Below are 72,089 nucleotides of genomic sequence, written 5' to 3'. Positions count from 1 at the left end.
ACAGCTTCGGTGAAAGGAAAGGCAGAGGCAACATCAAAAAGAATCAACCCTTCAAAAGGCCTTTGCCAAATTTCCAGCATCTGCAGTTTGTTTTTTGATTTTCAGTTCAAAATTACACTCTCTGAAAGAGTAAATTTGACAAATATTAAGGTGCATTGGAACAACCCCCAAGTATTAGCCTATTTTGGAAGTAATTTCCCCTTAAACAAATTCTGTGAATGTCACTTCATTTTCTGTCCTTGTTATCAATTATGAGTCAGATACTAGAAATGACAGGACCTGTTTTCCTCCTTTCATATTTCCTGTTACCTAGAATATTATTGATTGGATGTTATTAGGCTGTTGATATGTATATTATTTTAACACCCACCTTTTTGTATTATTTCTTTATCTACAGTTATTTCATTTTTTATCACTTTTTATGCCTTTTATTCTAACCACACCTCTTCATGAAAGGAAAGTACAAGCATTATTGTATCATTGTCATTCTTTCATTCTACTGAAATTGAATTCTTTGTTTCATAGTGAAGTATCCATACCTCATGTTTAACTATTCTTTTTAAATGTGTTTATGAAATTCATTATTCTTGCTGCCAATTTTTAATATACCTACATATGGCCTTTCCAATTTATTTTATTGCTTTCTCTCTATACTTTATATAATTGAGATTTTTCTTGCACTACTAGTCCAGAGTTTGACATATGATTCTTTTACATTAAATTGTATTTTATTTCATTTGCTCATCCAAGGAGTTGCAGTTTTTGTAACAACACCTTTGCTGCTTTTGGGAATATGTCTATTCACTACTTTAATCAACCTGATATAATAGGAAGACCCAAAGGGCCTTAAGTCAGAGCTGGTAAATGTAGTGTGTAACTGCTTCATGACCCAATGCATCAGAGAATCCATGCGATGCGGCACTCCTTTCAACCTGTTATTCATGTAATGACTTAGACCATGCACAGAAATTGGAAATCATAACATACCTTGGACTACTACTACATAATGATTTTCAACGTAATTGAGGAATCTGGAATATCAACGACCAGGAACCATTTCATTTTAAAAAAGTTAATTTCAAAATGACTGGGTAAATCGACTGAGTGAGACGGTTCAGTGAATTTCCAATGTGGGACATCTTCAACATCTTGAAAGTATGTCATCCTCAGTGTTTATGGATGGAGAGGTTCTGAAAAACACAACATTGTATACACATTAAATAAATGTAATCATAACTTGATGAATAAACAAACCAAAGGTGAAGATAACAAAAATGACAATTTTAAGTTGTGAAGGAAAGATTTTATTGGAATCTGTAAGTAGTAGGTCAACAGAAATATTTGAACAATTGATATACAGACATTACCCGGGTTATGATCGGGTTCATTTGTGAGAACCATTCATAACCTGAACAGTTTATAAGTGGATATACAACCATCTGGCAATATACATTGACCAACCAAGGATAATGTGTAGTTAAACCAGGGTATTTAAATCAACTATTCAGCTTTCCATGCAAAATGCAATAATATTACTGTGAACCATGTTCCTACATATTGGAGGATGTCTGCTGTCCCACAGTAGCTGGTAAATCTATCCCACTGGATTCCCAAATGTTTGTTTATATGTGCATGCTGTACTTAAGTTGGGTGATTGTAACCTGGGGAAGATTTGTATTACCATACTAGTAACCCAGAGGCCTGGAATAGGGACTTGGAGAGTTTAACCATTTTATTAAGTAATGTGAGATAAAGAGTCAATCTGACTTGTGTTGCTGAGACCTTAATATAATGGTGGCAGTGTTTACCATAAATTGCACCTTAGTGTGTATCCAGATCATTTATAAAGCACCAGCTGCAAGCGATACCCTTGATGGTCAACCCCAGTGCTATCTGGGGTAACCTACATGCTTGCATAACTGCTGCTCTTTACTCATAGGAAAGGGATTGAATTTACCTCTGTTTGAATGGAGAAGTCTCCATAAAGTCTCAGATGCTATGATGAATGGCAAACTGCAACACGTGGGCATAGATTGGCCATTGCTGCCTGGAGTGCTCCATAGGTTAAGGCATTCAACGTCACTATGACAGGCAGAGTAATCCAGACATAGGTCTGTGGCTGGGGCTCTGTCTTTTTACCTTAAGCAGCTGTGATGTTTCTGCTGCTGGACCATTGAGTCATCAGCTGTGTCCATCTGCCTTCAGACGTTTCATTCCCTAACCCGGAGCATCCTCGGGATGGTGGGATAGCAGAAGATGATCAGTCTTCTACCCTCAACGATCAGACATTCAGCTACTGTCATCCCTTTGCAGCCAAAGCCAACGGGACGCTCTCTCTGCTGCTTGGGCCATGGTGTTAAAGGCTATCTTCCTGGTTCTCCCTTGTATCCCTACAGCTGCCATCATCTTCCAGCATGACATGGCGGGAAATCCTCTTGCCCCCACTTCGACAGGGAAGTTCCATGATTGCCAGCCTTGCTGTCTGCAGTCCACCACCAGGTCTTTGTACCTCCCAAGCTTCCTCTTGTGAACCGCCTGGCATCGGGTCTCCCATGGTACTGTTAGCTCTATCACCACGAGCTTCTTTGCACTCTCTGATAATAAAACGACTGGTCGAAGTGTGGTCTCTACTATTGGTGGGAACACCAGCTTCTTTTCAAGATTGACCTTCATCTCCCAGTCCTTTGCCATGCTCAGGATACCATCTCTACGCTTGTTTGTTGCTGCAGCATATTCCCCGGTCCTGATGAAGTTGGTGAAGTTTGTTTGGCTGTCCTTTTTGTGGTCCTTTTTCCTCTCTGTCTCCAAAGTGTGAGCAAGTGCTCTCAAAACCTGGTCGTGTCTCCATCCGTACCATCCCTGGGAAAGGGCAACCTGGCATGAAGAAAGAATATGCGCTAGGTTGGCAAGTTTCCTGCACAGATGACACGTTGGGTCTTCTGTTATTTGCCAGTTCCGCAGGGTTGTTGGAGTTGGTAATACATCGTACACAGCCCTCAGTAAGAACTGGAGTTGGAAGGAAGTACAGGTTTCCCCCGCCATCCGAAGGTAGAGCGTTCCTATGAAATGGTTCATAAGCCGAAATGTCGTAAAGCGAAGAAGCAATTACCATTTATTTATATGGCAAAATTTTGTGAGCATTCGCAGACCCAAAAATAACCTACCAAATCATGCCAAATAACACATAAAACCTAAAATAACAGTAACATATAGTAAAAGCAGGAATGATATGATAAATACACAGCCTATATAAAGTAGAAATACTTTCCCACAATCATTACTGAACTGTTCTCCGTAGCGAAAATCTCACGCAAGCGCCGTCGGCAAAAACACGGTGCAAGCGCTCTCCAGTAACCTTTAAGCTATGAAGCTGCCAAATCATACCAAATAACACGTAAAAATACACAGCCGATAGAAATAATGTATGTACAGTGTAGTATCACTTACTGGAATTGGGAAGACAGCGCAGAGAACACTGATGATGGTGTGTTAGACTGAGTTGTCGCAGGTTGGGGTGGTGCAGTGGCCCCCACCCTCCAGGCTGCCGACCAATACATTGCCGCGAAGCATACAGGGGTACAGTAGTAGCTGGGAGGCATCCAGCACACCTTTAAGGAAAAAGCCAAAATGAACATGCTAATTAATTAGGTGCTGCCTGGCACGTAATTGTCGGCCCAGATCAGTACCGATTGCCGATTGCATCGCTTTTGATCTGGGTGGACAATTATGTGTGGGGCAGCACCTAATTAATTAGCGTGTTTATTTCAGCTTTTTTCTTAAAAGATGTGCTGTGTGCCTCCCAGCTACTGCTGCATTCTCCGCGAATCGGTACAGTATCTGTCCAGGGCCTGGGTGTTGGGGTGGTGGGACACTGGGGTGTCATCTCATCATCAGTTTCCATTATAGCAGGCAGCTCATCTTCTCCTATGACTGCCTGCCTCGATGTCGAGGGTCGAGGTTCGTCATCTGCTGTGGCTGATGTGGAAGCCTTGCTTGACTGATGAGCATAGAAACATAGAAAATAGGTGCAGGAGTAGGCCATTCGGCCCTTCGAGACTGCACTGCCATTCAGTATGATCATGGCTGATCATCCAACTCAGAACCCTGTACCAGCCTTCCCTCCATACCCCCCGATCCCTTTAACCACAAGGGCCATATCTAACTCCCTCTTAAATATAGCCAATGAACTGGCCTCAACTGTTTCCTGTGGCAGAGAATGCCACAGACTTACCACTCTCTGTGTGAAGAAGACTTTCCTAATCTCGGTCCTAAAAGGCTTCTCCTTTATCCTCAAACCGTGACCCTCGTTCTGGACTTCCCCAACATTGGGAACAATCTTCCTACATCTAGCCTGTCCAATCCCTTTAGGATTTTATATGTTTCAATCAGATCCCCCCTTAATCTTCTAAATTCCAACGAGTATAAGCCTAGTGGATCGAGTCTTTCATCATATGAAAGTCCCGCCATCCCAGGAATCAATCTGGTGAACCTTCTTTGTACTCCCTCTATGGCAAGGATGTCTTTCCTCAGATTAGGGGACCAAAACTGCACACAATACTCCAGGTGTGGTCTCACCAAGGCCTTGTACAACTGCAGTAGTACCTCCCTGCTCCTGTACTCGAATCCTCTTGCTATGAATGCCAGCATACCATTTGCCTTTTTCACCGCCTGCTGTACCTGCATGCCCACTTTCAATGACTGGTGTATAATGACACCCAGGTCTCGTTGCACCTCCCCTTTTCCTAATCAGCCACCGTTCAGATAATAATCTGTTTTCTTGTTTTTGCCACCAAAGTGGATAACCTCACATTTATCCACATTAAGTTGCATCTGCCATGAATTTGCCCACTCACCTAACCTATCCAAGTCACCCTGCATCCTCTTAGCATCCTCCTCACAGCTAACACTGCCGTCCAGCTTCGTGTCATCCACAAACTTGGAGATGCTGCAATTAATTCCCTCATCAAAGTCATTAATTTATATTGTAAACAACTGGGGTCCCAGCACTGAGCCTTGCGGTACCCCACTAGTCACTGCCTGCCATTCTGAAAAGGTCCCGTTTATTCCCACTATTTGTTCCTGCCTGCCAACCAATTCTCTATCCACATCAATACCTTACCCCCAATACAGTGTGCTTTAAGTTTGCACATTAATCTCCTGTGTGGGACCTTGTCAAAAGCCTTTTGAAAATCCAAATATACCACATCCATTGGTTCTCCCCTATCCACTCTACTAGTACATCCTCAAAAAATTCTATGAGATTCGTCAGACATGATTTTCCTTTCACAAATCCATGCTGACTTTGTCCGATGATTTCACCGCTTTCCAAATGTGCGGTTATGTGCTGTTGTAGCCTCGTGCATTTTTCTATCATACAGTTCTTTGTAACGTTACGTACCCCGTAACTGGGTTGTCAATCTAGCAGAAATGGATCACTCATTAGAGTCTGTGATTACTAGAAACTAATAAAGTTTTATTAAAAAAATAAGTAATACAGTACACTAACCAGAAGGAACATATGTAACAGGTTAGCAATGATAGTATACACATGTACACAGATATAGGGTAATAGGAATCAACCAAGCTCTATCGCCGTCTAGGGGTAAAATGATTGGTCTTAAGGTGAAGCAGAGTTCAGTTCAGTCTAGGGTAGTTCGAAGTAATCGCTGTTGTTGTACCGTTGGAGAGAGAGAGAGTGAGAGATACAGTTGAGGTTTCAGGCAAACCTTTTGAGGCCTTCTGATCCCGTTGTGGTCACCGACTGCGACCCCTCCGTTCCAGATGCTATCGTTCTTCCGTGGTGAACCCGGCACCCAGGCAAGGGCGGACACACAACAGGTTCCCACTGGTCGTACCTTTACACTCTGTGAGCCTCTGACCGATTTCTGCAAATTGGTCCTCCAAACTCCCACCAACTTGTGGGGCACAATGCTCTTTCCAGGGTCTCGTGGCGTGTATGTCTGTGCCTTAGCAAACCCGCTATTTTATCCTCCCCCTGATGGGATATCATCTGTCCATCAAACTTCACACTTCCTATTGTCTCTAATGAACAGTTCAGGTTCATAGCAAACTGTCTGTGGCAGACACCAACATACTGAATTATGTGTCTCTCTCTCATTATCTCTCTCTTCTCTCTTATTAGCATTTTCAATGGCTCTCCCTTGTCTCTCGTTATTTCTCTCTCATTAACAGCATCCGTTCTGCAGCTCTGCTTGACTTCACACATGACAGTAAGGACTCAAACCATCTTGCAAATATCCCCTAAACCAACGTACCCTTTCAAAATTAAAGTCATACTTTATCATTGCAGTGAAAATCTCACGTAGTTGCTTCACTTGCGCTACTGCATTCGGTTTGGATTGTTATCCTTTCCTCTTCCAATTGCATCAGCTCTTCATCTATCAGTTCTTGGTCATGGGATGCCAAAACCTCTTCAACATCATCTTCGTCAGCTTCCACAAGCCAAACTCACTTAGTCCTTACTTCGTTCGCCACGATCGAAATGCTTAATTATGTCTAGTTTTACGCTAAGTGTAACACCCTTACAAGCTCTTTTAGGCTTTTCCGACACCATAGAACTCATCTTGCAAACGGCTGCTCACAGGCATGTGTTAAAGCAATGCCATTCCAAATCCGGGGGAGGGCGGCTGCTTGGGGCGCACGCTGCCTTTTATCGCGCACTGATTTTTTCGCGCGCTGAATTTTTTATCACCCTCCGCTTTTTTCCGTAACAACGAAAACACCTTCTGAAAGCGAAAACAGGGTACTAATGTAGGTCTTTCGTAACAGTGAGGTTTCGTAAAGTTAACGCTCGAAAAGGGGGGAGACCTGTATATTTCCATATGTCATCCCATGTCAATACTCTCTGTTCTGTTTCCCACTTTGTCCAGGTCCCTTGACTCCCCATCTCCACTGCTCGCACATATTTAGTCTCCTCCTCTTTCTTCCTTATCTCCTGCTGGACCAAGTGCCATCTGTCCTTAGGGTTGGCCTCCCTCACCTGATTGTTGGCCTTGTCTGCCCTTACACATTATTCCGACAACGTCTCTGTGGCGAAGTCGGGACTCTGGTTCTTCTACCACCTCTGCCGCCTTCCATTTGCTTCCTGTCTGTATTTTGACTCCTGCTTCATTGACCTTGTCATCCTTGGAGTCTTTGAGGGTCATGATGAGGCGTGCTTTCCCTGTCTTAAATTCCCCTACAACTGAGGAGAGGGGCAACCGGAGCTTGGCTGACTTGTTGTATAGCCCTGTTGTAGAGAAGCACTGTGGTACTCCTAACCACCTTCTCAAATACCGGTTTATCTTCCTCTCCATGCCCTCGATCGTTGACAGGGTGATGTCATACAGTATCATTGGCCACATTAGTCTGGGTAGGAGCCCATCTTGGAAGATCCATGCCTTAAACTTTCCTGGTAAACCTGATTTGTCGACCTTTACCAGCCTTTCTGTTTGTTGCTCCAGGCGTCTGCTGTTGTTGACATCCTTCAGGTTGTCATCATACCATTTCCCTAGGCACTTGATGGGGTTTCCTATGACAGATGGGATTTCTTCATCCTGGATCTTCAAGGTGAACTTCTGGGTAAGTTGGCCTTTCTTTATCACCAAACACCTTGATTTGGCAGGTTTAAATTTCATTAGTGCCCATGTGGCTGTCTCGTCCATTGCTTAAAGTACCAATATGGCCTAGATATGTGTTGTGGTTGTAATTGTAAGGTCATCCATAAATCCTCTGCTTGGCGGCTGTCTGATATTAGTGCTTGTCTTTGGCCCTCTGGTCTGTCTTTTCCCAGCATCTATAAGTAGATTCATGGCCATGATGAAGAGCACTACTGATATCATGCAGCCAGTCACAATACCCTTCTGTACTCGCGGCCATGATGTTACGTAGTCCTGCACACTGAACCTTAGGTGAATTCCCTCAAGATAGCTTGCCAGGATCTTGGTGACCTTCTCCAGGATATGGCAGTGTTTCAGTGCTGTCTCGATGAGCTTATGTGGCACTGTGCCATAGACATTGGCTAAATCCAACCACACAACCATCACTTTGGTTTCCTTGGCCTCCTTTAACAGCTGGGATATAACACTTGTATGTTCCACACATCCTGGGAATCCAGGAATCGCTCCCTTTTGCACTGCTGTATCTATGTAATGGTTTTCTACCATGTATGATGTCATTCTTCTTGCTAGAACAGCGAAGAAGATTTTTCCTTCGACTTTGAGGAGGGAAGTGGTTTTAAACTGCTTGATCTCCGCTGTGTTTTCTTCTTTCGGCACAAAGCATCCTTCAGCCACTTGCCAGCAAGGTGGTGTCTGCCCTTCCTCCAGATGACTCTCATCAGCCTCCACATCCTCTCGAGAAGCTTTGGGCACTCCTTGTAGACTTTATACGTGATCCCATTTGGCCCGGCTGCTGCACCTGCCCTCGCCTTTTTGACGGCTTCTCTTACTTCCTTCAGTGTTGGCTCTTCCTCGTCTAGAGGTTTCAGCGGCTGTTGCACTGGCTCAGTCCTGCTGTCTTCCTCCAGTAGCAGGTCTCGTCTTTCATCTGAGTGTGTTTCCTGCACTTCCTTTCTTGGCTTCCCCAGTTTGCCTGATCTTTCCCCTTCTAACACACGAAGAAAAATGATAAGGGTTCCTGATGAAAGCAGCCCTTTTCCTATTCTTCTCGCACTTGTTCTTCCTTATCCTTTCCGCATTTCGAAGTTCTTTAAGCCTCCTTCTCTGGTCTTGTCTCAACTGCCTCAGTCCTTCTCTCTCTTCCACACTGCTTCTTCTGTACCTGTTGGAGAGTATTCTAATTTCCCATCTTATGCTGGTTAAACTCTCTCTCGTCTGCTAGGCTGGTAAACTCTCTTCTTCTTTATCTTCTGCACCACACCAAATTGGTATTCTCTGAAGGTGTACACCAATCTGCACCAATATTCTCAAGCTTCTTCTCCACAGGTCCTATGAGTATCATCTCAAGAAGCCTGTCCATGACCTTGTCGAATTTCTCTCACTCACCACTGTTCATTGGGGGCCAGTTTATTCTCTTCTTCCTCTCCTCTGGAAGTCTCACACGGGTTTCCCTCAACCCATCAGTTGATCCCCTCCTGCGTTCCTGGGTTGAAGCAGTAGGTTGAAGGTTCTCAGTACTATGGGGTTGTTCCTGACTGTGGTCCTCCACCATCTCACCAGCCACTGCTGTGCATTCCTCCTGCCTCTCACCAGTCCTACACTTGGATTTCACTTGGTGGATCCTGAGTCCCCTGAGGTTCTTACAGAGTTTGCCACAGTGCCATCTTGGCTGTGTCAGGGTTGTTCTGGTCAAAGTCCGCTGTACAAGCCGTGTTGTTTCCTTTTGGTCCGTCCTGTTGGGTCTTTCATCCTTCTTCCCTCTCAGAACACCCTGAGAGTATCCTCTTGTTTCTGTACTCGTAGCTAGTTGGAGATGCCTTTTTCCAAAGTCATCATGTTGGGTTGCTGGCCCTTCATGCCTTGGTTCCAGTCTTTCCTGGATGTCTAATAGCATAAGACCAACCTGATTAATTACCTCCTTGGAGAATCTTGGCCATCAGAATATTTCCGTAAGTTTGACCAAAGGACTAATGTTTACTACAAGAAATCTTGCAGAATAGGACACTTATGGTCAGATTCTTCATGTCAATGTATGGCTTGACAGAGTGTGGTAGAAAAAGCCTTGATAAAATTGAAGTGGGATTTAGAATATGAGAACACTCAGTCCTCTTTTATTGTCATTTAGAAATGCATACATGCAGTACGAATTGATACAATGTTTCTCCAGAGTGATATCACAGAAAACAGGACAGACTAAAGACTAACACTGACAGAACCACATAATTATAACATATAGTTACAGCAGTGAAAAGGAATACCATAATTTGATGAAGAACAGACCATGGGCACAGTAAAAAAAAAAGTCTCAAAGTCCCAAGTGGATCGACTCCCAAGTCCCCGATAGCAGGCGGCAAAAGGGAGAAACTCCCTGCCATAAACCTCCAGGCACCGTCAACTTGCTGATACCTTGGAAGCAGCCGACCACAGCCGACACTGAGTCCGTCCGTCCGAAAACTTCGAGCTTCTGACCAGCCTCTCCGATACAGCCTCCCGAGCGCCATCCTCTGCCGAGCGCTTTCGACTTCTCCCCGGCCGCTGAAACACGCAAAGCCGAGGATTTCGGGGCCTTGAGCTCCGGAGATTCCGGTTAACACACAGTAGCAGCGGCAGCGAAGCAGGCATTTCAGAAATTTTCCAGATGTTCCTCCGTGCTCTCACGTCTGTCTCCATCAAATCAGGATTTTTCACGGTCCCCTACTTGACAGATAATAGATATCATCATTGAAGTGGCCACGCATGCTGTCGTCGCGCCGCCATCTTCTCCCCCCTCCCGGGAGGATTTAAGCAACAAAATCTCAACTTGGCTGGAGTTATATATAATACAAAGGAAAATGTTTGTAGCTAGTGAAATTCAATTTCAAGACATAAATGCAGGAGTCCTTAAAGCCATTCTCACTTTTCTTATTGTTATCTTCTCTCCACTTTGTTAGGAATAGTGATGTTCATTAATAATCATGCAATGTTAAATTTCTCAGAAAAGAAAAAAATTCTGCCTTTGTGTAGCAAAACTTAGACAACATTCAGATGTGGACAGATAGAGTGAGCAATGTTATCACCAGTGATTGCCAGGAAATGGCCATCTCCCCTTGATATTCAATAAAATTTCCATTAACATATTTCCATCTGTAAATATCCTGGATGTCAAATTTGTCACAGGCTTTAACTTGAACCAGCTCCATCAATCATGTGACTACAAAATCAGTTCCAATAAATGGGTATCCTGCAATATTGACTTAACAGACACCTAAAACTTTTCCGCTATCTGCAAGTACCCATTAGAAATTAATGAAATCATCTCCCCTGTTTAAATGAATGCAGCTCTGGCAATGGTTAAGAATCTTAATATCACACATAACAAAATAATTTGTTTAATTGGTAATCCATCAAGCACCTTAAACATTCATTCCCTCATCACTTTCATACTGTGGGTGTTGGTCATACTATCCATTGAAAGACACCATGTAAATGCAATGATCTCAGTTCTTCTCTGGACAGCCACTTCCCTGTATGATGGAAGACAGAAAACGTCAATGATCCATTACAGCAAACTTCATCCAGAGCAAAATGTTTCCCGTGAACAATATTTAGTTTCTTTTTGGTCTAAAGAGGACATTCGAATAAAACCACACCATGTGAAATTAAAGAGAGTTATCATGAAAAAAGGGACCAAATGAAAAAAAAAATCAATACTATACTCGTGATAATTCCTATTTCTATCAAATGATACTTGCATAATAATTTTGCAGTCCATGTTCGTAAACATATTGCTATATTTTCTACTTAACAATTTCTGAATAGTGATTCAATATTCATTATGATTTACTCAATCCAACCAATAAATGTTTGCATGAATATCAATGCCTTTTCTCTTTATTCATCTGTACAATATTCTGGATTAATCCTTTGTCATAATTCTCGAGAGGAAACATGTAGATGTTATGAAAGAACTCAAAGATCCACTTGCAAGACATGAGTAGTACACTGTCTACTGTGTTCTGTTGCTTTCATATCCTCAATAGTGATGCACAGCACTAAGTATTATTGACTGGTTGCTCAACACTGCCCGAACTCATCGAAAATGGGCTTAATTAGTGGGATTGTGTGCAGCCTCACTGTGACTTCAGAATTACGTGATAATCAGTCTGCAGGTTTTAATGACCTCTGTTACTCTTTTCTACTATTTCTGAAGTAAAATACATGTTATTTTATTTGCCTTTGGGTTACAAGGAACATTTTTTCCATTAATCTTTCATTCGTTGCCTCTTTGGTGGCATCTGCATCTTCCAGATTTCTCAACTTCAATGGATAGTGTTGTACTACATATCTGTCAACCTCTTGTGAGTTGAGGCAATTCATTTGCTGCTACCACTTTCACTTTGCCTTTTTTTACAAATCTAATTATAAAACAGACTAAGCATATTTCAACATCATTAGAAGTTGCTCTCCTAATTAGAACAATCATATTCTTTGATTTAAAGCTAATGTTTGATATTCAACTTCAAAAGGATAGGATATGCCAAAAAGATAGTGAATTGGCATTAAAGGTTTCCAAAGAACTAACTACCCACTCCCACATCTCTGAAGCATAGTTTTTGGAATAGGCCATTGAGTCCTTCAAGGCTATTCTGATATTCAGTTAGATAATGGGTGATTTGCACCTCAGTTCTATTTACATGCCTTTGCTCTATATCCTTCGACGATCTTCAATAATAAAAACATCCCAAGTCCTAGCAATTTAAATTGAAGTTAATATCCACAGATGTACAGGGCAAATAAGTCGTAGACTTTCACTGTATATGCAGAATGCTTCCTAATTTCACAGCTAAATGGCTTTGGTCTAATTTTAAAACATCAATATCTTGTTCTTCTTTTCCTCCATTAGCGAAAATTGTTTATTTGCATCTACCTTTATCATTCCAAAGATCTTAATAAGATTACCTCACAGCTTTTAAACTCTAGAGAATGCAAACCAATCCTATGCAATCAATCCTTAGAATTCAGCCCTTTTTGCTGAGATCTATCAATCACTCCTAATCAAGCCTGAGTATCTTCACAATTTTTAACAGTACATCTCCTCAGTTAAATTTACTGTCAGGGTGTCAGTCTGTGCTGTCTTATTCCATACCAGTAAACATGGACTGTGTAGGCACGTGGCCAAGTGGTTAAGGCGTTCATCTAGTAATTTGAAGGACGCAAGTTCGAGCCTTGGCTGAGGCAGCGTGTGTGTCCTTGAGCAAGGCACTTAACCACCCATTGCTCTGCGACGACACCGGTGCCAAGCTGTATGGGTCCTAATGCCCTTCCCTTGGACAACATCAGTGGCATGGAGAGGGGAGACTTGCAGCATGGGCAAGTCTTCCATTCAACCTTGCCCGGGCCTGAACACTGGAAACCTTCCAAGGTGCAAATCCATGGTCTCATGAGACTAACAGATGCCTATAAACGTGGACTACTAAGAGAGCAGCAAAGAAGAGGGAGGTTCTGGGTGCAGCCAGTGGATGTGGTGAAGTTTGGAGTCCAGTAGCTGATAGGTATTGATTCAATGCCATGCCCATGACACCACCACAAATATTCCCCATGATGCTTCCAAGGGGGCTAATCCATATTTGAAGACCTCAATTATAATGAATTGTGTTATCACTCTGCTGTTAATATTAATCAGTGTATCTATTGAACGTTTCTGATTGACATTTCAGGAAATCTCTTAATAAAGATGTATTCTAGCAATAGTTAGAAAATATTTTTAGTTTTCCAGCTAACATTATAAAGATCAATAGTCCAGAGATACAGATTACATATATGGAGAATATAGTACTGATACTGCCTTCAAAGCTAAAGCAGAAATGCCTGATACAGAATGGTGCCAAATAGTAGAAATTTACATTTGATTGCTGACCTGCTCCTTCAGGATTTCTCTTCCGTTGCCTTCAAATGAACATTTGTTTTGCAGAGTATTAGCAGAGTCTTAAAACACAAAAACTGGCCCTTCAGATTCCCGAGGCTGTGTGAGCTATTCCAAAATGTCGACTCTTTATTCATTTCCATAGATGCTGCTTGACTTGCAGAGTTCCTCCAACATTTTGTGTGTGTTACTCTGGATTTCCAGCATCTGCAGAATCTCTTATATTTATCAAAGACCTAATTTCATTTTTTTCCACATTTCATGAACTCTTCCCACCCCAACCCAAATTCCAACACTTACCTATACAATACAGGGAATTTACAGTTGTCAATCAACCTGGAAGATATGGGAGGGAAACCAGAACATTCAAAGAAAGCACACAAGGTCACATACAGTAGATAATATACAAAGCCCACACATACCACACCAGAATTTTAGATTGGTACTGGATTGCTGGAGATGTACAGGAACAGCTCTCCCAGTTGTGCTACTGTTTAACTCTGCTGTTATAGCACCTTCATAGCTGCAGTGTAACCGGAGAGGTTTGAAACCAGTTTAAGTAAAGCTAAATATATTTGCATATTTTAGTTTAAATGCTTAATTTATTACTAGATGCAAAGCAGAGTGGAAAATAGGAAAAAGAATTCTAATGGCTAGATGGAAAATGAGGCATAATTGTTTACTAACTTTCTTAATTGCTTTAATTAGTATTTTTATCCTATCTGTGCAGAAAATTCATTATTCACCTTTTTAGAAATAAAACTTTGCAAGTTGCAATTGCCACTTATTTTTCAAAAATGTCTGTTTCTGATCAGATGGTAGAATTGAAAGTGAGGTGGATGTACCTCCTGTACCTAATAAAGTGACCACTGAGTGTATGTTCATGGACTTTGGCTCCTGTAGCCCATCCACTTCAAAGTTTGATGTGTTGTGTTTTCAGAAATGCTCTTTTGCACACCAGTGTTGTAACATGTAGCTATTTCAGTTACTGTCACCTTACTGTCAGTGAGAACAAATCTGGTCATTCTCCTCTGACATTTCTCAATAACAAGGCATTTTCACCCACAGAACTGCCATTCACTGGATTTTTTGTTTTGTTTTTTTTTGCATCATTGTCTTTAAACTCCAGAGACTGTCATGCATGAAAATTTCAGGAGATCAGTTTCTGAGATACTCAAACCACCCTGTCTGACACCAATAATTTTTCCATGGTCAATGCCACTCAGATCACTTTTCTTCCCCATTCTGAAGTTTAGTCTGAACAACAAATACTTCTTGACCTGCATGCTATTATATATTGAGTTGCTGCCATATGTTTGCCTGATTAGATACTTATATTAACAAGCAGGTGTACAGGTGTACCTAATAATGTGTCCACTGGGTGTATACATACAAGCTAAATAGATAGCCTTAAAAAGGATATTATAATAAACTATACAAATATAACATTTTTCTTGTGTAGGTATTACTATATGTTATTATACATTGTCAGCATTTTAGTATTGGGATGCTCTTTGTGTGTATTTTTGATATTTCAATAATTGAGTAGTACTGTGACTATTGTTTGATTGAGCATTGTTTATTTGAATAGTTCATTATGGGTTATATGTAAGAATACGTGAATTGCATACTCACGATGATACCATGTGAAACGTCTACTCTTTGCTAAATGTAAAATGAAACTAACGTACTCACGTCTCTCAGCTCCTGTCTCTTTCTTGGAATTAGTTTAATGTTTCTGGTTGCATGAAACATAACAGTGGCGACAAGGTTGTTTTAAAATGCACGTGAGATGACTGCACATCTGTTGAAGTGCAGGGAGATGTTCCAGTTAAAAAAAAGCAGCCCAGCTCATGTTCTTCATAAGGGGAGACACGATTGAGTTTAAATAAAAGACAGGAAACAGAAGAATTCTCAGGTTCATAAATTCTGAGTATAGGGTGATAATAATCATAAAAAAGCAGACGTGGTTAGCTACATCAGAAAGATAGACATGTTCCATTACACAACAGATAACTAGATTTTGCATACTGAGCAGATTGAGCAAATGACATACAAGGGGTGATTGATAAGTTCGTGGTCTAAGGTAGAAGGAGTCAATTTTAGAAAACCTAGCACATTTATTTTTTAACATAGTCCCTTCCTACATTTACACACTTAGTCCAGTGGTCGTGGAGCATATGGATCTTGGACCTCCAGAAAGTGTTCACAGCATGGGTGATTGATATGTTCATGGCCTAAAGTAGAAGGAGAGCCCTCGTTACATGCACATGCAGTTCAACTCTTTGAGTGAATATGCAGAAAGTTGGAAGTTAATAACTCATCTCCTTCTACCTTAGGCCACGAACTTACCAATCAGCCCTTTTGAGTTATTAACCTCAAACTTTCTGCATAATCACTGGAAGAGTTGAACTGCATGTACATGTAACAAGAGCTGTATAACTCAATTCCTTCTACCTTAGGCTACGAACTTATCAGTCACCCCTGCTGTGGACACTTGCTGGAGGTCCAAGATCCGAATGCTCCACAACTGCTGGACTAAGTGTGTAAATGTAGGAGGGGACTACGTTAAATGTGCTAGGTTTTCTAAAATTGACTCCTTCTACCTTAGGCCACAAACTTATCAATCAGCCTTCGTAGCTCATGGGAAGCAAGTGCCAATTGAAAGTATTGGACTGAAAGGCATACAGTTAGCTTCAAAGTTTAACTGCTCCAAACAAACTGAATGAAATGAACTTTACTGTTATCATGAAAGTAATGCAGGAACTTTTAGAATCAAAGCCATGTTAATTGCAAAATGCTTTAGGTTTCATGAGTGGAATCAAAAAGAAGGGAAGTGCTTTTCGGCATTTGTGGCTCAATGAAAAAGATTATCTGAGCATTATCAGTTTGGTAGTTGGCTTAATGATGCACTGAGTTATTAATTGGTTTGTGGAATCTTACAAGAAAGCATTCAGAAATTGCTCCTAACTGAAGCACAATTTACATTTAAAAGGGCAGTTGAAATAGCTGAGGCTACGTCCACACTAGACTGGATAAATCCGTAACCAAAGCTTTTTCTCTTCGTTTTGACCCTCCGTCCACAATGAAACGGCGTCTTCCTCCCCCAAAAATGGAGCTTTTCAGAAACGCTCTCCAGACTGAATAAATCTGAAAACGCCTAAAATCCGGCATAGTGTGTACAGGGTAACCGGCTATTTTTAAAACCACTGCCATGACGTGCCGGAACAAATGGTGGTGGCAGTGCGGCATTTCATTATTTTTTCTTGAACGCAACCTCCAACACCACAACAATATCTGACAATAGATTTGTAACAGCCTAATGTAACATTATATGGAAATACAAGATAACACTGATGCAGACATGTTTTATACATTTAACAAGGTACTTTATTAATGTATTGCTTGTGCAAACATTCAATAGATGCAATTGTCACTATTGCCCAGTAACTCGTTTTATTGCACACGTTAAATACAGCAAAATAATACACAAAGATACGGCAAAAGTAAAGGCAAGCAAATTTCACTTTTGCCCATAAACAAGCCTTACTGTACTTAGTTGTAGCTGTTGTCCCTTTCATCGGTGAAGAGACTATGGCTGTGGGAAATGTTTCTGGATGAATGTGCACCAAGTCATTCGTTTGGCAATTTCCTTTTAAGTTTTTCTAGTCTGTAACTGGACAAACGTGCACCAAGTATACCGTTTCCTCTCTGCTTGTTTTCTGTGTGTCCTGCGCATGCCCAGTAGGAGGAGATTCATCCAAATATCTGTTTTAATATGGACAGAGGTATTTTCAAAAACGCCTAGTGTAGACGCCTGTCATTTTTACGCGAAACCAGCGTTTTCAAAATTATTCGGTCTAGTGTGGACGTAGCCTCAATCAATGGAAACAGCAGATAGAGACACAATTGAGTTGTAGTAAGGATTGAAAGTCAGCATCAACAAAATTACAGTGTCCGGATGAAGGCCTACCTAGCCAAACAAATCATGTCACTGTTTTGGCAGAGATTCACATACACCAGACATACGTAGATTTAAAGAAGAAGCTTGCAGACAATGCGGCAATGTAGGACATATAGAAGGAGCATGTCAGGCAGACAAAAATAAATAGACTGCACAGGATAAGAAAAAGATAAAATGTAAAGTTGCAGTTTCAAAAACCACTAAACTGCATGGTGTTGATGAAAAATCCGATAATGATGAGAGTGACACAAGACTAAGCAGCTTTGAGATTTACAATGTGAAAGCTAACAATAGACAAGTAATATGGCTTCAAATGGAATTGGCTCAACTGTTTCAGTCTTTCCAAAAGATGAGTTTGAGCAGTATGTCAAAGATACTGAACTGAAGCCTGCAGATACCCAACTAAGAACTTAGCCTGTGGGAATGACATTCATAACAGTGAAATACAACGGCATTGAGCTTGTATGTGGTTAAAAAAAAAACAGGAGGGCCAGCGTTGTGGAGGGATGATTGGCTGAGACAACAGCAACTTGATTGGAAATCCAGCCATAATTTGCATACCACATCCCCTGAAATAAAGTCAACTGAAAGTGAATTATGGAAGGTACTGAATTATGCCAAAACTGCCTCCATGCTGTACAGCTTGAACCATTGTCAAACAGAGGGCAAACAGTTGTTGGTGCCAACTTCTGTGCTTCTGGTTGGAAAATATATTGGTCCAAGATGGACAATGCTGCTCAGAGGAATTGTGAAAGTGATGAAAGCAGTTGCACAACTACAACAGTTTTTGTAGGTGACATATTTGAGAAAGCTTCTGATATGTTAATCAGACAGTTACTTGTGAAATATGGCTTGATGTTAAGCTGGAAGAGAGTTCAAGGAGCTTCAGGAAACTTGCAGGCATTCAACTTCTGTGAGTATAAAGAACCAAGATCAGCTCTGCATGTATTAATGTTATTGCATGATCTTCAAGTGGGAGACAAAAAGCTGCTTGTAAAAGTAGATGTAAGACCAAAGCCCAGATGGATGAATGGAAGGCCAAAAAGAAAGGAGTCAATGGAGATACGAAAACAGAGGATTCGTCAGATGACGTTGTAGATGAGGAAACCAAGAGGAGAGTTCAGATTGTAAGGAGAGCAATAGAAGAATTCATAAAAGAATACTCGAATGAAATAAATGGACCTTCAAGACCAAGATGCACAATCTAGAAGGATGAAGAAAGGTGTTCAGAGCTGTCAGTACCACTTCCTGCAGTCTCAGAGTCAACTCCCACAACCATCACAAAGGAGGCCCAAAACATGGGATTGTTTTCACAGCCACTAGTCTCACCTACGAAGCAGAGTGACCTCCCTCAACAAAAAGATACATCAGTAAGAAATCCTCTACAGCAATTAAATCTTCACACCAGAAGAGAACAATTTAAGATTTATTATGCTGTGGATGTCTCTATATAGTAGTTGTATCACATAATATATTATAAACATAGTTGAGATGCATTCTCTATAGAGTTGGAGTTCATAGCTAAGCAGGGAGGAGCGTTGTGTATTTAATATTTTAGTAATGCTGCATTGTAAATATTGTTTGATTAAACATTGCTTGTTTGAATAGTTCATTACAGATTATATGTAAGAATATGTGAATTGCATATGTCATGTCACTACCATACATATGTGCACGCCTTGTTAAAAGTAAAGCAAAACTAACGTACTCGCATCTCTCAGCTAACATGCCTCTCCTTTAATTAGTTTAATGTTTTCAAATGCACATAAAATCAAAAATAACTTGCTTCCTTCTATGTATGTTAGTTATAAATTCACTTAACCAAATACGGCAAATCTGTCCCCTGGTACAAGTATTCTTTTCCTGCCTTGTTCTGTATTCAAAAGACATCACATTCTTCTCTTCATAGAACATTTTGTTCCTCCGCTCTTTCATTCATAGACACACATTTTCCATCACAATAGCACACTTCAACAGTTATTGATCATTTTCTAAAGAAAAGATTTAAGGGAACATAATTATTTTTCAGCTTTTTTCAAGATTAGATTTGCATTAGTTAAAAATGCAAGAGTATTGTCTGCAGGCATTAACAAAATAATTCAGCACTTACCCTGTTATTTAGGATGACTGGAAATATTGTTCATTTATTCCATTATGTCCAGAGTTCACATTGTTGGATCGTAAACATTGCATTGAGTCATGAGAAAGAGAGTTAGTGAAAGAGTAGCCATGATTTTCAGGTTGTCTGGCTAATCCTCATATATGAAAATAATCTGGAATTAAATTAAATCCTGATTCCTAGAGGAATGAGGAGGTAACAATGATCTGATGTGGAAAGGCTATAAGGAAGTCAGCACAGGTATAAACAATGATAGTCAAACATCTTTCATCGTAGCATTAATGCCCCCAAGTCTGATGTCCAAGCTTTACTCCAGAAACTTGATCATATTATCTATCCTGAGACCGCCAAGTTACTTTAAATTGGACAAGCTATGCATAAGATCAAGGTCCCATTCTTACAGTTAATGAAAATCAAGGAAATACTTTTGATGCCTTGGTCAACATTTTAGCATTGAAATAGATCAGAATCTTTGTTGTGGTATTACAACATAGGCTACAGTTTAATAATACTTGCTTGATGTATCAGGAAGCTTTTTGTTTTGGTTGATCTGAACTTGACTTAATGAACATGGTTTTCTCACTATCTTCATGATATCATTATCATTAAGCATATCTTTAGCCTTTACAGAGTATTTTTGTGTATATGCAGTAGAAATGTTTTGGAGTAATAAGATCTGACAGAACGCCTGTTTCCATGATGTTGACCTAGCTTACATACAGGTATTAAAAGGAAATTGGGGAAAATAACTTCATTTCTCTTATGAGTCCTGGAAAATCTCCTCTGACAGTATAATTGATGGGTTGCATTGGGATAGCCATGTACTTGTGTGCAGGAGTTATGGCAACCTCAAAAACATATTTATGCCTATTTAATATTAACATTTAGTATCAGGTACTACGAACAACATACAAACGTAAAATGAATAGTTTTTTTAAACTAACTTTTGTAGTGAATAATGAGAGGTGTGCTTCTTTTATCATGTTTAGGACTTAACAATGTCTGCAGAGGCAGTCGGAGGTAAGCTTGCCACAGACAATGGCTAGAGTTGCTTGAGTTTGCTTGTTATAAAAATCCAACCTGTTCACAAAAATCATCAGAGGAAGAAATCTGCTCCCTTTGCCTAATCAGGCCTAAGTACAAGTCCAGACCTGCTCTGTGCAGTTGTCTCCGAACTATCTTATTAGATGGTGCACGATGCATCTCAGTTGTACTATTACTGTTACGTTTAAACAGAAATAAAATTAAAGAAGATAGACCATCTACAAGGTTTGTAGCATTAACTTATGCACCAACTTTGGGCAAAACAAAGACCCGTCTTTCCTTGTAGATCTTCAAAGTCCTCATCCCAATCATCTAGTTAACAAATTTGAAAAAAATTTCTTAGAAACTAGACAAGCAACAGCATGACATAGTCATAGTCGTAGAATAATACCTGACCTATGATCTGCCAGATTTCTCCATGGGCCCAGAGTACATTAAAAAAAATCAGACCAAAGCAGAAAACAATTTGCTGGAAGAATATTGAATGGCATTTTCATTGTCAACACACTCACCATTCATATTTTCAGGCTCACAAATGATTAGGAACTCATTTAGATCAGCCACATTAATACCGTGACTTAAAGAGCAGATCATATCAGACTCATGTTCATACTGATAGCCCAAAGCCATTCTATCATTCAGTGAGAAAGTCGGGAGCCTAATGGAATACTCTCCATTTGCCTGGATGGGTACAACACCAACAGCTTTCAAGAAGCTTGACATTACCCAGGACAAACTGAGCACTTAATTGGTAACAATCAACCTCTTTAAACATTTATTCCCTCCAGCACAGGTGCGTAGAGACTACACTGTGTATCATCTACAAAATACACTGTTGTTGCTCACAAAGTTACCTGCAAACTCTACTGCCCAGGAGGATCAGTGTTGCAGACGTATGGAAAACAGCACAACCTGCATGATCTTCCAATCATGCACATTCAGATTTAGAATATATCGCTGGTCCTTTTTCTTCACTGGGTCTATATAGTGCTGCAATGTATTGTGGGAACACTTCACCAGAAGGTAGCAGATCAAGAATGTGGCTCTCTATCATTTTCTCAAGGACAGTGAGAGATAGTCTTTCTAATAATGTCTGGATACCAAAAATAAATATGTATTAAAACCCTGGAAAATCAGTGCATTCAGCTGAAATTATTGAGGACAATTGGTGACTACCCAATACAGACATCCCACCCTGCAAAAACTAATTTCAAGGAGGTAGCATCACCACTCCCGCCCCCCGCAACCCCATACCCCCCCCCCCGGTTGACCACCAAAGGTGTATGTACACAGGACATTTGATTATGAAAGAACACAACAATTTATTTGATCACATATTGAAACTATTTACACACACACATGTATATATGTGTATGTGTGTGTGTATATATATATATATATATATATATATATACCTTGTTGAGTATTTTGTTGGCAGTCTCAAAGCTAATAGCTAAGTGCTAATGCAAATAGCTTTTCTATTGCGTTTGCAAACTTTCCTTGTACTGTGACGTGGCTTGCTTGGCAGATTTGAGCATTTTGCCGGAAGTCTCAATCTCATAGCAGTCTGTGTCGAATAATTTGTTAATTTTGCAAGACATCAGATTTACAAGTGTTTTGTGAGACAGCTAACTTCTGAATTCTGTCTTAATGTGATGCACCATGCTGAATGCCCTTTCTACATCACAATTAGAATTTGGCAGCACCAAATTCTAATTGTGATGTAGGACATCAATAGAGTAGCTCCTTAGCAGCTAGCCAGCTACAAACATTTGTAATTTAAATAACGTTAGCTATGCTAATGAACGAATGACACCTGTTAAACTCACCTCAGCATGTCCTTTACAGTCATTTAACCCACCATGAGCAATAGAAAAGTTACTGTTGCAAACAGTGCAGTGAGCAACACTGTCATTATTTTTGACCCCTATTAAGCAGGGGTACACTTTAGTGTAGTCTGGGGTGAAGTACGTTTTATATTTTCTTTTTTTGGAACACTCTGCCATGGCGCTGCAGGACACTAAACTGACCTGATGGACAATGAAAGAGAGAGAGAAGTTGACTGTAAAGTCCAGCCACAGAGAAAACTGATAGATCTACTTAGCACAAAGAGAGACCAATCAGGATGCTCTCTCTGTCACTCTCTCGCTACGTCTGTCAGTCTCTCTCTCTCCCTCTCCCTCTCGCTCTCAAAAAAATTGATTTCTGGGATATTGTATATAATTTGTGGGCGTCAGAGAGCCACTATCAATATGCAGGAGACTCCCAGAACTTCCGGGAGAGGTGGGATGTCTGTCAATAACTCTCAATGTTTAGCATTTCATAGCCATTTATTACATTGTCTTATATGTAAATTCAGAAGCTTTCAATTTACAATCTGATTATAGAATGAAAAGTCTTACTGGTTTTGATAAAGAGACAAGATACTGTGCTGTGCAGTGAGGTCTGAATATAATCTTGTGAAGCAGTCAAAAGTTAAATGACTTAAAAAAAACTAAAAATGCATTCATTTAATAATCACCAATGTGTAACCAGGTAGCAATGCATTTAAATAGGTTTATATTGCAGTGTAGAAAGAAGAAATGGCAACAACAGCAAAAAACATCAAAATTAGTGGATTTGATGATAGGTAATTCTCAAATCATTCCAATTCCTGTTTTAATGTATGTGGATGAAATACCAATCAAACCAACCCCATTCGGATCTTGAGTAACTTGAGTAGTTACTAAGGTGAGCCTTTGGACCTTAGATTTTAACATTTTAGGTTTGATCCTGATCACTTGTTGTTCCTGGAAGATACGTGGAGACGTTAAAACTGCTGTGTAGTCGAAGTGCTTAATCCTGCCCATAAACAAATGTGTTTCTTCCAATGATCAGATTTCTCACAAAATAATACTTATCCATTTCCTCCCATATTTGGAGACAATCCCCCTCAATAATCAAATTCTGTGATTTCTCCAAAACTCTCTCTACTCTTGCTCTGTCTTTAATATTTATCATCTCTGGCATATGCATCAAAACTTCTGCAGCTCTGCAGCTGTCCCATGCTCTAGCAGCATGCATCTAGTATACCTCTTCTGCAACATTCTACACCCTAATAAGCTGTAAATCAAACCAAATTCTAGGCAGCAATCGTATCTCAATGGAAAGAAACTGGAGCTCTAGAGCAACTTTCTTCCTCTTCTCAAAACAAGCTTGGAAGTCATGGCTTGGAAAGTTTTCTACTCAGCACACTGATGAAATTTGTGATAACTTGGCATTAACAAATTTCACATTCAGACTAATTTTGTGCATTTATCATCCATTTTAATAAGAATGAAGATGAGAGAAGTTCATGTATCTAAGGACTCTTTCTCTCGTGCTCACCCCATCCAAATTGCATCAATATATTGTAATGTCTCATTTTTTTCCTGCTTGTCTTTTACAGAGAGACTAAATTTTAAAAATGTCAAAACCTCACAACTAAGCAAGTAAAAATGGGGAGAGGCAGCTTAGAAGAGGTGGCATTTGTGGCAGGCATATACCTATAATGGTCTGTAGAGGTGTTGATTTACAGAGGGACCTAGGAATGCAAGTTCATAGCTTCTTGAAAATAGCAACATGGGTGGAGAGGGTAATGAAGAAGGGATTCGGCACGCTTGCTTTCATGGGCGGATGCAGTGGATCATATGGATTGGTATGTAATGTTGCAACTGTATGAAACATTCATCAGACTACACTTGGATTTTACCTCATTCACAAAGAATATAGTAGAAATCAAGCGTGCAGAGGAGTATCAGCACCTTGGAGAGTTGTTGTAACAGCAAAAGTTATATCTACCAAAATGCAATGTACTCAGCAAGGTTCCCGTAAGTATCAATGTGAGGCATCTCTCAAAAGAGACAGCCTGTGAGCTCTGTAAGACTAGGTTTCAGAGGAATTATTGAAATCGATACCTGAATTTTACACTGGGACCAATAATTCCTCTTTCTAAGGCAAATCTCTTCTGTTTTCTTCCTGGCTTTTATAATGGAATTGAATCTGTAGAAGTGCAGGTTATTTAGTAGAGCTGCCATTGTAATGGATAAATGTTGCAAATGGATTTTTTGTCATAAAACAGCAACATCATTTCAAATATACTGTATGTGATGTAGCATTGAAAAGAAAACAAAAGTGGCTTTGCTCAAGGATATGATATAAAATACAATAAAACAACAAGCTTTTTTTTATACATGATTATGATTCTGTGAATCTTACCGGCCCACTATTTTCAATTTGAACTCAAGGGCAGTTCAAATTCAGGCTGGTATACAAATACCTCATTGCTGACATTAATATTGCTGACGTTAATATACCTTACTAATAGCTGTGATATTGTCTCTATGAGGGCAATGACTAAATATGAAAGAGTGACGCATTAGCCATTAAATATTTTGGAACATGAGAAAGATATAACTAAGCTACTTATAAAAAGTTCTTCTCTTTATATTCCAACAGTCTTTAATCAAGTCAGCCTATTGTGAATATTGCCATAGGGTTGAAAGTATATCCACTATTTTCACAGTTTAGAATTTCACCTAGCTGTATAAGTAATTTTTCCCCTTGCAATTAGTCATGGAATTGCACAGCACACAAACCGGCCCTCCAACCCAGCTGACCATGTCTACTTTGTAAATCACATTTGCTTGTGTTAGGCACTATTTTTCTATTCCTTTCCTTTCTAACATTTATTCAAATGCCTTTTATCTGCTTCCACTATCATCTCTGGCAGCTCAAAGCTCTGTTTTCAAAAAATTACCCATCAGATCCCCTTTAAATCTTTCCCCTCTCATCTCTTACCTATGCCTTCTAGTTTTATACTCATTCAACCTAGAAAAAAAACTCAAAGGCTCTTCTTTTCCTTATGCACATCCTTATAATTTCATAAACTTCACTATGGTCAATCCTTAGCTACCTACGTTCTAGTGAAAATAAATCAAGCCCCTCCGATCTCTCATTATAAAAAATGCCCTCCATTCTAGGCAGCATCCTGTGAATCTATTCTGCACTTTTTCTGTTTCTACCACATCCACTTGTAATTTGGCAATCAGAACTGTACATAATACTTCAAGTGCAGCTTGACCAACATTTATACAGTTGCAATGATGCATCCCAATTCTTTTACTCAAAGCATCAGCCTGTGAAGTCCTCATCTGCCTCTGTTGCCATTTTCAGGGAGCTTTGAACTTGCACCCCAGAATCATCATCACTGCTAAGGTCCTTGCCATTTACTCTACTCATCCTCTCAAGTCCTACCCAAATAACTTATTGGTTAATAACACCAAGATTACCTCCATGAGTGTATGTTTGTGGTTTTCTGCTGTTCTAGCCCATCTACTTCTACGTTCAATATGCTGTGCATTCAGAATATTATGCTCTTCTACACACCATTGTTATAATGCATGGTTATATGAGTTACTGTTACCTTCCTGTCAGCTTGGACCAGTCTGGCTATTCTCTGACCTATGTCAATAACAAAGTACTTTTGCCCACATAAGTGCCAGTCACAGGATTTAGTTTTGTTTTTTTGCACCATTCTCTGCAAACTCTGGAGACCGCTGTGCATGAAAATCCCAGGAAATCAGAAGTTCTGAGATCCACAAGTCACCTCATGTGTCATGGACAAAGTAACTTTGCTCATAGCTCTGCCCCATTCTGATGTTTGGTCTGAACAGCAACTAAGCAAACCTCATGACCATAAGAGATAGGTGCAGAATTAGGGCATTTGGCCCATTGAGTCTGCTCTACCATTTCATCATGGCTGATCCATTTTCCTCTCAGTCCCAGTCCCCTGCCTTCTCCTCATATCCCTTCATGCCCTGACCAGTCAAGAATCTATCAACCTCTGCCTTGAATGTTCCCAACGACTTGGTCTCCACAACAAATTCCACAGATTTACCACTCTCTTGTAAGAAGAAATCCTCATCAGCCAGGTCTACGTGATTTTATACTTCGAGTTGGCTGATTAGATATTTGCATTAACAACCAGGTGTACCTAATAAGATGGTTATTGAGTGAACATGTCAAGTTGCTTATTTGGTAAAAGGAATTTTATATCATCAATAGTTATTTAAATCCATATTAGGTTGCTCATAGTTTCCTCATAATGTCAATTCATGACATATTCATTCACTAAAATATTACTTAGAGTAACACCTTGAGAGTATCCCCAGCTAAATATGCTGGTTGGGAAATTATAGTCCAACAAATTCTGCAAACCGTGTTATTAATTCTCCAGTCAAAAAAAAAACAAAACCTGTTTTTCTGTAACTACAACAAAGCACTGAGACTAATCTGTAAATTATGAAAATATAGCATATAAAATCCTTCATTAGACAACTGTTAAATTATGACCTGAAAGGGACTCGTAGCAAAGCAAAAAGAAAAAATTTGAAGGGACCCACAAAGGGGATTGCATAGTTTCGGCCTAGTCCCTGCTGTCTACGTGGATTTTAGTAAGGCATTTGACAAGATCTCTCATGTTAGGCTTATCCAATAGATTAACAATCAGAATCAGAATCAGGTGTGTCATGAAATTTGTTACCTTAGCAGCAGCAGTTCAATGCAATACATGATAATATAGAAAGAAAAAATAAATAAGTAAATCAATTACAGTAAATATAGCTTTTATATATATAAAATATTTAAATTAAAAATAGTGCAAAAACAGATGGGAAAAGTGAGGTTGTGTTCATAGAATCCACAGTAACTTTGCAATTTGGATGTAGAATTGGCTTGCATTGAAGAGAAAGAATAGTTGTTGATGGGACTACATCCCATTCTCCTGCTGTTCTTCGCTATGAGTATGAATACAGTCATTATACCTGCAGAACTTTTAACCTGGTTCGGGACTACAAAGAAGGGTATCACAGAATAGCTGGAGGAAAATTGCAGAGGTTTACATTTCAATTACTACAGGAGCCCAGCACTGTGTCACAGTCAGGATGACAATGTGAATCTGATTCATAGGGGTTGGGACGAACATGCAAATATACATGAGGAGTCCTATTCTGAAGTGAAAGCTAGCAGTTCAAAAGGAAGCTACCAGCCTTCTTGTGGCATTTTTTAAAATCATTGAGGATACTAGCCCAGGAACTTAGTTAATGGAATTGATGGCTTTGTGGTAAAGTTTGTGGATGATATGATAGGTGGATGGGTAGGTAGTGCTAAGGAAGCAATGCGATTGCAGCTTGACTTAGACAAGTTGGAAGAATAGGCAAAAAAGTGGCAGATGGAATACAGTGTTGGGAAATGTATGATAACAAATTTTGGTAAAAGGAACAATAGTGCAGACTATTATCCAAATGGGGAGAATATTCAAACAGAGGTGCAGAGGGACTTGGGAGTCCTCGTGCAAAATTTCCAGAAGGTTAATTTACAGGTTAAGTCTGTGGTAAAGAAAGCAAATACAATGTTGGCATTTATTTCAAGTGGAATAGTATATAAAAGCAAGGAGATAATGATGAGGCTTTATAAGACACTAGTCAGGCTGTTCTTGGAGTATTGTCAACAGTTTTGAACCCCGTATCTCAGAAAGGATGTGTTGTTATTGGAGAAAGTCCAGAGAAGGTTCACAAGGATAATTCCAGGAATGAAGGGGTTAACAGATGAGGAGCTTTTGGCAGCTTTGGGCCTGTACTCACTGGAATTCAGAAGAATGCAAGAGGATCTCATTGATAGCTACCAAATGTTGAAAGGACTAGATCAGGTGGATGTGGAGAGAACATTTCCTATGGTGGCAATTAGAGAGCACACCCTCAAAATTCAGGGATGACCCTTTAGAACAGAAGTAAGGGGGATTTTTTTTTAGCCAGTGAGTAGTGAATTTGTGGAATGCTCTGCCACAGACTGCAGTGGCCAAGTCCATGTGTATGTTTAAAGTGGAAGTGGATAGTTTTCTGATTGGTCAGGGTATCAAAGGAGATGGCAAGAAGGCGGGTGTATGGGATTGGGTGGGATCTGGGATCAGTCATGATGAAATGGTGGAGCAGACTCAGTGGTCTGAATGGCCTAACTAGACCATAAGACCATAAGACATAGGAGCAGAATTAGCCATTTGGCCCATCGAGTCTGCTCTGCCATTCAATCATGTCTGATTCTTCTTTTCTCCTCCTCAAGCCCATTTCCTGGCTTTCTCCCTGTAACCTTTGATGCCATGTCCAATCAAGAACCTATCAATCTCTGCTTTGAATGCACCCAACAACCTGGCCTCCACAGCTGCACATGACAACAAATTCTACAAATTCACCACCCTCTGGCTAAAGGAATTTCTCTACACCTCTGATTTGAATGGACCCCCCTCTATCTTTAGGCTGTGCCCTATTCTGCTCCTATGTCTTATAATCTTAGGAGTTTAGTGAGCCAAAGTTCAACATAACCATGTGCTGCACAAAGCATTCTGATTTTTTCCTACTTTATAGCTTTCTGCATAGGCAACTTCAGGCACTGCACTGTTTCCACCCAGAGCATGGCAAAGCTTCCATGTCACATGGTGATATTACAAGCTGCATTAAAGAATTTGACCAGAGATCTGATTGCTAAATGCATTTGGGTCCTTTGTAATTCACAGACATCTCCATTTCTTTTTTTTGAATTCCCATGGAACTGTCCTGTTATGTGCAATGACATTCAATGGCATTTTGTGCACAAAAATACAGATCTCTTTCTTAAAATATGTTTGAACACACTTTCTTAGGTAACTTAGTTTACTCTCAAATATTTAAGTTTTAATTACACATATGAGGCTTGTTTAAGTTACAGGAATCTTACCTGATCCGGACCATAGCTGTGGAATTCCATAAATGGAACTGTCTACATTTAGGCCCCTTTAAAATTCTTTTTTCTTGTTGCAAGCCTGTTGTTGAATCCTTGCTTGATTATAATCACACCCATACTCTTCCACTGCTAAATCAGGAACTCGGCTGCAATCTCACCCACGTACATTCCACCCAGTAGCCAATTGATCCCAAACCATCCAAGCTGATAATAATGAAGGAAAGGCTGTTAAGTGTTTAAGATTATTTCAAAGTCATTCATTACCCTCGTCATTAGAGAGCATACTTCCATGCTGCAGAGCCAAAGATTTAAAACAATACTTTTACTAACATATTTTTAAAAAATGAATGTGTTGAATACATTGAAAGATGTATACACATTACTGAACCAAATATGCTAATATGGAACAAACTTTCACTCAAAATATAAATAATTACAAATCAAATAAAAAAAACACAAGCCTATTTGACCTTTGGCTCAAAAATGCTACTTTCATCTTTCAGTGAATGAATCAAAGAATTCAAATTAATATTACTCATACATTTTTATTCACTTTGATTCTATCTCAGCTACTCTGCAGGATCTAATATTTAATAGCACAGCACGTATCCCAATTACACATGGAACCTGTTTTGAAATCCTGGTGTTCAAACCCAATTTCAACTATACAATCAATCATAAGGAGTCAGACAAGCATGCAATGCAGACCTGTATAGACAAAAAGAACAGTGAAGATGGAAAATGTTTCAATTGACAGAAACGGGATGTATTGGGTGCTTAAGAACAGCTCCCCTGTTGATATAAGCTGATGGGAATTGCAGTGTAAAAAAAGCATGTATCAAATTCTAGCAAATTATGTAAATTATTGATGAAGAATATTTTTCAGGGACAATACAGTTAAAATAAACTGGAGTAATAGAGTGGAAGGTGAGAATTTTGTAAACAAGAAATATAGAATATTGGTTACTTAGCAGGCAGAAGAAAAGACTTAAAATTATATTGAATAATTGCACCATAAACTGTGTTAGTAACCCTCAGAAGATTTTTGACCATGAGTTGAATCTAGATGAGAGAATTTCAGCATGTTTCATCAAAGACACCTTTATATATAACCATTGCATTTTCTTGCCACCGCTCTCTGTAAATGCTACCTTGAATACTTGCTACAAGGATGAGTTGGTATGACACAGGAGAAAAAGTATTGCAGATGACTGGGATGCATGATTTGATATGCTTCAGAAACTTCCTATTTTGAAAGATATTCCTAAGACACCTAGAAATATTCCTCAATAAAAAACTAAGCAATGTCCATGAACTGAGTTTAAATTACAAAAGGCAAAATCAAGGAAAGTGTTAATTAGTCAATGAATAAGTATTCACAAAGGAAATTCTGCATCTTCCATTGAAACTTTCACATGAACCCTGAGATTAATTACTTTGAAATTTTCTACTTCAATTTATAATAGCAATGTGCTGTTAAAATTCACAAGGAACACTAGCCTATTTAATTACAACCAATTTAATCCTGTTTTAAAAATCCTTGCGGAAGGAAAATTACATTTCTTTTAACTGATGTCTGAGTTATGATTCTTCATTGAATGAATGTTGTAGTGGCAATTTCTTTTCTTCACTACTTTTCCGATTGTAGGGAAAACGTTGGAATCCCCAATAATTTATATATATAACCATTACAGCACAGAAACAGGCCATCTTGGCCCTTCTAGTCCATGCTGATCTCTTACTCTCAGTTATTATTATATTATAATAAATAAGTGAGAGTATATAATTATATAATTCATTTATTATAATGAATCTGAAGGCAGGAAATGTGGATGCTCTTTGCAACCATCTTTAGATAAATATGTACCATCTTCTGCTTGTTCTGCCCACAATGCAGTCTACCTTGGCATATATTCAACCATGCATGACTTGTCCTCAGGTGATGAGCAGATCCTATGTACTGCCTGTTCTGATTCTCATTACAATCAAGAATTTCAGATATTGCAGTTCAGCAGCCATTTTCTATGTTGTCCAAACTCTCCAAATCTGTTATTCAATTTGATAATTACTACTATCAAATAACTCAGCTTTTTGTGGATCACTAATCACCAAGAGTCAACTGATCAGGTAACAGATGTACCATGTCTACAAGAGAAGGTTTGAACTTGGCAAGCAGTTTCCTTCCTGATTGCTAAAGGTCTTCAAGTTATACACAAGACATGATAATTTCCTTGGTGAAATGGTCTCCACTTCCTTGATGAAATGGTCTCCACTTCCTTGATGAGTGCAGTTACAGCAACAATCAAGAGCTTGATACCGTCTAAGTAAAAGCAGCTTGCTCAGGTACCCAGTCCGTCAATCGAGGCAATCTGAATAACTGTAGTGTTTACAGTTACACAATGTCAATATTTTTACAGCACCTCTCTAGTCCATGGATAATCTAGTCAGTAATGAAATACTACCAATGAATAAAGGGATAAATGTAAAACTGATATTGAGAAAAAGAACAGAAAATAATATAGGAAAAGCTGCTTAAAAGGAATAAAAATAAGTTAAGAAAGAGGTCAATCATGTGATTACCAAAACAAATAACAACAAACAAGTTATATTATACACTCAGTGGTTTTCTGCTGTTCTAGTGCATCCACTTCAAGTTTCAATATGCCGTGTGTTTTTGCATACTACTGTTGTAAGCTGTGAGTTACTGTCACCTTCCTGTCAGCTTGAATCAGTGTGGCCATTCTCCATTAACCTCCCTCGTTAATAAGGCATTTATCACCCAAGGACTGCAGCTCACTGAATGCTTGTTGTTTTCGCACCAGTCTCTGTAAAGTCAAGAGACTGTTATGAGTAAAAATCCCAGGAGATCAGCAGTTTCTGAGATACTCAAGCTACCCCATCTGGCACCAATGATTATTCTATGTTCAAGGTCACTTGTCTGCATGTCTGCATGTTTTGATACATTGAATTGCTACCCCATGATTGGCTGATTAGATATTTACATTAATAAGCATGTGTACCTAATAAAGTGACCACTGAGTGTATATTCCTTGAAAATGTAGCCATAAATTATCACACAGAATCATAAATAACAATGTAAAAATCACAATATTGACAAAGGCACAATAGGACACATAATAAACTCATCTGTAATTATAGCCAAATCATAAAACTATTGAATAATTAAGTTGTCTCAGTATTTACCAAGGAGATTAAAAGGGAGGTAATGTATCAGAAAAATGAGAAAGAAAGTTACCTTCCAAAGGAGTCAAGTCAAGTCACTTTTTATTGTCATTTCAACCATAATTGCTGGTATAGTACACAGTAAAAATGAGACAGCATTTTTCATGACCATGGTGCTACATGAAACAATACAAAACTACACTGAACTATATAAAACAACACAAAAACTACACTAGACTACAGACCTACCCAGGCAGGACTGCATAAAGTGCACAAAACAGTGCAGACATTACAATAAATAATACACAAGACAATATGCACAGTAGAGGGCAGTAGGTTGGTGTCAGTCCAGGCTCTGGGTATTGAGGAGTCTGATGGCTTGGGGGAAGAAACTGTTACATAGTCTGGTTGTGAGAGCCCAAATATTTCAGTGTCTTTTGCCAGATGGCAGGAGGGAGAAGAGTTTGTATGAGGAGTGCGTGGGGTCCTTCATAATCTTCATGATCTTCTCAGCTGACCTCACTATCCGCTGTAGGGTCTTGCGATCAGAGATGATGCAATTCCTGAAGCAAGTGGTGATCCAGCTGCTCAGGAGGCTCTCAATACAACATCTGTAGAATGTGGTGAGGATGAGGGGTGGGAGATGGACTTTTCTCAGCCTTCGCAGAAAGTAGAGACGCTGCTGGGCTTTCTTTGCTATGGAGCTGGTGTTGATGGACCAAGTGAGATTCTCTGCCAGGTGAACACCAAGAAATTTGGTGCTCTTAACGATCTCTATGGAGGAGTTGTCGATGTTCTGCGGAGAGTGGTCGTTCCGTGCTCTCCTGAAGTCAACAACCATCTCTTTTGTTTTGTTCACATTCAGAGGCAGGTTGTTGGCTCTGCACCAGTCCGTTAGCCGCTGCACCTCCTCTCTGTATGCTGACTTATCATTCTTGCCAATGAGACCCACCACGGTCGTGTCATCAGCGAACCTGATGATATGGTTCGAGCTGTGTGTTGCAGCGCAGTCGTGGGTCAGCAGAGTGAACAGCAGTGGACTGAGCACACAGCCCTGGGGGGCCCCCATGCTCAGTGTGACGGTGCTGGAGATGCTGCTTTCAATCCGGACTGACTAGTGTCTCCCAGTCAGGAAGTCTAGGATCCAGTTGCAGAGGGAGGTGTTCAGGCCCAGTAGACTCAGCTTTCCAATCAGTTTCTGAGGAATGATTGTGTTGAATGCTGAACTGAAGTCTATGAACAGCATTCGAACATACGTGTCTTTTTTGTCCAGGTGGAGGGTGATGGCAATGGCGTTGTCTGTTGAATGGTTGGGATGGTTAGCGAACTGCAGGGAGTCCAGTGGGGGGGGGGGCAGCAGAGTCCCCCTCAAAGGAGAAGGTAAGTGATACATAATCAAAGGTATGACATAAGAATTGTGGTTGATTTGGATGATGTCTATGTATAATAAAAGAAGTTAACAAAAATAGCAAGAACATTAATACAATAATATAAAATAAATATTAGTCAAAGGAATGATGCCAGAATACTGATAGACAGCTAGTGATTTTTCTATTTAAAATGGAGGACAGAGCGCATCCAGGAAACTTCAGAACAGTTTGCTGAGCAGGTTGCAGGAAACTAATGGAGCCTTTATTCAGATTTAATAGAAAATCTGAGAGAAATTGAAAATATAATAAAGTGCAGAGAGCGTGGATTTAAAATGGAAAGGTCGTACATCACCAACCTTGCTGAATTCTTTGAAGAAGTATCAGATTGCAGACCGGATTATGTAATATATTTTGATTTTCAACAGATCTCCAGTGTGGTATCCCAATGTAGACTCATGCTAGAGGAAGTGCACTTGGGGAATAAGTAGTAAAGTGTAAGGTAATGAGCTGAATATTACAAACCAGGGAGTGTGGATAAAGTATATGACTCAGAATGACACAAGGTAGGAAGTGATATAACACAAGGATTACAGTGGAGACCGCAGTTATTAGACCAAATGTTTAAACTTAGACATTGGATGTACAATTCCGAGAGCAGAAGAAAATATAAGAAAGTATAAAAGATCACAAATAATTCAAGAATGGCTGAGTAATTGGCAAATAACTTTCAATAACATGAGTGTCAGGTGTGACTTTTACTAGGAGAATAACACAGGCCAGTTGCTACACAGGTAATCTTAAAGGAATACAAAGTAAATTACTTTTCACTGCAACACAAATGCAACTAAAATTTATATCTTAAAAGCAGAATAATGTGGACTCAATTATAATTAAAGACTACAAATTATCAGAAGGAAAACTTTGAGTACTAATTCATGAAAGCAAATAATGTGAGACTGGTAGGCCAAGTAATGTACATGAGAGAGCTTGAGGAGACTACTGTGATTCACAGCAACCACATCCTCAGGAAGTGTCTGCAATTTGAGAAATCCCATTTCAGAGTTGACCACCTGGAGTTTGAGCTTCAGACACTACATTGATCAGGGATGCTGAAAGCTAGTTGGACTCTCTATTCAAGGATGTACTCACATTCCTAAGGTTAATTTGTTAATTTTGTGGTTGAACAGAGATGGATTGGTGTGATTACACATAAGGCAGATATGAGCATTCAGAAGATAGTGATGGAGGTACCTCAACCCTTGCATTTATATAACAGATACAGGTTCTTCCAGACTGCTGGAAAGGGAGAACTGCAAGGATGATCAAACTGGCCACAGTGTTTAAGTAATGGGGGCCTCTTCAGTTTGGGTGTTATGGAAAGGTATGCCATTGAGAGAACAAACAGAAAGAGAAGTGGATAGAGCTCCCTGCAGTGGTAAGTACTATATGTGTCCTGAGGGTTATGTTCCAGCCTGACATCAGGGAATAGTACATTTCCTCAAAGATGGACAGAGGTAGGTCTATCAACAATGTTCTGCTGAGGGTGTAAGAGTAGCTGGATTAAAAAAAAATAGAATCACAAAGGTAATACAATAGGTTTCCCATGTGAACCACATATAAATTGGCATTGATTTATCGAAATCAGAACACCAAATACATGGCTGAATGGTGTCACACTGTGGGGGGGGGGGTGCATTGGGAGCAAGGGTGGAGCCAAATGCAAGACATATCTTTTGAGGTTAATTTAATTTAGTTTATTGTTCGATACCAGGAGAGCAAGGCAGGAGCAGGAATAGCGAACTGGACAAGGACTCAAGACTACGACTAGGCTGGGACAATGGGTCTGGGCTAGGACTCGGAATCGGATCCCCAGAACTAGAGCAAACATGAAGAGCCTAGGGTATGGACTCCGAGCCAGAGACCGGGCAAGGACCCAGTACCTGGGTCTTGCCTCGGGCTCGGACCCCAGAAGCAGGCAAGGACATGACAAGGGCTAGGGAGAGGAGGAACATGGGAACACAGAGCCTCGGTCTCGGGGAGCAGGTACATGGAACCATGGACACATACACAGAACACAGAGTCGGGACCCTTCCTTGGGTACAGGACATAGGGCCGGGACTCACACACAGAACAGAGAGCCGGGACCCCTCCTTGGGTACAAGACATAGGGCCGGGACTCATGACCCCCCGCGGGGCAACTGCCAGACAGTCTGACTTACCCCACGGAGGCGAGGACAAGACAAGACAAACACCAAAGAACAACACAGTTCCCATCTAACTCCAGCGATAGAACTAGACTGAGGTGCAGGTGAGGGCTACAGATGAGGGCTAGAGGCGAGAGGGGCAGAGAAGGGATTCAGACAAGGGCTAGGACAGGAATCACAGACCGCCAGGGCCAGGACTTGACTTGGTACTCGGATGCCGCCAGGGCCAGGACTCGATTTGGTACTCGGATGCCGCCAGGGTCAGGACTCGACTTGGTACTCGGATGCCGCCAGGGACAGGACTCGACTTGGTACTTGGATGCCGCTAGGGCCAGGACTCAACTTGGTACTCGGATGCCGCCAGGGCCAGGACTTGGATGTGGTTCTTGGATGATGCCAGAGCCAGGATTTGGACATGGTAATTGGATGCCGCCGGAGCCAAGACATGGTACTTGGAACCTCCGAGTAGTGGCGAGCTCTAGACTCAGCCCAGGACCAGTAGACAGCGGCTCCTGATTCTCTCCGGCGGGTTAACTGACGGACCCACCTTGGTGAGGAAACTTTGTAGGCTCGCTTCGGCGAGGTAACTGGACAAGGTTGCTCAGGTGAGGAAGGGTGAATTACCGGCACTCGCTTCAGGCGGAGACTAGGTTTGCTTCGGCCAGATGACATCAGCACACCGTACCTTTGATGACTTTGCGACGCTCCTGCACTGAACAGCTGAAAGCCGGAGACTATAAACTACCGGTTCAGCCGAGCGTTAATTGCCTCTAATCACCAAAGCCGAGGGACACGGGAAAACAGGGAATCAACGGTCCAGATTGTAACATAAACAAGGTGAATTTAAAGGGACCCCGATCCGGACTATGACAAATAACCATAAAGAACACAATAAAAAAAACAAACAAACCCCACACTGAATATAAATATGAAAGCAGGATTGGTGTGGTTTTTTGCCTCACAGGGCAGTGGCTCAAGTACTGGGGAAAGAAGAAACCTTTGTAACAGGCTTCACTTGGATTAGGTTGAAACCGGTGTCCCTGTGAATCCAGTATCTAAGCTAGGCCAAAGGATCTTAGAAGAATCACATTTAAGAATGAAGCCATTTAACCCATATTGTCTGTGTTGGGCTATCCTCCTACCTGTATTAGATCTGGGATTAGATCCTCAGAACAGCAGGTTACTGTATTTCAAGATCATGTCAAAAAATTGTTTAAATGCAATGAGAATCTGTGCTTGTAAAACCTTTTCAGGTTGTGTGTTGTAGATCCCTATCATCTTTATCTTCCTTCAAACATTTCTATCAGTTACATTAAATCTGTCAACAGGGTTTTATGTTCCATAAACTGGTTAAGTTAAAGAGAAATTTGGAATGTTAAGGGATAAGGCAGTAGTGATGATCATGAAAAAGATAATGATAACTAGAGTGTGATATAATTCAACAAAAGAATCCAACTGTCTACAGGGACACAGATAGGAAAAATTGTAAGGAAACAGAACTGGAGGCTCGATCTCAGATCATGCTGCATTCATAACGTAGTCGATGAATTGTTGATAGAAATAGAAATAGAAGATGTTGCATTTTTAAGGAGATTTTGAGACCATGTTTGAAGTATTCCCTTTTTCCACATAATCTCTTGCTGTGATAGAGTGGACAATGTGTCTCAGGAATCAAATTCAGAGCATACAAACAAGAGGGCCTGTTCCTCGCAGCCCGCTGAGTTTAATAGCAAGTGCAGTGCTGGGGATGACTGCCTGCGAGAGGACACTGATTTTGGCTTGCTTATTTTGCCAGTGGATTTGAAGGAATTTGTGAAGACATAATTTATCTTGCTTCTCTTCTACTTCTGAAACTGAGGATAATCCATGTCTCAGAAGCACACTGGAGACAGGGATCACTGCTGTCTTGTAGACCATGAGAGTTGTGCTAGGTTTGAAGTCTTGATATTTGTTCTCCACAGAAAGTCAAAAAGCAAAGGTGAATTTCATTGGATCTGCCTGTCTTAATAAGATAGGAAGTGACATCTGTGATGAAAAACCAAGTCATCAGAAGATTGATGCTAATGAGAGAGACAAGTGAGACAATGGAGAAACATTCATAATGTTAATGAGAGAGGAGAGAGAGATAACGGAAAGAGACACCAGTCCGAGTATTGACAGACCAATTGCTTTGAACCTGAACTGTTTGAAGTTTGATGGACAGGCGATACCCCAGCAGGGGGATAAAAAGAACAGGTTCGCTAAGGCAAGACAGTCACCACAAGATCACGAGATAATGAGACTCTGGAAAAGCAGTGTGCCCCCCACAAGTTTGTGGGAGTTTTGGAGGTCTGGTCGCGGGAACTGACCATATAGGCACAGGGTGAAAAGGTATGATCGGCGGGAACCTGGTGTGTGTGTCCGCCCTTGCCTGGGTGCCAGGTTCACCGTGGAAGAATGGTCGTATCTGGAATGGAGGAGTCACAGTCAGTGACCACAGAAGACATAAAAGGGTTCGCCTGAAAGCTAACTGCGAAGAACATCAAGGTCTGTCCGAATCAGATTTGTATATTCCCTCTCTCTCTCTCTCTCCAACGGCACAACAGCGATTACTGCGAACTGTACTAAGCTGATCTGAACTCTGCGTCACTTGAGACTGATCATTTTACCCCTAGACTGCGATAGAGCTTGTTTGATTCCTATTACCCTAGTTCTGTGTACATGTGTGTTTTATCATTGCTAACCTGTTGCATTTATATCCTTACAATTAGAGTACTGTGTTACTTATTTCTTTCATAAAACTTTCTTAGTTCCAGTTCCAGACTCCAACTAAGTGGTCCATTTCTGCTGGTTTGGCAACCCAGTTACGGGGTACGTAACACATCTTGCCCTGGATCTCTGTTTTCAGGGGACAACGTCTAAAGGAGAGGCAGCTTTGTAAAAAACCTTTGCCTTGTGGATGTTGAGTGAAATTTATTTTCATTATTTTATTCAGTGAGACAGAGAAGAGCAGGTCCTTCCAGCCTTTTGAGCCATGCTACCCAAGTAACCAATCCCCCCACCCCCGTCTCACCTCCGAAAAATCCAAAATAACCTTAACCTAAATCATGGGACAATTTACAATGACCAGTTAATCTATCCAGTGTGGTCTTTAGACTGTGGGAGGAAACCAGGGGACCCAGAGAAAACCCATGCATTTCACGACAAAGACGGATAGAGACTCTTTGCAGAATGATGTTGCAATTGAACTCAAAACTTCAGAATACCCAAGCTGTAATAGCGTCCCATTAATCACATCTTTCATCAAGTGACTCATCTTCAAATGCATCTTAGTAAATGAATCGCCCGAAGCTTGGTCTCTGAATCGAGTATCTATCAGCATTCTCTACATATTGAAACTTAATGACTCGTGTTGCAATACGCTTGGTTCCGAAGTGGAGGGGGCATGGGTTGATGGGTTGAGCTCAGATTGGCTTTATGTTGCCTTTGCCACCATATACAGTGGAATATTCCTTTTCGTTAGTAATGGGGATATGTAAATGTGTATATGTTGTTTGTGTTCTGTATTTAAGATAGATACAGTACTTCTGCTTATTTTATCATATGATTGTAACTAGATTGTAGATGCATCATATTCCAATTCATGTGTAGTCTTAAGTTAACAGTGTTGGTAATTAAAGGTGGTATGTCCTAGTGTCTATAAAAGGAGCTCATCACCCTCAGTAGGAGCAAGATGGGGGCTGCCAGGAGTTCACACTAGACAAGAATGAGTATGGAGCTGTTATTGTGTTATCTTGTAGTTATTTTCTTTGTCAATATTGGCATTTTTCTTTCCACTAAATTTCACCAATTTTTGTAAGTTTGAGTTTTGACACAGCTAACAAACACCCTTGCACTAAAATACAAAGCAACTGTAGCCATTGTTTCTTTGGTCATAACCCAGGTTTCTAACACTCTTACTGATGCTGAGTGCAAGATTTTTGTCGTGACACCACTCAACCAACTCATCTATCTCACTTATGTACGTCTCCTCATCACCATCTGAAATTCTGCTAACAATAGTTGTGTCACCAGCAAATTTGTAGATGGCGTTTGATCTGTGTCTAGCCACACATTTGCAGGTGTAAAGAGAGTACAGCAGAAGGACAAGCACATATCCTTGAGGTATGCCAGTGTTAATTGTCAGCGAGGAGAGGTTACTTCTGAGTCACGCTGACTGTGGTCTCCTGGAGAGGAAGTCAAGAATGCAGTTGCAGAGGGAGGTACAGAGGCCCAGATTTTCAAGTTTGTTGATTAGAATTAGATTGTATTGAATGCTGAGCTGCAATCAACAACCAGCTGTCAGACGTAGGTATTCCCATTGTTCAGGTGATCCAAGACCAAGTGCAGAGCTAGTGAGATTTCAATGCTGTAGATCTATTGTGGCCATAGATAAGTTGAAGTGGGTCTAGGTCCTTGCTTAGTCAGGAGTGGATGCGGGCCATGAGAAAACTCCCAAAGCACTGCATCGCAGTAGATGAGATTGCAACTGGATGTTAGCAGGTGAGAACCTCCAACTACAACGGTGGGAGATTGTCATACGTTTTCAGTGCCTTATCACGTACACCATAAAGGCATGAAGCCTTGCAAAGTTTCACCCTCTTGAAAGATGTTCTGACGTTGGCCTCTGAGACAAGTGATCACAGGGTCACCAGATGCTGTAGGGATTCACACAAGTGCTTTTTTTATCTTCATTTCAAAGCGTGCATAAAACGTGCTGAGCTCGTCTGGGAGTAAAGCATCCCAGACATTCATGATGATAGGTTTCACTTTGCAGGAAGTAACGGCCTGCAAACCTGCCAGAGCTGACATGCATCCAATTCCATCTCTAACTTCAACTGTAATTGTCCTCTTGCTCTTAAAATAGCCTTCCGTATGTCGTACTGGGACCTTACAGTTCTAGATCAGAAATCTTGAATGCCACAGATCTAACCCTCAGCAGACAGTGAATCTCCTGGTTCATCCACAGCTTTTGATTTGAGTGTGACTGGTTTGGGTTGAACACACACACTCAGCCACGCAGATCTTGATGAAGTTGGTGACGGATCTGGCATATGCATTCAGATTTCCAGATGAATCCCTAAATATTGACCAGTCCACTGACTCAAAGCAGTCCTTTAAGCGCTTTTCCACCTCCCTTCACCATACCTTCTTGGGGAGTCCTCATCACTGGTGCTGCACTTCTTAGTCTCTGCCTATACACTGAGGGTGAAGTACAGGCAGATGATCAGACTTTCCAACATGTGGGCGTATGATGGCATGGTAAGTGTTCTTGATAGTCGTATGACAGAGGCCGAGTGTGTTGGCTCCTCTGGGTCCACAGACGATATGCTGGTGGTAGATATGTTGGTATATAGAGCAGATAGGTTCAGGCATGGCTTTCAAGTGCAAATTGTAGTCAATATACAGTATGCTGGAGAAAAAATTATGGACTAGAGGGTGGAACTATTGAGTAGTCTGGGTGGAAAGCTAATATGGATATAATAGGCTGAATGGTCTCTATGTCTGCTGTGACCAGCCTGATTCTGTAATGCTGTGATGCTCTGATTCTTCTTTTCTCATAATCTCATGATCTTGTTTGAAGAGTAAATATTAGACAGAAGCATTCCCCTCTTTATTTTGCATGTTACTTCTACTTGTGAGAGCAATTGGAAACTAGAGTAAAAGTAAAAGTGCATCGGCAAACGAAGCTGCAAATGTGAAGACATAATTAGAATTTAATAAAACACAAATGTCCGTGTGAAAATATTACTTTGTTTAATTTTACTATGTTACCACTGGGACGAAATTAGGTTCAGCTTTTGCTTGTTGCTAATGATTTCATACGATTTTACTTTTAACTTTACCTTCAGCAAAATCCATAAGTTCCTTGAAAATTCCTTTGACTAAATAATTAATAAACCAATAAATGCAAAATTCCCCAAGACTGTCTCCAGTCAAAGGGCAGGTGGTATATATGAAAAATGAAAGAAATCTGAATTGTTTATCCAATTTCTTTCAATTTATTCAAAGTTCAAATTTCAAAGTCCATTTATTATCAAAGTACATATATGTCGCATATAGAACCCTGAGATTCATTTTCTTGCAGTTATACTCAATAACTTCATATCCGAATAATAACAATAATAGAATCAATAAAAGACCATTTGTGTTTTGTTCAATTGGTGTACAAAATGCAACAAACTGTGCAAATACAAAAACAAGAAATAATAATAATAAATAAATAAGCAATAAATATCAAGAACATGAGATGAACAGTCCTTGAAAGTGAGTCCATAGGTTGTGGGAACAGTTGAATGTTGGGGCAAGTGAAGTTGAGTGAAGTTATCCTTTTTTGGTTCAAGAACCTGATGGTTGAGAAGTAGTAACTGTTCCTGTGTGGCAAGCTACCATGCTCACCCAAAATGTATAAATACCATTTTCCAGAGAATTGAAGTTTCTACTTGAACACACAGTCAAAAGTGTGAACACAGTCTGATATGAAATACAGCATGTAAGATTTCAGAAGATCGGTTATTATTGACAAATATACTGAGATATAGTGAAAAACTTTGTGATCCATACAAATCATTTCATCACTTCAGTATATTGAGAGAGTACAAGGGAAAGCAACAACAGAATCCAGAATATGTGCTACGGTTAAAGTGATAGTGTAGTACAGGCAGGCAATAAGGCACAAGGCCATGATTAGGTAGAGTCTGAATTCAAGAGTTCAACTTATTGGACGAGAGATTCAACCTGTGAGCAAAGCAATCCAATCATTTCCCATTACCATCATCCTCATCCTTCCAGCAGACCAGCCATCTTTTCTCTCATATGCTTATCATAGTCTTTTGCCATTGTTTTTTTAAAGGGCTGTTTACAATAGCCAGTTAGTCCATCAGTATATCTTTGAGATTTGCAAGGAAATGTTATCACCTGGTAGAATACTACACAGTCATAAGAAGAATGTATAAACTCCATGGGCTAACTGGAGCATGCCATTCATAGGTTGGACTGAAATATAAGAATGAAAATAAATTTGTCTTATTTATAAGGATATATAAATTAAAACTTAATTGATATAACACTTCTAAAAGAAAAAGTAATTTCCTTAATGCTAGTTTAAATGTGATAATAATTATTAAATTAAACTATGTCTTTTATGTTGACACACTGAAAGAGAGACAGTAGTCTCTGATTATTGCAGCATTTCATATGTGGAGGAAGAAATAAAAAGTTTAGTCGACTGTGTTAAATAAAGTCGAACAGAAGGAATGTGTTGAACGTAAACACAGCAGGGACCAGTTGAACCAAATGCTTACAAAGTTATACTTTAACTCTATCATTATTGATGGGAAATTAAATTCCCCTCACATTCTGAGCTGGAAAGAGGAATCCCAGCAGGCTTGATGCTTGCATATCGAGCAGTAGAGTAGAAAGTGCAAGGTTGAAAGTAAATCAGTGCTGCCACATTTCATATCTTAACATATAGAATGGGTGGTGAGTGAGTTTTATTCTTTTGTTCTTTTATGACATCAAGTCTGGTGGAAGTGCATGTCCACAGACTCAGCCTTTAGAAATATCAACTAAAATGACGTCTGATAAAAACCCTCGAAAACCCGATGACTTTATAACTTAAGTACATTATTACATTTCCTTCCAACACATCCTAAAGCTAATTCAACATTATTTAACAAAATTATCTGGATAATATGTCATCAGCTCTTGGCCGTGTACCCCTTCTTCAGCGGTTTTCTCTGGCAATGGAAGATGACTGTGATCATACGCACTTCAATGACTTTGCTTGGCTTTGAAATCCGTAGCATTTGAATGTATTCTCAAGGTCAAAACCCATCTTGAAACCTGTAGAGCGAGACATTGACTCCATTTCATTGAACAGGAAAATAAGGGGTTTTGAACAGTGTAAATTGTGAAATATGTCCATAAATGTACTTACTGAGCTGCTGTGTTCCAAACACATCGGTTAATGCTGTGTTATCCAGTTGAGAGCACTTTTCCTCAGCTGCAGTCAGTACTTTGGACTTAAGCCTTATTGGCTTTTAGAAGCATCTTTCATTGGATGGGATGCTAGCACCATATGGTGATGAGTCACAAAATAATATTAACTCTCTCCTTCTTGAATATTGGACAGGCGCATCAACAGACTGCCACAATTCTCTGGAATGCACAGCAGCCTTTTCTTGAGATTCTGTCCACTTCTAATTTACATAATTTCACAGCAATTGGTTCAATAGACTAAGAGTGTTGTTACATTTGGCAGGAATTCACTGTAAAACAACAATATTAGATATGCCTTTATCTCAATTATGTTATTTGAGGCAGAAGTAGTAATAGTAGCTTATCATGTTGTAGTTCTCCAGTGTCCATATGGTATTCCAAGTACTAAACACCATCCGCAAGAAGTTATACTTACTTCTCTTTAAATATTGGACTGTTTTTTTCTGGTTGTCTTTATTCTCTAAGTGTTCATATCTCAAGGCTCCCACAACCAGGATAATATCCAACTATGCAGAGAGCCTAGGAATGCTCTGCAAGAACCCTTGCATTGCTCTATAAAAGATAGCCCATACAGACAAAACTCATGGTAATTTTTTATATAGCAAGTATGCTGACTCTCAGGACTTTCTTAGACTACTCTAACACTGCCTGTTAATGTGCACAATTCACATGCATCTTGATAAACTACTACCCTTCAGTCAAAACTGAAAATCAAACTTCTATTCCAGTATTAAGATTTTGTACCAAAGGTGAAGATTGATTAATAATCATTGTGTAATCACAGGTCCTAGCAATTCCATCATAGATTAACACTGGCAGCATGGCTACTGTTCAAAAATAGCATTTAGCAGCTTCATTTTTTTTTCCCATGTCAAGTTCTACTTCCAGTTTTGGTTCCTTTGTGAAAAACACCAAACTTGGTTTGTTGAACCATTAAGCATTTAAAATTTTGGCTTGGGTACCATTAAGCATGTCCTACTCAATCTTCAAAAACATCTTAATTTCTTTTTAACCCAGCTTCATGCATCATAATATTGGGAATGTTTCCACAATCCAGAGAATGTCTTAAAGCCAGCTTTACTTGTTATAACATAAGGAATGTCTTCACAATCGAAGGAAATGTTTTTCAGCCATTTTCACCCATCATACTGTAAAGAATGTTTCCACAATCAAGAGGAATGTCTTTCAGCCAGCTTCTTTCCAATAGATTTGGTCCAAAACCTGCAACCACTACTAATGGTGGCATCTGAATTTGTCCTTGCCACTTCGTTGCCACTAAAGCAGCTTTCAACAACTTTAGTGTGTAGGTTTTCAGATTTAGCTGTGCTTTTGTAAGTTCAGCTGCAGTGTTTTTGGCCACCAGCTACACATTCAATCTGCTTCCTCAATGTAATGATGCACAACATGCCAAACTCAAATGTCATGCCTCCGCCATTCAATTTCACAGTAGCAATCAATGATTCTACTTTTGGTAAATCAGGCCTTGCTTAATTAGCCATTGTGAAGTGTTCCTCATTATTGCAGTCTTCATTTGCTTCTTTTGTGAGGTGAAAATATTGGAAACTTAAGAAATTTTGAAGTCTTCTTTTGATTTATTGCATTAATTCTATTTCTTCTCTGCTTGCACTTACAAACAGCACCAATGTGGCCTTTAAAACTGCGTTTGTGATAGTTTTCACACCTGAACGCAGAATCAGAGTCAGAATCAGGTTTATTATCACCGGCATGTGACGTGAAATTTGCTAACTTAACAGCAGCAGTTCAATGCAATACATAATATCGAAGAGAAAAAAAATAATAATAAATAAGGAAATCAATTACAGTATACGTGCATTGTATAGATTTTAAAAAATGAGCAAAAAACTAAAATACAGTTTCTTAAAAAAAGTGAGGTAGTATCCAAGGGTTCAATGTCCATTTAGGAATCGGATGACAGAGTTGAAGAAGCTGTTCCTGAATCACTGGGTGTGTGCCTTTAGGTTTCTGTACTTCCTACCTGTTGGTAACAGTGAGAAAAGGGCATGCCCTGGGTGCTGGAGGTCCTTAATATTGGACGCTGCCTTTCTGAGACACCGCTCTCTAAAGATGTCCTTGGTACTTTGTAGGCCATTACCCAAGATGGAGCTGACTAGATTTACAACCCTCTGCAGCTTCTTTCAGTCCTGTGCAGTAGTCCCCCACATACCAGACAGTGATGTAGCCTGTCAGAATGCTCTCTAAGGTACATCTATAGAAGTTTTGGAGTGTATTTGTTGACAGGACAAATCTCTTCAAACTCCTAATAAAGTATAGCTGCTGTCTTGCCTTCTTTATAACTACATTGATATGTTGGGACCAGGTTAGATTCTCAGAGATTGTGACACCCAGGAACTTGAAGCTGCTCACTCTCTCCACTTCTGATCCTTATCAGGATTGGTATGTGTTCCTTCGTCTTACCCTTTCTGAAGTCCACAATCAGCTCTTTTGTCTTACTGACATTGAGTGCCAGGTTGTTGCTGCTGCACCACTCCACTAGTTGGCATATTTCACTCCTGTACACCCTCTCGTCACCACCTGAGATTCTACCAACAATGGCGGCATCGTGGTATTTGAGCTATGCCTAGCCACACAGTCATGTGTATATAGAGAGCAGAGCAGTGGGCCAGTGTTGATCGTCAGCGAGGAAGATATGTTATCACCAATCTGTACAGATTGTGGTCTTCTGGTTAGGAAGTCGAGGATCCAATTGCAGAGGGAGGTACAGAGGCCCAGGTTCTGCAACTTCTGATATTCAGCAAAGTGCCATTTGTTTGACATATATTACCCTCCACAATGGTAACAGTCTTTGGCTTGTTTTGGAACAATATGTTTTGCCTCTTGTCCACCATGTGTGCTACTGTATGAAACAACTAGTTCCACTTTCAAGAACTTTATGTTTTACTTACTAATTACCACCGCTTCACCAATTTATAGTGCATTCTTAAGGGTCAGATTTGTTTTTGATTATCACTGCTTCTGAATCAGGTTCTTGTGGATTCCTTACGGCCTGTGAGAGGGCATTATAATAGTAGTCCTGTGATATTTTCCTTAGACCTGCTATATATTTAGCCCCTGTTTTATTAGATATACTTACATTAAACCTTTGCACAATCTTACTTAAGTTTAGGTTGAAATGATTGTTGAAATAAATCCAACATTCCCTTATTTTTTTTTAAATACAGGATTTCTCTGTCCTCAGCAGGTTTCTCATCATTTTAAAGGGCTCCCTCACATTAGCCATTTATTTTATTTTCATTATCATTATTTTTGCTGTAGGGAAATGTAACAAGGATTTGCAGTCATCCTGCAATTTCTGGGTTTGAAAGTCAAATGCTGCTCTCCAAGTTATGCCCATTTCTTTTATATCATTCTTTTCTTCTAAATCAGATGATTGTTAATCTTAGCATCTCACTTCCTATTACATGTCTTACAAATAAAAAGCTTCTCCTTGGCCCTGCATGACAGGAACTAGCATCTTTTTGCATATAAAATGAGGCTGAATTTCATTTTTAAGAAGTTTATTTATTTTCTTCAAACCTGCTGAGACCACATGTCTGCTAACACAGCCACAACAGAGATCAGTTGAAATGTTGATCGTCAAAGATCAAAACAATGACATAAAGTAACTCCCCAAGAGCATCATAACCCTCACTGGCTTAGGGTTGTAAATTGGTGTAGAAAACAGTGCAGTACTGAGGTCATGTTATGCACTCCTTCCTTGTGGAAGGATATTGCAGCAGAAATCCAGCTCACTTTTCCTGGTGCACTTCTTAGCTAATTTAATGACTTTTAAGCCATCATTGACTGTCAAGGTGAGATCTTCATCAAGGAATCAGCTGTCCTCTGAGCTATAGATGACTCACACATTATAATTGTAATAGCTTTTACAGTCTGCAAAGTGATGACAGATAAAAAGAATGTTACTGCTCAGCAAGTTCTTATGTTTTGTAAGTTATTTTGGCAGACACAGTATAGCTAGTGTGGTAAATATGGAGCCCTTCATATGCCTTGGAGACAGAAATCAACATGACTGAAGAAGGCACAGTGGTTACTGAAGAAAATCAACTTGAGGAGGCCAACTGTGAGATCTTCCTCTGCTGAAATATTTATGTTATCCCTGCTTGTTCTCTGGGCAGGCATAGCAACTAATATCTTATGTTTAGATTGCATGCATTTTTTTAAAGTAAGCTGTTTTTTTTCTTCATTACTTTGCATCACGAACCATATTTATTTTGTGTTATTACAATTTGCATGCAATATAAAATGGAAGCACATTTTTTGACATTAAATGAATCCGACATGCTACAACATGTCTTGTATTCTTGGATTTAATTAAGGAATTGTCCTCATTTGATGCTTGTATCATATTTTCCACATATTTTACAGAGGAATCTCATCGGTAATTCATATTTATCTCCAAAAGTAATCAACAAATAGCTGAAGACAGAAGGTACATTTTCAGAAGGATTTATTTGTTTCAACAAGCTTCAAATAGATGAGTTATTTGGATTATTAGACCTCAGTAAGTTGACCTAGTGACCCAGCCAATGGTGGTAATCACAGGGCTTATCTTCATTACCCAATATGTGTGAGGTTACAAAGGATGCAATTCCAGGTGGAAATATGAAATCAAATAGCATGTCTCGGGTCACTTTTCTATTGATTCGGAAATGAAATTGCTTTCTCTGCTGTTCTGAATCCAAAGCAACAATTGAAAACATAATAATAGCCATCTGCTGTTTGGTGGATTTTCTAATGTACTCAGAATTTATATCAAAAATGACATTCAGAGAATCTGCACTCAATTAAACTGGGGACATTTGGGACCTGGAAAGAAGGTCCAGGTGAAAACCTGAGTAGCTGCCAATCTGCAAAAGATCCTCAAACTGATTTGGATAACAGGAGCCTGTTAAAACTAGAAATGCTTCACAATGTGTTGCTAAGGCTATGTAGCTAATTATTTAGACCAGTCACAAAATGGTTTTGCAATATGAATGGGAAGTAAACTGGCCAGTAATTTATCCCCCATGATGTTTATTTAGATTAACCTCCAACAATATCAGTTGATGATTAAATGTATTTTTTTTTATTCAGCAACACCTCAGATATTTGGTGTTCCAAATATCATTATAAATAAGCAATGAACAACCCCCTCCACATAAAGCCACGACGAATGTTAAGGTAAAAGGAGGTGAAATCAAATTGAACTAAATTTAATCACACTTAAGAATACCTAAAAACGTAACAATGTCTGTAATATGTTTTTGATTTGGTTCAGAGGATCTGAGACACATAAAAATTGTCTGAAGTGGATTGGGTAACTCAGACAAAATTTTGGTCTGTGGAAACAGCATGCTCAGTATCTGGGAAGAACTGAGTTACCAGCTGTGACGTGCTTCTCAGGGCTGCTGTGCTTGGTGCAGGCCTGTTCCCCGCTCTTCTGCTTCAATAATCATCTGGGACATCTTCCCTTTCATTTGCGGGGGGGGGGGGCAACATATTGATACAATTACAAAGAGAGCAGCTATATTTAAATAAGAGTTTGAGAAAATTTGATATGTCACCGAAGACTCCAGCAAATTTCGATAGATGTACTGTGGAGGGCATTCTAACCAGTTACATCGTCATCTGGTATGGAGGGGCCACTGCGCAGGATCAGCAAGTGTTGCAGAAAGCTGCAAACTCAGCCAGCTCCATCATCTTACAACAGCCTCCCCAGTAATGAGGGCATCTTCAAAAGGCAATGATTGGTGCCAATCATTAAGGACACCCATCACCGAGAACATGCCCTCTTCTCATTGCTTCCATCCAAGAAGAGATGCAAGAACCTAAAGACATACACTCAACACTTCAGGAACAGATTGTTCCCTTCTGCCATCAAATTTCTGAATATAGGATGAATCAATGTACACTACCTCATTATTTTTATTTTGCTCTCCTTTTGCATTACTTATTTAATTTTTTGGATCTATATTTCTTAATGTAATTGTAATTGTTTTTATTATGCTGTAATTCCATTGCAAAACAACAAATGTCACCACATATGCCAGTGATATTAAACCTGAGTCTGATTCTAATTCTGAAGATGAATCAAATCCGATGCGATGTGATGCATAAGTCCCACCTATCCTCTACAACAGGTAGAACCTCAACATGTTGTGACACTTGGTGCCCACATAGTTTGGATCCACATGCAGCCTGATGCAGTCACACACAGAGCTGGTCATCAGAATGGATCCACATTGAATGCTCATTTGCCGCTATTCAAAGTTCAAAAGTTCAAAATAAAATTTATTATCAGAGGACATCCATGTCACCACATACAACCTTGAGATTCTTTTTCTATAGAACGTAAACAGGATCAATGGACATGAAACCGTGCAAATGTAAATGTAAATAAATAGCAATAAATAACAAGCATGAAATAGCAAGATAAACTGTCCGTAAAGTGAGACCATCAGCTGTGGGACCACAGAAATAGAATGTGCTGTGCCATGTCCCAATCAGCCGCATAGTTACCTCACTACCTGTCCTTTGTGGAAAAGTTCTTCCAGGCAAACATCTTTGACCACAAATCCAACAGGCAACGGTCAGCACGGAACATTCTGCAGAAACGTTATGGATACTATAGGGTGGCTTACGGAACAAACTATCCAAATCATCTGCTGACAAAGTGCCTCATTGATAGATCTCACCAACAAGTACTAAGACCTCACAATTCTGGCAGTGAGAGTGACCCTTACTGTCAGATTCTTTCTCTATAGACCAAATAATATTACCAGTGCATGCTGCTCTCAGGGTAGCTGCAGTGGGGAAAAGACTGAGTGTAAAGAAAGCCATGCACTGCTTCTTTGTGAATAAAGTTTAATTTGACATTTAAAAAAATGTCTTTTAAAATGTTGTTTACAGTTTACAAGCAGTGCTGGCTAGGCCAGCATGCAATCTTCATTCGTAATTACCTTTGAAAAAATGATGGTGAACCATCCCCTTGAACTGTCACTGTCCTTCAAGTGAGGGATTCTCAAACTTTTAAATAGGGACCTCCAGAATATTGCACCAATCGAGGTAGAGGGACTATGCTTGGCGTTCAAGTAAAGGAGAAGAAGCTGTAGGAGTAATGCTCCTGTGTAACTGTTGCACTTGTTCTAGGTAGATTTGTCCCCAGAAATTGACCCGAGTTATAACTCTCTCTACCTCCACACCCACTTTCCTTCACCTATCCTAATATGCATTTAAAAATGTGATGAATGAGAATAGGTGTTCCATTCAATCCTCTTATGTTGATTCAGTGCTGATGGACACCGGCCCTGATTCTCTGCGTGCTCACCGGCAGCTCTAAGTCATATTGTCACAAGCAATAACGTTTGTGTTAGATGCAAGTACTTAATGGAAGAATGAAAAAAAAAACACAAAAAATCTGTCCATTTTTGTGATGAAACAGGCAATAATTGTTTTGAAACATTACTACCTGGGATCCTGGCTGGGCTCAAAATTGGAGAGCTGGAACTGGAGCTGGAAGTGATTTGGAACAAGATGACAGTGGAGACAAATACCCAGACAAAACATGTGGTTGTGAGAGTGAGTCTGGATGACACATAGGTGAAGAACTGGTGACCATCAGTAATCACAGAGGGGGAGCAATGAGAGATGGTCTCACAGAGCTCCCAAGGTCAGCATACTTTGAAAAGTATTTACAGTGGAATAGCAAAATGGAGATAGAAGAGACTATTGATGCTGGAAATCGAGCAAACAGGAGTTGCAGAAAGAAGTCAGTAAGTCAGGCAGAAACAATGGACGAAAATAAGCGGTCAATGTATCGAGTCTTGCAGTCCATTGAAGTATACTGTCGGTATCCAAAACTTTGAAGGCCCATTTTCCTCCATTGCTACTGCCTGAATCAAAAGGTCCTTCAACATCTCCTGTGTATCTTGAGATTCCAACGTCTGCAGTTTCTTGTGTCTTCCGTTAACAATAATTCTATGTTTGATCAACTCATATGAAAGTGCTATCACAATTCAAAGTTGCTGGTGAACGCAGCAGGCCAAGCAGCATCTCTAGGAAGAGGTGCAGTCGACGTTTCAGGCCGAGACCCTTCGTCAGGACTAACTGAAGGAAGAGTGAGTAAGGGATTTGAAAGTTGGAGGGGGAGGGGGAGATCCAAAATGATAGGAGAAGACAGGAGGGGGAGAGATAGAGCCAAGAGCTGGACAAGTGATAGGCAAAAGGGGATACGAGAGGATCATGGGACAGGAGGTCCGGGAAGAAAGACAAGGTGAGGGGGGACCCAGAGGATGGGCAAGAGGTATATTCAGAGGGACAGAGGGAGAAAAAGGAGAGTGAGAGAAAGAATGTGTGCATAAAAATGAGTAACGGATGGGGCACGAGGGGGAGGTGGGGCCTTAGCGGAATTTAGAGAAGTCGATGTTCATGCCATCAGGTTGGAGGCTACCCAGACGGAATATAAGGTGTTGTTCCTCCAACCTGAGTGTGGCTTCATCTTTACAGTAGAGGAGGCCGTGGATAGACATGTCAGAATGGGAATGGGATGTGGAATTAAGATGTGTGGCCACTGGGAGATCCTGCTTTCTCTGGCGGACAGAGCGTAGATGTTCAGCAAAGCGGTCTCCCAGTCTGTGTCGGGTCTCACCAATATATAAAAGGCCACATTGGGAGCACCGGACGCAGTATATCACCCCAGTCGACTCACAGGTGAAGTGTTGCCTCACCTGGAAGGACTGTTTGGGGCCCTGAATGGTGATAAGGGAGGAAGTGTAAGGGCATGTGTAGCACTTGTTCCGCTTACACGGAGGGAGTGCCAGGAGGGAGATCAGTGGGGAGGGATGGGGGAACGAATGGACAAGGGAGTTGTGTAGGGAGCGATCCCTGCGGAATGCAGAGGGGGGGGGAGGGAAAGATGTGCTTAGTGGTGGGATCCCGTTGGAGGTGGCGGAAGTTACGGAGAATAATATGTTGGACCCGGAGGCTGGTGGGGTGGTAGGTGAGGACCAGGGGAACCCTGTTCCTGGTGGGGTGGCGGGAGGATGGAGTGAGAGCAGACGTACGTGAAATGGGGGAGATGCGTTTAAGGGCAGAGTTGATAGTGGAGGAAGGGAAGCCCCTTTCTTTAAAAAAGGAAGACATCTCCCTCGTCCTAGAATGAAAAGCCTCACCTCTTCCTACAGATGCTGCTTGGCCTGCTGCGTTCACCAGCAACTTTGATGTGTGTTGCTTGAATTTCCAGCATCTGCAGAATTCCTGTTGTTTGCTATCACAATTGTCTGGTTCATCAACTAAAAGGAAAGTTATAATTGCTACTCCATATCTACATCTGCCATATGTAAGAATATGAAATTAATTAATTTTCAAAGCTGAAGATGTCCCTGTGGGGACTTCCCCTAGAAAATAAGTTGAACAATAATTGTGACCAGCCAAAAGTAATGAATTGTCAAGAAGTTATTTTTTCTTTAAAAGAACAGTAGTATTTTGTGCAGCTGAGAAAAAGAATACATGAGCAGCACCAACAACAAATTATAAATTTTATCAATGTGATCTTAGTGCTAAGGGGACGATCAGATGGAAACACAGTGATGCATGTGATGGAATCTGGAGCAAAGTACTAAGTACCGGAGAAACTCAGCAGATCAGGCATCATGGATAAGGTTGATCCTTCATCTGGACTGAAAGATAGAGCGGTGTGTAATGAGCTCTTCAGGCTTGTGTAAGGAGCTGGAGAGAATTGGGGTCCAAGGTTTTTAAAGCCATGTGACCACCATTAGATCCAGGTGCCCATGGCAGATGGGTACAAAAGTGCTCAGCAAGCAGGAGATATCAGATGTCCTGATTATATCAGGATGTGTGAATATTTGGATCTTTCTCAGTGACTTGATCAAAGTATGATCAGGGTGCAGGGTGCCTGCTCCAACTTTCTACACCTGCTACTTGATCATTACAGATGAGCAGAGCATAGTGAAAGTTTGCATATTATGAATATTGCAATGTTAAAGAGAAAACCTTTATAGTGCAGTTGGGAGCTTGGCTGCAATGAACTTGTGTTTTGCAGGGACTAGGCTGGGCTTTGGGCTTTGAGTAGGTCTTGGAGGCATTCACCATCTCAGCTTGTGGTGAGTCTCATCAGCTAAAGTGATGAGTCAGCATACAGAGAGGAGGTGCAGGGGCTAACGGACTGTTGCAGAGCCAACAACCTGTCTCTGAATGTGAACAAAACAAAAGAGATGGTTGTTGACTTCAGGAGGACATGGAGCGACCACTCTCCGCTGAACATTGATGGCTCCTCCGTAGAGATCGTTAAGAGCACTAAGTTTCTTGGTGTTCACCTGGCAGAGAATCTCACACTGGCTCCATAGCAAAGAAAGCCCAGCAGCATCTCTACTTTCTGCAAAGGCTGAGAAAAGTCCATCTCCCACCCCCATCCTCAACACATTCTACAGAGGTTGTATTGAGAGCATCCTGAGCAGCTGCATCACTGCCTGGTTCAGAAATTGCACCATCTCGGGTCTCAAGACCCTGCAGCGGAGATCATCGGGGTCTCTCTTCCTGCCATTACAGACATTTACTCCACACACTGTATCCGCAAAACAAACAGCATTATGAAGGACCCCATGCACCCCTCATACAAACTCTTCTCCCTCCTGCCATCTGGCAAAAGGCACTGAAGCATTTGTGCTCTCATGACCAGACTATGTAACAGTTTCTTCCACCAGGCTATTAGACTCCTCAATACCCAGAGCCTGGACTAACACTAACCTACTGCCTTCTACTGTGCTTATTGTCTTGTTTACTATTTATTGTAATGCCTGCACTGTTTTGTGCACTTTATGCAGTCCTGGGTAGGTCTGTAGTCTAGTGTAGTTTTGTGTTGTTTTACGTAGTTCAGTGTAGTTTTTATATTGTTTCATGTAACACCATGGTCCTGAAAAACATTGTCTCATTTTTACTGTGTACTGTACCAGCAGTTATGGTCGAAACGACAATAAAAAGTGACTTGACTTGACTTGACAGAGCATCACCATTGTGTCAACTGGCCTGACACAATTCCCTTTTTATTCTCTGAACAAAGCAAAACTTCTGATATTTTTTGCACAGCAGAAAATATTTCCAGCTGCTTAACTGATCTCGCAATTGCAAAATGTTTAAAGTCAGGGGTTCCCAACCTTTTTAATGCCATGGAGCCTTACCATTAACCAAGGGGTCTATGAACCCCTGTTTTAGATGCTTCCACGGTCAGTCATGAGGAGCTGTTGAACCTGACACAGGTTTTGTTGGTATGTTTGGAGTTATACAGGTGCAGATTTTATTTTGTGGGGAAATTGACCTCCCATTTTGGACTGCATGAATATGTGATTGTAATAAAGAATGTATTTGAAATGACAAACACAAGAAAATCTGCAAATGCTGGAAATCCAGTGCAACACACACAAAATGCTGGAGGAACTCAGCCGGCCAGGCAGCATTTATGGAAAAGAGTAAACAGTCAACATTCCAGGCATAGACCCTTCAACAGGACTGAAATGATATTATTACATAGGCACAGGCAGCCACTAATGTTAGTGCAGTTGTATTCTTCAAACACCAATAGGATTTAGCTCACTTAAATAAAGAAAATTAAGAGGAATTGAATTGACTTTATTTCTTATATCCTTCACATTCATGAGGAATAAAAATTTTTACGCTATGCCTTTGTCTAAATGTGCAATGTGTAATTTATAATAATTTGTAATAAGTAGTTTGTACAACAGGACAGTCAATATAGCATAGAAATACAATTGTATCAGTGTGAATTAATCAGTCTGATGGCCTGGTGGAAGAAACTGTCCTGGAGACTGTTTGTCCTGGCTTTTATGCTGCGGTACCATTTTCCCGATGGTAACAACTGAAACAGTTTGTGGTTAGGGTGACTTGAGTCCCCAATGATCCTTTGGGCCCCTTTTATGCACCTGTCTCTGTAAATGTCCTGAATAGTGGGAGTTTACACCCACAGATGTGCTGGGCTGTCCACGCCACTCTAGGCAGAGTCCTGTGATTGAGGGAAGTATAGTTCCCATACCAGGCGGTGATACAGCCAGTCAAGATGCTCTCAATTGTGCCCCTGTAAAAAGCCCTTAGGATTTGGGGATTCATGCCAAACTTTCCAAATATGCCACAGAGTTTCAATGGAGACTCTCAAAATTATATAGGGCTTTGAAAAGTTAAAATAAAAATGATTATTCCCTCAGACTAGTTCTTTGATTTAAAACATTCACCAATGAGAAAATAAGTTAGAAGAAAAGCAAGATGCACCTTCCCCTGATCTCTATAACTGTCCTTCTCTGGAGATGTGGAAGTCCTGACACTTGGCTTACCTTCAATGCCTTCCTGCTTATTATGGGAGAGCAGATCTACAATGATTTGTAATCTGAGCTCTTTGGTTCTTTTGTGGAATGCAGCATGTTATCTAGGTATTTAATTAACATTGTACACAATGGATATTATCTTCAATACTGTTGAATTCTCTAAGAATAGCACTGGCATGTTAGCCCAACGTATGGTCACTACAAGATAATAAAAATAACCATCTAAAGTAATACTGGAAATATTCAGCTGGTCAGAAAGCATCTGCAGAGAGAAAGATGAAGTTAATATTTTAGATAATACTTCTTCCTGTCACATTGTGGATGCAAATTAGTTAAAAATATAATTTCACTGAAATGTAAATTAATATTTTTATGGTTGTTGTTATATGGTGATTATTCTATGTTTTTTTGCAATTAGATAAAAACAACTCGATGAAAGTCTTTCCTGGCTTTTGAGAATGAAATCTAGACCACCGTGTGTGACGTTTGGAAATTCAGAAACTCAGCTGCACCTGACGTTGTATGCTTATTTAATATTTCTATTCCCATTGACCCAGTTGTTTATTTCTTAGACCTTTCATTGGAGCTACCGTTCAGTGACCCAAAAGTAAAGTTCTATGAACACTACATGCTGCTCAGAAGTGCAATGCTGGCAAAAAGTGTATTATTAATAGCTTAACTCAAGTTTCTATGAGGTGACCATCCCTGTGAATATAATAGGTCACAATAAACTAACACTTGATATATATCAAAACCACAAGTGCTCAAATATTGTCCACTTGTGACTAAAAAGATGTTTAAGTTAAACTTAGGCCTTCAATTTATTAAATTCAGTGGATTCCAGTTAATTGCACCATTAGTCAATCAGGGCAGCTGCTTACTTAGGATAACTATGAAAGAACAAAAACAAATCAAGAAAATAGCTGGGATTCCTTTTGTTTATTTTAGATACTGTGCTGTTTATTTGTGAAGGAAACTATTGCTGAACAGTTTCTAACTAGCATCAGTCGCATGCACGTTGTGTGGCAATTAGACTATCCAATGCTTAGAGAAAACAGTTTGAAATTAGCATCACTTGTGTGTGTTCGTGTTCAAACAGCAGTGATTTTTGGTGAGAAATATATGATAGTTGATGAGAAATAAGTAGTAAGACAATTCAGAACTCTTTTTCTCACTGTGGTTTCAAGCATTCAGACTTGGAAATACCAGAAATGGCCAGGAGTGAAAATGAAACGATTTTACTACTTTGAACCTAGTGAGCATGCGCTGGTCGTGCACGCAGCCTGGTACAGCCGTTCCAATCTATTCCTTCTTTCTTCTTCTTACTTTTTAATTTACGTCATTTTTTGTATTTTTTTTTCTCACGGTAACACGTCGAAGCTGCACCCTCTCTAACATGCTGGTAGAGAGTTTTATTTGGGTTTTCTTTAGCGCTGGAAATGTTTACATCCTGACGCGCGGGACAGAAGCAGGGTCGCATTGTATATTTCACGGACCAACAAATACCGGCCGGCTTAGTGAACAGAGGGGTGGACACCCTTGCTGAAATCCGGAGGAAAACACACAGGGGCTGCAGAGGGGGATCACAAAGCCCAGGAAAGTGGACCAGATCGAGACAACAGAGACTTTTGGAGAAGAGGAGTTCGGTGGGTAATACCATTCCAGCTGACCGGAAGTGCACCGAGAGCGGTAAGCGTAAAGGAGTTGGGTGCTTACTGATCTGGTTAACAGTGGATGGTGCAATCTGGGGTATATTACGATCGAGGAACGTGTTTGCAGACTGGATATTGAACTTTTTACTGTTGGACTTCGGCCACATTCCACCGTGATACAACACTTGGCGGCACGAGAGGTCGTTCCTGCCCGTGGCCATCGAACGTGCAGCTCCTCCCGTGGAGTGTCAGACACCCTGAGCCAATAGACTGGTCCTGGACTTATTTTCCATCTGGCATAGTTTGCATTTTGTTGTTTGATTGTTGGGGTTTTTTGTATAGCTATATTTACGCTCTATTCTTGGTTGGTGCAGCTGTAACAAAACCAAATTTCCCTCAGGATTAATAAAGTATATCTATCTATCTATCTGAAGAATTTGAAGGTTTCAACAATAATCTTATATATCACAATGGAAATGAAGATCTGCCGATTTGTACATAGTTCATAAATGTTAAGTTGAAGTGGTACATTTTAGGTCTGCCTTAGCCACTTTGATACAACAGTGTGGGTCAAACTTCTTATGTTCCAGGGGAGTCTATCAACTCTATACTGATAGTATAATCCTACAATGTAAAGTTTCAATTCCATCGTGAATTGGATTTCGTGTACTTTGCTTGAAGCCTAACAGAGATAATATTTTTGCAGATCAATTAAATACTTGCTGAAACAAGTTCACACCTGAAATACACAAATGTATGATTTCAAGGACATCACAACACTCAAAGCATATTATGCTACACCTGAAAAAATTGCAAATCAATGTCTAATTCCTTCATTGAGCTGACTTGCATCTTTTGACTGAACTGATTTTCTAGGTTAGTAACATTTAAACTTCTTGGATCTAAACACCACACTAAAAGACTACATTTTAGCTCCCATCTCCAAGCTACAGTCAACTCACCTCTCAGCTCCAAGATGCGGAATTTATGTTTTTATTTATTGCTCATGTTGCAGCTCTATAAATCCCTAGTCAGACCTTACTTGGAATATTGTGTTCATTTTTGGTCATCTCATTATAGAAAGGATATGGAAGCTTTAGAAAGAGTCCAGAGGAGATGTACCAGGATGCTGTCTGGATTAGAGGGCATATCTCATGAGGATAAATTGAGACAGTTAGGGCTTTTAGCTTTGGCGTTAAAGAGGATGAGAGGTGACTTGGTAGAGGTATACATGATAATAAGAGGCATAGATCAAGTGGATAGCCAGAAACTTTTTCCCAGGGTAGAAATGGATAATAAAAGAGGGTATAATTTTAAGGTGATTAGAGGAAAGTATAGGAGGGATGTCAGAAGTACTAGGTTTTTCACACACAGAGAGATGGGTGCATGGAATTCCTTGCCATGGGTAGTGATAGAGGTAGATACCGCACATTAGCACCATTTAAGAAAATCCTAGATAGACACATGGATGATGGAAGAATGGAAGACTATGTTGGAGGGAAGCGTAAATGTGATCTTAGAATAGATTGAAAGATCGGCACAACATTGCAGGCTGAAGAACCTGTACTGTGATATAATGTTTTATGTTCTATGTCCTGCAAGTACTTTCTGCTAGAATTTTTTTTAAAAATTTCTCTCATATTTAACTTAGCTTTTCTCTCCAACATGACCATCTGATTTAAGGTTGAGTATGAGAAAAGACATACAGTGACACTTAGATATAGAGTAAGCAGATATCTTTTCATGTCCATATTGCTGATAAATTTATAATTTTATTAAAACATGGAGTTTTCAAATTGAATGGATATCTTTATAATGAAGCCGCTTAAAGTACACATAAATAATGAATATTTGAATGTGTGAATCTATTCTGATGTCATGAGTCACCTCCAACATAAGGGAACATTCCCCTGACTCTTTTTCTCTTTCCAGTAAGTCAGTTTCTTCCCCCCACTTCGTCTATTCCCCACTCTGACCTTTTACTTCCCACCTGCCTATTATTTCCCCCGAGTCTCCTCCTCCTTCCCATTCTCCTATGTCTGGACTCCTCTCCTATCAGGTTCCTTCTTCTCCAATCCCTGACCATTCCCACCCACTTGACTTCACCTATTGCCTTCCAGCTAGCCTCTTTCCTGTTCTCCCTCCCCGACCTTTTTATTCTGGCACCTTTCCCTTTCCTTCTCAGTTCTGAAGCCGGGTTTCGGCCTGAAACGTTAACTGTTTGTTCTTTTCCATTGATGCTGTCTGATTTGCTGAGTTCCTCCAGCACTTTGTGTAGGTTGCTTTGGATTTCCAGCATCTGTAGACTTTCTCATGATTATGACCTCCCTAACCCTAATGTCATAGCTTTCTTCTATTGTTGCATTATTTAGCCTGAAAACTTTATGAATGAATTTGTCATTTCTTCTTTGTCTTTTACTCCGTTGGGACTTCATTGTCATAGTTTATACAGAGGGAGGGAGGGAACATCGACTCAGACCATGAGAGGCCTGCATCGGGTATTTTCATGCCTTACAAGGTGCAGATTGGAAGTCTGTGTGGAGCGCAACTCCTCGCACAGACACTAGAGCAATGTGCGGTTAAGTGCCTTGCTCAAGGACACAAACACGCTGCCACAGCTGAGGCTCGAACTAGCGACCTTCAGATCACTAGACGAATGCCTTAACCACTTGGCCACGTGCCCAACACATTTTATACAGAAACATATGAGAAATGTTGGAAATGGATTTTAATATGAAGTGTTTCTCAACTTCTTCCTTCATTCTGCCTCTGTTGTCTTGACCTGTTTCTTATAATGTACAATGTTTGCACGAGATGAATAACCCTAATAATATGCTGATTTTATCAATGAGTATCATGAAGGTAAAGGTCCAGGACTGGTTTGTAGGAATCAAGTTACCAAGGAGATGAAGTGCTTTGAAGGTCACCATACTAGTATTTAGGCATGTCACTGCTGTGATCTGCTTGGCTTTAAGGACCAAATGATAAAGCTGGATCATAATTTTGAATCCCAGTAACAGTATAAAATTCAATTTATATATATTCATTGAATACAATGCAGATTTTTTTGCAATTTTATACTGAACATATAACAAATAGAAGAAAGCAGTAAAAAAAACCTATAGAATATCAATATAAGTGCTGATTGGGGATATAAATACCAATGTTGAAGGAACCAAGACTTTGATACATGTTCAATGTTATTTTCTTCTGCTTTGCAGATAGTAGAGAATGATCTTTTTCTCTGTGATAAATACTTGAAACAACACGATAAGTAACATGATAATATGAGTAGCAGATGAGAAAGTTAGAATCCATGTGTATTCTTCTAAGAATATTTGCCATGTTATAGGAGAATAGCATTTATGTTAATATTGACAAAGATCTACAAAAAAAGATTATGAATTTCTCTATACAGATACTAATCCTTTTGTATCCAGTTACAGATAAAAATATATGGTACAGCTGGAAAACATTCAGAGTCCCCTAAGATTTTGATATACTCTGTACTTGAATACAAAATCAGGAGACTAAGTCAGCAAGGATAAAATGTAAACTTTTATAATCTCTTAGCAGCTAGAAATATTGACTCCCTATGTTTTTGTAAATTTCCAAGAGATATGAGATAAAATGCTAGATTAATAGGAACATTTTCTGTTCCAATGACTCTTGTTCACATCCATATAACCCATGGGATTATTTGAAATATCACGATACCTGAAGCCTATCAGTAAGTAGAGTCATCAATATGGGTAACAGCAAGAATGCCTATGATCTGATGACGTTGCACATCTTCATTCAAGTTCAGTGAAGATAATTCTGCACTTGAGAGCCAGGGCATTGATTTCTTCACTATTATTTTGAAAGACAAAGAGCTTAGTAACCATTCCAATTTTTTTTCCCTCTCCCAATGCCGGCAATAAAAATCCAATAGCAGCTATTTTTACTGAGGAGATATTAATTTTAACAAGGCCTAGCCTGAGATCAATTCAGTGCCTGCTGAAATAACCTCTGTTATTGAAGGAACTCCAAAAGAGATGTAACATGTAGAATGGTGCAACTACTCATGCTTCCTTGCGTCAAAACTCAGATAACAATCTTAGATCCCAGCTTTAACACTTCGACATATGCTGAGAAGTTTCAAGTAACTTCATATTAAAATGATCAGGTAATAATCATTATCAACAAATGAGAGTGTGACTACATAGCTTTGACATTCAGTGGCAACACCATAAATGCTTCACATCCACAGATCAATGCTGGCCAGCCACGTAAATGCAGATAATTGCAACAAAAAATCCATGCTGAAAATAAAAAAAAGTTGATCCATAAATTCTGTGAGAGCAATTTTTTAAACTGTATCTTAGCTATTTTGATACCAACATGTGAAATCCATAACAGGTTGACTTTTATTACCTGAACTGCTATAACACTTGTAAATATTATAACTTGGCTAAAGCAGGTCAGAGGCTGACTACCCTGCAGCGAATGACTCACATTTTGACAGTCCAAAGCTTCACCATTGTCTAAAAAGGATATCAGGACTGTAATGAAATACCCTCCAATTGTTTGGATGAGTACTGCTACAACAAGGCTAAAAAAGCTGCACATTCTCCAAGACTCAACAGCCTACATATTTGCTTAAATCAATAGCACTATAAATGTTCACATTTCTGCAACCAGCATATTGTAGCTGCAGTGGGCAGCACCTACAAGATGCACTGAGGTTACTCACCCATTCTATGCTGAAGTGCCGAGAGCCCCAAACTCTTGAACTCTATGAACGAAAAACATTAGCAATGGAGCCACCTATGGAGTCCCATTCAAATTGCCCACCATCCTGACTTGGAAATAATTCAGCATTCCTTTGTTGTTGCTGAGTGTGAATATTGAAATTCATTGCAAAACAGTGCACTTAAGTAGCTTATGCAGGTAGCTCATCATCATTTTGCCAATAATTAGGGAGGATGGATGATTCATGCTGGTTTTCCCAAAGGTGCACACATCTCATCAAATAAATAAACAAACAATTTAAACAACATTGACGACCTTATTCCTGTTGCATATTAATACATAGACAAGTATTTTGTAAGTGCTCAAATAGATACATAGTATTAAATGACAACAATTATTGTGAATTGTATTAAGTGCAGTTGTAGTAAAGTGTCAAACTATTATAATCACATGTCTAATCAGGCTTCAATTTTTTGACTTGATGGAAAATATTGCACAGCATAAATCAAATATATGCTACATCAATGGTAATACAATAATCACTGCTCTGTTAAGTTATCAATTGACTCATTAAGAAGTAAATGTGCAAAGTAGTTTTAGAGTAGATTTACATTTATAATAATATTTAATATTCCAATATTAAGCCATAAAAATTGAAATCAAATGCATTTACTGAAGTAAAATTATATCAAAATAAAGAACAAAACCTTAAGAAATTTCTTCACAATATGTTCTGCTTATTTTGAGATTGTGACCCTGAACTAGGCAGGGAAATTGCAGTCATTTTTACCCTGAAATCCTCCTTAAGAAATATGTATATTCCAATGAAATTAGTTTTCCTTTTTTTAAGCTGATGAGTATATAGGACAAGTATTTGATCTTTAAGCAAAACAACAAACTGCCATTCTATAATAAGTATATTTCTAGAAAGGGAGATCAGACATATACACAATATTCCACGTGGTCTCACCAAGATCCTGTTTACAGTAGCTGAAGCAAGATATCTCTTTACTTTTACCCTAGATCCACTTGCCAGAAAGACTACATACTATTTTCTCTCCTAAGTGATTACTGATTCAGATGTTGGTGTTGGTGTTTTGTGTGTTTAGTCAACTTTACAATCTCTCATGATATAAAAAAAAACTGTCTCTCTATTTTTCCTCTATCAAAGTGAATGAACTCACATTTCTCCATGTTATATTTCACCTGCCATGCCCTTGCCTGTTTATTTAATTTATGCATAGGCTCTGCAGCCTTTCTGCATTCAGTGCACAACCCAAACTGCAGCTTGGCGAACTCGAATATTTTTATATTTACTGTCCTTGTAGGATATGAATAGTGGGAACATGAGTACCAAATCCCTATGACAACCCATTAGTTGCAGCCTCTCCATCCAGAAATGACCTATTTATTCCTACTCTACCTTTTGTTCATAAATAAACACTCAATTCGTGGTAGGTCATTACACTAATACCATAGACTCTAACTTTGATTAATAATCCATTATATGGTTCTTTATTGAAGGGCATCTGAAATTCCAAATACACCATATTGACTATTGATTTGATGGTCCGTATCTATTCTGATTATGAAAACTCAATCTCTTCCTCTCCCTCTCTCTCTTTCTCTCTCTCTCTCCCCCTCCCTCCCTCTCTCTCCCCTCCCTCCCTCTCTCTCCCTCACCCTTTCCCTCTCCCTCTCCTCCCTCTCCCTCTCCTTCTCCATCTCTTCCTCTCCTTATCACTCTCCCCCTTGCCCTCTCCTCCTCCCCCTCTCTCTCTTTGCCCAGATTGTAGGGACCCATTTTCAAATCCATGTGAATCTGGCTAATGAGAACGAGTGCATTTTACTGTTTTCAGCAGCCACCCCTTCAAAACATTAAGAAACATTCAAAACATCACATCTGTGTCAGCAGTCTCTTTGCATTGTATTGCGTTAAATTGCTCAGCAAAAGAGTCGAACACTTAGCTCTAAGCTAGACTGCCAACCACTATACAGATGGGACAGATGTACAAGGCCACAGGGAGAGTCTGGCACAAAACAATTTCTTAGAGATTCTCATTTACTCTAGACCTTCAGCCATCTACCTTTTCTGAAATGTCATGTCTTTTTACATCACTCAAAATACAAGATGTTATTTTAATTTCTGTGCCGTTTTCTTACTCTGCATTTTCCTTACTCATCTTGAAAAGGACCCATTATAACTTTGGATAATCTTTTCATTTTTGTGCATCTGCAGAACCTTTTTTGATTTTTCTCACAGGCCTGACCTTGTATTCTGATTTCCCCTTCTTATGAATGCCATAATCCTCCTGGGTTGAATTCTGAAACTGCATGAATTCTTACTGATACTTTTAGCAATGTTATAAGCTTATACCTCAGATCTAATTCTGCTTTTAACTGCCCTTCAAAGACACAGCTGGACTACTTTTTCTGTTATTTTGTTTTGCTTTGATGAGGTATTTATTATTTGAAAAGTTTATATATAAAACATTCAAGTGATCAGTATTGCATGCTCAATGTTAATCATTTTAATGTAGCTTCCTGAACAATCAAAGCTAAATCAGGTCCATGCCAACATAATTTACTTCATTCAAATTTTATTGGCTAGATTCAGGTTGAACAAAATCACTTTATGTTTTTATTTAAAACATTATCACATTAGGGTGATAATATTTTATGTTTCCTAAATCCCCCTGAATTACCAGATTGCCAAATTTTTCTCATTAGAAATATCCAATTTAAAATAATCCCTTCCTCTTTGATTGTTCAGCGTACTGAACCGGAATGGAGACACAACAGACTACAGATGCTGGAATCTGGAGCAACAAACAAGCTGCTGGAGGAGCTCAGCAGGAACAAGAGCCTGGCTCTAGCACTAGCCTTCATCCTCCACACTTTTTCTACTCATTTAGTCATCTAATTCATACCATGTCTTACATACAATATTCATCCCAATGTTTGCTTCCCTTTGCCTTCTTCTAGCTCTACTTATTGAGATACTAATGGATTTTTGAACCAGTATCTGATTGCTTTTACTGATTCTTTCTTATCTAGGCTACACTACTTTTCCATTTTACTTATCTCGTTCCTAAGTTAACTTTTCTGGAATACTTAGATTTCAGACTTAGCAACTTTGCAGCTACAAATATTGGCTTTTAGACTGCATCCAATATTTTCTTATAGGCCATTAATTTCTTTATCTTATTATAAATGCAACATGCAATCCGAAAGAGAGCTTTGGATTTTAGTATTGTGCCATTTTTTACAGCTCTGACTCAAACTGGTGCTATATCATTTTTATAAATAGCCAAAGAGCATGGAAAAAGGTCCATGTTGTGGGATAGTTTTGAAAACTGTTCCCACCTGACAGACTATGGTCATCATTTCTCATTTCAATACCTCACGCTATTGCTTTGCCCTTTCGTTTTAACTTTCTAAATTTTGCCTGAGCAGAATCTCTACTTTATATTTAGTTTAAAACTTTATCTATAACTTTAATTATAAGATTGAATAATACTGACTAATCCTAGTTTGATTCAATGGAAATTACCTTGGATGAACGGCACCCACTTTCCCGGGGGCCCCATGAATTAAAATCCTTTTCTCCCAACCAATATTTGAGTTACACATCAGAGCTGTATAGTATTTACAACGTGCCCATTTGTATGTGACTCACTTAGGAATCCAGTGATACATTAGTAAATAATTCAGCCAGAATTGTGCTTGTATCATGGTGATCACAATCAGATTCATACTGAGAAGTAGAGTTGTTCTTTTTATCTTTACTGGAATTTTGTAGACCCATGGAATTACTTCATGCTTTTCCAATTATTTTATTTAATTGTGTATTTGCTTCTTCTGAGTAACATTGCACTACCTTGAAAACATGAAATGACAGAGAATCAAAAAGGTCTATTTTCTTTACTTGTACATTGAATGGCTACATGTACTATTTGTTCCATGCTTTGTCAAGCTATGTTCTCTATTATTGAGTGATTGTGAAAAACATTCTTCCAGAAAAAATACATGATAGAGTTTTTAAAGACTCCAAACTTCTCAATTAACCCTTGGGATAGTAAACAATGTTTTTTGCTTGAGTGATTACGCAACTATTTATGACACAGAGGCTGGGGTCAGTGATGATTCTTCAGAGTAAATGAATAATAATTTTGTTTTCAATGGGAAGTAGGTCTGCCTGAAGTGACATTTTCTGTATTTGTCTCTGCAGGCAGAGTTTGGTGTCTATGTTGGTGAATTGCCAGATATATTTTTCATAAAAATGAGTCATCTGTGTCTTTTCTGATCACTGACAGAAACGTGGTAGTCTGAAGTGAAAATCATTATAGTAACTTTTGTTTATGTGTATAAGTTTTGTGAAACAAAATTTTGAGTAAAATCTGTAAATGCTTTTTTCAATCAAAGCACCATGTGCCTCATGAAGTTATTCTGAAGGTGTTGCTCCCGATGCTGCATTATTGATGCTCTCAACTTATTGTAAAACCACTGCTTGAATAGTACAGAAACAAAAGGGGTGCTCAGTCTTATTTGTTGTTAAAGCTGTAATCCACTTATAGAACCAAAATCGTGAGATCAGTAAATATGTCATTGAGGTCAGATGGACAATAATTAATCAGAGTTTGGAAAAATGTTGTCTAGCCATTTGCTTCCGGACTCTATGTTAATTTGGATGGTTTTGACCAAATTTATTTCTTTATTATCCTGAAAAGTGTGAGTAGCCAGCATTAAAACATTCAAAAATAGAAAAAAACATGTGGCATTTCTTCTTTATTTTCAAGCTTGTTTGATCCTAAAACCTGTGATTTTGAATTTGACATTGCAGGTCAAGGTACGTGTTGTACATAATAATGCATGTTTGGCATGAATCTTCTCGACAATGTTATCTCCATCTTTATGCCACTTTTATGTTTTTTTGTAAAGGCAGTCTAATATGAAATATTTTCCATATTTTGTGCAAAAGTATTCTCCTCAAGAACATTTTGATTCACAGTACATATAAAATACATTTTTTGTACCCAAAAGAAAACCTTCTTTCTTCTTCAGGCTGCTCTCACTAAGAGAAATTGTTCCTTTTCTATTAAAACAAAACAGAGATACAATGTTAAACCAGCTTGAATCTACTAAATATCAAGACATCATAAACTGGGCAACTGTTTAAAGTGTAACTATTGTTGGTTTTACACTGGTGATTGAGTGGTTCTTAGACAAATATAAGAAGATCATAATCTGCTTCTAGTGGATTCAACACTGTGCGGCAGGTTAGGGACTGAGAGTTGACAGAATGGTGACTTGTGGAGTATGCTCCCTTTTGGCAAAGTTATTTCAATTGTCTAGCAAGAAGCAAAATCCAATTTAAGCCAGCATGCTGAAAAAAAATCTAACAATCTTCTTTTTCTCTATATAGGATTTTTTTTCGTCTTCGGCTGATATTTCAAGTCAATTTCCATAGATTATACTGGCCTAACATAGTTCTTTCAGAGAATGTATTATCTGTGGAAAAATGTGTCCCCGTTTTCTGTAACATGTGCAACAATTAATCATGAGATTATCACATTTGTGTCAGCAGTCACTTTGCATTTGCATTGTATTCACTCAGCAAAAGGCCCAAACACTTCCCTCCGACCTAGACTGCTAACAACTATATGGATGGTGCAGATGTACAAGGCTACAAAGAGCATCTAGCACAAATACGTTAAATGAGGAAAAGAAGTTTTATGACATTGACTTCTGCATGTGTTCCATGTAACAGTCATATATTTCAGACCACATGTTGTTTTATTATTTGTTAAAGTTCCTTTATTTTGCAAGGAGAATTGCCCATGATGGTACACCCTGCCGGATTAGTAGTCATTGAATGGCTGGGTTTTCCTTTATTATAGAGGACTGAGCTATAAACTTTGCCCATGTTTCAACATCTTCATGACTCCAACACTTTATTATGGTCCAGGCAACTAAGAAATCTGGAAAGATAGGAAAAAAGAATTACTTCAGTGACAGGATGTCATGAATATAATGAACATGTGACCTAATCCTGTACTGGGTTCCTGTACTGTGGAAGACGTCCTGCCTCGTCCTTGTGCCGAAGACACAGCTCCCCAGCGGCCTCAATGACTACAGACCGGTGGCATTGACCTCCCACATCATGGAGACCCTGGAGAGACTTGTTCTGGAGCTGCTCCGGCCTATGGTCAGGCCACACTTAGATCCCCTCCAGTTCGCCTACCAGCCCCAACTAGGAGTTGAGGATACCATCGTCTACCTGCTGAACTGTGTCTACGCCCACCTGGACAAGCCAGTAAGCACTGTGAGGGTCATGTTTTTTGACTTCTCCAGTGCGTTCAACACCATCTGCCCTGCTCTGCTGGGGGAGAAGCTGACAGCGATGCAGGTGGATGCTTCCCTGGTATCATGGATTCTTGATTACCTAACTGACAGACCACAGTACGTGTGCTTGCAACACTGTGTGTCCGACAGAGTGATCAGCAGCATTGGGGCTCCACAGGAGACTATCTTGTCTCCCTTTCTCTTCACCATTTACACCTCGGACTTCACTACTGCACAGAGTCTTGTCATCTTCAGAAGTTTTCAGATGACTCTGCCATAGTTGGATGCATCAGCAAGGGAGATGAGGCTGAGTACAGGACTACGGTAGGAAACTTTGTCACATGGTGTGAGCAGAATTATCTGCAGCTTAATGTGAAAAAGACTAAGGAGCTGGTGGTAGACCCGAGGAGAGCTAAGGTACCGGTGACCCCTGTTTCCATCCAGGGGGTCAGTGTGGACATGGTGGAGGATTACAAATACCTGGGGATAAGAATTGACAATAAACTGGACTGGTCAAAGAACACTGAGGCTGTCTGCAAGAAGGGTCAGAGCCGTCTCTATTTCCTGAGGAGACTGAGGTCCTTTAACATCTGCCGGACAATGCTGAAGATATTCTATGAGTCTGTGGTGGCCAGTGCTATCATGTTTGCTGTTGTGTGCTGGGGCAGCAGGCTGAGGGTGGCAGACACCAACAGAATCAACAAACTCATCCGTAAGGCCAGTGATGTTGTGGGGATGGAACTGGACTCTCTCACGGTGGTGTCTGAAAAGAGGATGCTGTCTAAGTTGCATGCCATCTTGGTCAATGTCTCCCATCCACTACATAATGTACTGGGTGGGCACAGGAGTACATTCAGCCAGAGACTCATTCCACCGAGATGCAACACAGAGCGTCATAGGAAGTCATACCTGCCTGTGGCCATCAAACTTTACAACTCCTCCCTTGGAGGGTCAGACACCCTGAGCCAATAGGCTGGTCCTGGACTTATTTCCTGGCATAATTTACATGTTACTATTTAACTATTTATGTTTCTATTACTATTTATTATTTATGGTGCAACTGTAACGAAAACCAATTTCCCCCGGGATCAATAAAGTATAACTATGACTATGACTATGACTATGACTAATCCGATATTGCAGAACTTGTGACTTTGATTTTTACTGGAAGTACAAGTCAGTCTTATTTGAAGCTTGGATAGAAGACAACATAAGCTCCACGAATAGATCCTCCTTTGTTATACTACCCCAAAGCTGGATGAGGGCAAGCAGATGGGATTTGTAAATAGGGATGATGAACCTAAAGGAGTTTTAAAAAATCTTCTACATGAAGTCATGTGCATAAGTGTAGCGAAGAGAGCAAGATAGTTGCTGCTATACTTTTTCCCTGCACTTTTTCCTTGTCTTTTGCCACAAGGGCAGTTATGAACTTCTGATCTGACATTGTGATATTTTGGTATTGTGGAGGAAGAGCAGCTGCTTCTGACTGACATTCCTGGCACACTTTATATTGTTGGAAGTAACTCCTCCCCTGCCCTACCCATGAAGAAGGTGGATGAGGTTCGTGTGTTAAAAAAAAAATTGTGACAAAAAACAGGAGTGATCATAAGAGCAGAGAAGTGAGAAGGACTGCAGTGTTGATTGGAGATTACATAGTTAGAGTAACAGAGGTGAGATTCTGTGGGTGCAAGAGGGATACCTTGATGGTATGTTGCCTCTCAGGTGCCAAGGTCAGAGATGTCTCGTATCGGGTCCACAGAATTCTTGGTACATATTGACACCAATGACATAGGTAGGAAAAGGGAAGAGGTCCTGAAGAAAGAATTTAGGGAGTCAGGTAGAAAGCTGAAAGGCAGGAACGCCAAGGTGGTAATCTCTGGATCGCTGTCTGTGTCACATGCCAGTAAGGGCAAGAAAAGAATGATGAATATGTGGCTGAGGAACTTGTACAAGGGCATAAATTCAGATTTATTGATCATTGGGATTTCTTCTGGGGAAGGTATGACCTGTACAAAAGGGACTGGTTACACCTGAACCCAAGGGGATCCAATATCCTTGCAGGCACATTAGCTAGAGATGTTCAGGGGGAGTTTAAACTAATTTGGCAGGGGAATCAGAAACAGAGTGATAATGCTGAGGATGAGGTAGTTAGTTTACACAGAGAGATTATGTGTGGTGAGACTCCTAGCAAGAAGAGGCCTCATGATCTCTGACATCTGGAACTAGCACCATACTGCTAGTGTCATTCACAGTGAGGACTGATGCAAAATACTTATTCCATTCATCAACTATTTCCTTGTCTCCCAATACTACATCTCCAACGTCATTTTCGAGTAGTCCGATATCCACTCTCACAGCTCTTTTACACTTTATATATCTGAAGAAATGTTTTGTATCCTCTTTAATACTATTGGCTAGCTTACTTTTGTATTCCAGCTTTATCTTCTTAATGACTTTCTTAGTTTCTTCTGTTGGTTTTTAAAAGCTTCCCAATCCTCCAACTTCCCACTAATTTTTGCTCTATTATATGCCCTCTCTATGGCTTGTATGTTGGCTCTGACTTCTCTTGTTAGCCACCTTGTATCATTTTTCCTTTTGAATAATTCTTCCTCTTTGGGATGTATATATCCTGTGCCTTCCGAAATGCTTCCAGAAATTCTAACCTTTGATGTTCCGCTGTCATCTCTGCCAATTTTCTTTTCCAATCAATTCTGACCACCTCCTCTTTCATACCTCTGTAATTCCCCTCACTCCACTGTAATACTGATACCTC

The sequence above is a fragment of the Mobula hypostoma genome, chromosome 2, assembly GCF_963921235.1.
Source record: "Mobula hypostoma chromosome 2, sMobHyp1.1, whole genome shotgun sequence".
Taxonomy (NCBI): Eukaryota; Metazoa; Chordata; class Chondrichthyes; order Myliobatiformes; family Myliobatidae; genus Mobula; species Mobula hypostoma.
Note: the sequence above shows the minus strand (reverse complement) of the source record.